General features: G+C 51.2%; 2 protein-coding genes across 3 annotated transcripts; both read left to right on the top strand.

Annotated features, from left to right (window-relative positions):
- Positions 1-16,381: 16,381 nt before the first annotated feature.
- QSOX2 (quiescin sulfhydryl oxidase 2) lies at positions 16,382-43,423 on the top strand (the record flags this gene model as incomplete). The annotated part of the gene is made up of 12 exons (XM_080927059.1): positions 16,382-16,691; positions 25,148-25,248; positions 27,209-27,257; positions 28,260-28,365; positions 28,539-28,629; positions 31,112-31,257; positions 32,481-32,615; positions 32,693-32,822; positions 35,117-35,239; positions 36,065-36,215; positions 39,178-39,366; positions 41,578-43,423. 12 exons carry the CDS (start codon positions 16,382-16,384, stop codon positions 42,123-42,125), a joined length of 2,079 nt encoding a protein of 692 aa, XP_080783185.1. The 3' UTR covers positions 42,126-43,423.
- A 1,519-nt stretch (positions 43,424-44,942) lies between these two features.
- LHX3 (LIM homeobox 3) lies at positions 44,943-51,971 on the top strand (the record flags this gene model as incomplete). 2 transcript variants are annotated; one of them, XM_080927033.1, is made up of 6 exons in its annotated part: positions 44,943-45,030; positions 48,916-49,087; positions 49,894-50,096; positions 50,576-50,727; positions 50,815-50,983; positions 51,553-51,971. In XM_080927033.1, the coding sequence occupies 6 exons, from the start codon at positions 44,943-44,945 to the stop codon at positions 51,969-51,971; spliced, it is 1,203 nt and encodes a 400-aa protein (XP_080783159.1). The 2 variants fall into 2 exon arrangements, with proteins under 2 accessions (XP_080783159.1, XP_080783158.1); XM_080927032.1 differs by lacking the exon at positions 44,943-45,030 and adding an exon at positions 46,678-46,771.
- Between the last annotated feature and the right edge of the window lie 16,886 nt (positions 51,972-68,857).

Here is a 68,857-nt window from a genome sequence, read left to right as displayed (position 1 = left end):
TCCCTGCACCGTGGTAGGAAGCAGCTCCTGCAACATCAGCAGTCTATCCTCAATGTGCAGAGGTCTATGGCCCACTTGGAGCAGGAGCTCCAGGTTCGAGCCCGGCTGCTGAAGGTGGGCACTCCCAGTCTCTTCACCTGGATCCTCTGTGTAACGTTTGTTCTTGGTGGCAAGGGTCTGGGTGATTGTGCAGAGGGAGCCGATGACCTGCTGGGGCTCCTGCAGAGGTACTGGGCCGGGGGGAGGGGGGGAAGAGTCAAGCTAAGATCGTTATGGATCAAGGGTGGAAGTGGGAGGTGGGGAGCTAAAGGAAGGAAGGGAAAGAGTCTAGCTGGAGGAGGCCCAGGTATCACTCAGAAGGGCAAGCAGTAGGGGAGTAGCAGTGAGGACCTCTGTGTCCCTAGCAGGTCTGGAGTCCCCTGGAGAGGCTGGATACTCAGACAAGACACCGAGAGGCAGAGGGAGGCGTATCTCAGTTCAAGGCCAGCCTTGTCTGTAGAGCAAGTTCCAGGACAAGCCGAGGCTACATAGAGAAACTCTGTCTTGAGAAAACAAAAACCAAACCAAACAACTCCACTGTGTCAGTGGACAGAGTCCCTCTCTGATCCTTCTGAACTACTTTCACAAAGCTGAGATCATGAAAGTGTGTGTGTGTGTGTGTGTGTGTGTGTGTGTATGTGTGTGTGTGTGTGTGTGTGTGTGTGTGTGTGTGTGAGGGCGGGGTCAACCTCAGCCACTCTGTAAGCAGCGGACAGTGGTCCCACCTTAAGGGTAGGGACGAAGATTGGGTGAACTCCTCTCTGTGGCACACGCCATAGGCCGGCCTTCGGGAGAAGGGACTCTGGGCTGCCTGAGCGACCATGCCTCTGGGCAGCTTTGAGCAGAAATGCCAGCTCTTTTGTGTGCACCTTTCAGTAGGGGTACAGGCCTGACGAGGACAGGGCAGCTCGTCCTAGCTGGTGCCCACTCCCATGGGAATGTGCCATCCACAGTGCTGTGTGCACCTGCCTCCTGCTGTTCTGGGGACTAGTGGCCACACCAGGCTTGCCCTGTGCTTTTTTTACTAGAGTTGCAGCCCCAGAGTCAAGACCGCTTGGGAGGAGGTCTCGGAGGCAAGTCAGAAAATGGAGGAGCACAGGTCTGGAAGCCCCCAAAGCCACCACCCCCCGGAGATCTCTGAGAGCTCGGAAAGTGCACAGTGAGTGGGTCGGGGTGCAGTGAGGGGAGCTGACCCTGGCACCTGGCTCCACGGCCTTTCGTGCGTTTGCCTTCCGCCTTTGGATTCCACCACACTCGGCTTCTCCCAGGAGGGGCAGGGCACGACCAGAGCTGTCCTGAGCTCCAGCAGCCACTGGCTTTGAGGTTGGCAGGGGTGTGGGCACAAGGAGCTTCCTAGAGTGCTCCTGTGAGTGTGAAGCGCAGAGCACTGAACATCCTGGCGTAGGGTAGCAGGCAGCATTTCTGTGACCATGCCAGTCTCTGGGACTGCTATAGGGTTTTTCTGTGGTCAGCAGCTGAACTCTTGGCCACCAAGGACATTTGCAGCAAAAGATTGTGAGGTTCCTGCCTGTGCTTGGAGGGGTATGAAGAGCGGCCCCTGACCACAGGAAGGAGCAGCAGGACTTTTCCCAAGGGAATTTTCTGAGCTTCCCCATACTGGAAACTATCCTACCATGCCAAGCAGCATTGCTGGGGTGGGGTGATCTAGAGATGGTTCTCACCCTGGCTGTCCCTTCTTCCTCAGGCACCCACTGCCAGCTCTGGAGAGGCTATCACCACCCAAGCCCTATCCATCTTGGGCTCCCTCCCTCCACCTTAAGGGTGGGGGTGGGGACTGAATGAGCCACCTCTATGAAGCACCTGCCTCAGGCTGACCTGCAAGAGATGGGATCTTCTAGAGCTTTCTCTGGTGCCTCTCACCAGCCTTGGCAAAGACAGACCCTCTGTTCCCTCCTCTCTGTGCCTGTCAGCAGGGTGCAGGCTGGGCCAAGATAGCACACCTGTTCCTGGCCATAAACTGGTCCATAGAACTTGCTGCTTGGTAAACTTCTAGGGAGTCTGAGGCCATCTCCAACCAAAGGTCTTTCTTTTGGACTTCTAGAGTTTTTCCAGGGTACTAAGAGGCAGGCTAGCTGCTACTCACATGACAGTGGGCCTGGACCACAGGTGACAGATCAGAAACTCCTAGGCCCCCACCTACTCTCCCCATAGCAACTACTCTGTCTGAGGCACAGGCCCTGCTTAAGAAGCGGCTGAGTGAGGAGGGGACCACGACCCTGCCTTCTGCTGGCCACAGCTGCCCCCGATATAGCTCAAGGTGGTTATGGGGACAAGGCTGAGTGTGCGGTCATATCTATTCTACGGTGTTTTGCCTGCAGCCTTTCTCCTGAACAGAAGGAAGTGACGCCACCCCAGACAACTTTAGTTGCAGATGAGAACCTGCAGCTTCTCAGGCGGAAGCAAACAGATGTCACACCTGGGACCAGAAATCCATCCCTGGAGAGTGGACATGGGAGCCAAGGTAGTTCAGGACAGTGCAAGTGACAAGCCAAGAACAGACAGTCCCTCAGTCAGTTGGCCCTGGCCTTCTGTGGGGGCAGCATTAAACTTGGGGTGAGACAGTGCTGCATACTAGGCCACCAGGCCGACGTGTGACCTGGGCTACCCTGGCATCCTGTGTACTCAGTTGTATCAGTGTTCACTGAGCTGGTCCACAGGAGGCCTGCCCATCGAGATACTTGAGACACAGAACGTGGAGGTCACAGGGAGCTGCCCAGACAAGCTCCCCTGCTGCACAGGGCTCCTGGCAGGTGAGGCTGCTCAGAGCTAATCCAGTGCTGGCCTGAGGCTGTCCATAGACAGGTCAGAACACAAACCTGTCAGAGCAGCAAGGTCTGGCCATGTCCCGTCACAAGGATCAGGACTGAACACGCCCTTCCCCGGGATGAGGGGAGTCCATTTTCCTGGTTAAAGGCAGAAGTCATAGGCAGCAACTTTAGTGGGAAGCAGTATATACTGTGACTCCTGGCCATGCCCGCCTCTCCATGGCCTGGCAAGTTTTCCAACTGTCCCACCAGGAAGTATTCCCTCCCGCACTTCCTGTCGCCATCGCCCCATGGGCAGCTTGTGTGACTGCCCAGCCTGTGTGCCCCATTCTGCCCCCACTATAATCCTTCCCTTCCTGACCTCAGTCTTTCCCTATGATCAATGTCACATTCATCTCTGGCACCTGCCACAGTAGAGTTCTGCAAACAAATATGCATGCTCGCATGTTGGAAGTGAGAAATCTACATTCCTTCCAAAGGCTGCAGGCAAGGCCCTTCTAGCTCCTTTGGCTCTAAATATCCCTAGACCTAAGGCTGTCTCCAGTCTCCGCCTCCCTGTGCCTGTCTCTTTTCTCCTGTGCTCACTTCTGCTCTTCTATCTCTTTTAAAGTCTGGACTGGCCCAACTCTAAGAACTTGTCTAGAGATTCTTATTATATCTGCAAAGGCCCTCTTACAATAAGACCTCATTCACAAGTTTTGCAGGTTATGACTTGAACAGCGCAATAGCTCATCCCCGGGCAGTCTGGGGGACAGGGTGGAGCTGGTCCCCCTAGGACATTTGTGTCAGGGATGCTGAAGAGCTTTGGGCATGGGGTGGAGGACCAGCCAGCATTGTGACCAGAGGATAAAGCAGGTGTGGAGGGAGGGTGTCAGGATCAGCAGTGGGGGCCCTTGGATCTCTAGTTCTTACGGAGAGGACAAGCTGCTTCAAAGCAGCAGACTGTGTGCTGCCTCTAAGTCTGGGGTTCTGCATAGGCTGGTCAGTATGAGAGACCCTAGCAACTATGTCTTTCAGGGCCTGGAAAACAGCCTTGTGTCTTTCTCTCTGGTCTGCTGCACTTAGGATCTCTGGACCCTGGACATCAGACAGACCCAACGGCTCCTGTATGTAACCCTTAGGAAGCTCCTCTTCCCAGTGCTGACTGTTTGGGGACCATCCCCTGCCATTATACAAGTTTGCAGCTTGATCTTGGTTGGGACTCTTGGGCGCCCACGTTCTAGCCCCTGTAATACTGGTGGCCCCTGGTCACCCTAGCTCTAGAGTTCTTTTCCTAGGTAGCTCCTGTCCACTTTGGTATATCTCTCCTATTCTGTTGATGCAGGCCACCAAGAAAGATGGCAACTCAGCCTCTCAGCCAAAGCCACAGGAGGCCAAGGAACTGTCTTCTTCAGGTAAGGCCTCTGGAGATGGTCTATGGACCACTCCATGTGGATCTTATCAGGAACTTCCCCCACATCCAGTGGACCTTGTCCAAGGCTGGTGTTCACTGTTCAAGCAAGGACAGGAAGGTCCCCAGGGAAGTCGAAGAGGATGAATGCTCATAGTCCCCCCACCATGACCACAGACCCCTTAATGGCTATAAGACTGACCGACTCCATTGTCCATTGGAGATTATTTGGCTGCTCCTCTGGGGACATTAAAAGCAATTCTTGGTCTGACCATTTCAACTGCAGCTTGATTTTTATCTAGACATTTCCAAGAGCTTAGAAATCAGCACCGACAGAAGCATCCTCATTAGCTGACCACAGTTTTATACCTATCGAATTATTTACTTTCTGAACCATGTCCTTGTCCCTGAGACCTCCCTGAGGGCAGAACTTCTGATCTGCAGGGAGTAGGAGAGTCCACTTCTCCCTCTGAGGTTTGTTCATGGCCTGGCTGGCTCTCAGAAGAGAGGCTACCTCTGAGTTCCCCACCACTGCATCCCAGCCCTGGGTTCAAAAGCTCCATCACTCTACCCCCCTATTGAGCATCTACCTTCAGAAGCAGGAGGGATGTTAAATTTTGCCAAGGACAAGTGTCAGACCAAGGTACTCTTTACATTAGGGGTCCAAGAGAGTGAGATTCAAGTCAGTCAGTATAGGAAAACTTCATGCACTATGAGGATTTTCCAAGAGATAGGACAGATGGGATTCCCTAGGGGTCTAAAGGTGGCTGTGATCTGGTCCATGCAGAGCCATTTCCACAACCTCCCCTTCCACTAGAGTCACACCTCTTGACCATTGTTCGGAGTCCTATGGACATTTATCTGTTCCTCCTGATGCCCCTCGCTGTTCATATTGCTCTCTCTGCTCTATGTCTATGTGTATGCTAACTGCCATGTGCTGGAGCCATCCACTGTCTACACCACAGTCAGACTCTTGTTGTCTCTTGAAGTAACCACCCTGCAGATGAAGAGATTGGGGCCTGAGAACTAAAGTACCTGGACCGTGCTGATGGAGCTTGTTAGCAATGGTCTGGGATGCCTCAGGCTGACCCAGTGCTAGCTGCTCCCTAGTCAGAAGATAGTACCTACAAGGTTCTTGGGAACACTCTAGTGTAACTATTGGAGAACTTCAGGACCCTTCGTGCGATGACCCCACTACCTCAGCCTTTATCCCAAGCTCTGGATGAGAGCTTCAGGTGTCATAGCCAATGGCCTTGGGCCTTAGGGTCCCAACAGTCTACCAGGGTCCAGACAAGACTCAGATCTAGGAATATGGATGTGTAACTTGGGGAGACTCTGCTGTGTCTGCTTTGTGCCCGCTTGGCTAGCCTTTTAGCTTGATCTGGAAGATCCTGCCGTTCCCATAACCTTGCCATCACTGTACTCAACTCTGAGACAGGAAAAGGAACAGCTCTGGCGAGGATCTCCAGCAACCTGTGGGAGAGTCCCCAAAGGAGGAAAAGAGGGCTTCCGAGACAGTTTCACAGTGTTAACTAGGTTGGCCTGGACCTCAGAAATCAGCCTGCCTCTGCCTCCCAAGTGCTAGCTTGTGTCACACCTGACGATAGGGTTATACATTTTAAATGATTTTTTTTCCTTATGTTCTTTTCCCCAGGATTTCATATCACTATCTACCCAAGAGGATAATTTGGAAAGCTCATGATCACATATTTGGGTCCTCACACTAACCAAGGGCCAGAGTCAAGTCTTGCATCTATCTTGGATTTTCAAACTCCCTAACCCCCTGGAGCCACTCCCTTCCCCACCTGTGTCTACACTTGCCAGCATTCATAGTCTGTTTGTCCCACAGGAGACCTACAGATCAAGTCCAGTGCAGCCTGGGCAGTGGAGAGGCCCTTGGCTACGGCAGACAGCCATGATTGGAGCTTGCATGGACAGTATGGGCAGTCCCTAAGTGGAGATGGTCCTTGTCCCCAGGAAGCCAGAGTGAGTCAGGGTGGCCACATGTGCTGTGTGCAGGTCAAAGGGAACACTGGCCTGCTGTGTGGCCTCTTACACCGTATACATCACATAGAGCTCTTGTGGGTTGAGGGCTCAGAGAGCATTCCAGACAGTTCATCCAGTTCTACAAGATTCCATGGGCCTCACCTCGCACTCAATACTTGGGCAGAAAGAAAGTCTTCCCAGGGTGAAAAGGGGTGTTGGGTGGTTGGGATCTTTGGGGTCCTCTTCACTTGATACGGTATTCCTTAGCAACAGTCTCTGAGAGCAGTCTTTGATCTCCAGCAGAGGAAGTGGGGAGGCCCTGGCGGAACTCTTTCTGTGTATTTCCACCAGCAGATGGCTGAGAACAGAACAAGCCCAGGGCGGGACGTCTTCAGAAGCTCTGAGGAAGGACCCCAGGAAGAGGCATACTGTCAGTCAGAACAGCAAAGGTGTGAAGCATGGATAGGGTAAGGCAGTGGAGACAGTCTCAGTCAGCATCTGGACTGGCTTCATGCCTAGCCCCTAGCCCCGCCCTTCCTGGGCTGGGTCCAGGTGACACTACCTACTGGGTGTGACTCCCTCTTGGTATCAAAACTGTTGATACTCAGTGAAGGCCCAAGGTGCAGCTGGGGGTTGCAGGTGTCTAGAAGTGTCACCTAATCAAGGTGACCTGTGGTCAGATGTCATCTGTCATGCCCCCAATCCCCATCAAAGGCAGTCTTAGGTAATCCTGTGTGGCAATGGTCACTTCCAATGGTGGGTTATTCCTAAGAGTGTGGCAGGGGGTCACTGGCCAAGAGTCCTGGGGCATGGACAGCTGGAAGGGCAAGATTCTTTCCCCAGACTTCACCATATACTTGCAGGGGAGAAGCCTGGCAAGAGGACAACCCAGACAGCTGCTCGGCCCACCCGGAAGGTGAGGCTCCCATTCCTTTAGGACCCCAACCCCCACCCCAGGGCTGCTTCTTCCCCCGGGGCTGCAGGCTGAGTCCAAAACTTCAAAGCAAGCCAAGCAGTGCTGCTCACCAGTTCTAACAGCTCCTGAGGTGGTGTAGGCTGAGTCCAGACACTGGGGGGACAACTACATGTGACCCACTTGTAGGGATGGAGCTGGAACAGTTAACTGGGGATTGTCAAAGACTAAGCACGCTTGCACCACTGCCCCTTTTAATGTCTTCGGTTGGAACATCTTTTTGATTGCTCTCCACAGACGTGTAGCACTGTCTCTGGGATAGTCTACCATGTAGGGTGTGGGAGCTGTGAGCCACTCCCTAATTCAGTCCATCTCAGCAGCTCCTGTGGCCTGTGAGGCTGAGGCACAGCCTGCCTGGCACCTCGACAGCCCTCCATGCCAGCCTGCTGCCATCTTGGACCCGTGTTCTGAGACTGCTTCTAGTAACCACTCTGGGTCTTCCGAATGCCCTGCCTTGTCCCTCACCCCCTCAGTGGGCTCAGCAAGCAGCCTTTCCTGTTCATCTCTCCAGGAGTTTCAGAAAGCCACGGCCACCCTGGTCCAGCTTTCTAACAGTTCCACATCCCTGTCCAACTTAGAGGCTGAAGATGCCCTGCTGCATGCAGACCCCAGTTGGTCTAAGGAGCCTCCTGCTCATGATTTCCGGGAGGAACCAGGCCTGCTTTCATTCTGGGGCCTCCACCAGGGCCTTCCTCAGCTGGAGGGGGCTCCTGGGGATGTAGGACAAGTGACCCTGCAGAGACTGGAAGGAGGTGGGGCCAGACTTCCCAGTGGCTTCTCTGAGGAGGTAGCTGGGGCAGCAGGCTTAGAACCGGACTGCGGCTCCCTGCAGGCTGGCTGGCTGCTGCCATTCCCACGTGCTCCTTCTCCGAGGTTGGGGTCAGAGCTGTCAGAGTCCTCCAGCCAGATCTGGGAAGAGAACATGGAGAACCTTGGAGAGCCCAGCCCTTGTGTTGAGCCAGACTCGGGGAGCTCCTTGCCTGCAAATGGCTCATTGAAGCTGGAAGGCAGTCACACAGCTCCAGGCTCTGGGGGAGAACAAGAAGCTTCCAGAACCTCGAATGCAGGGAAAACCAGGCAGATGTCCCCTGTGGCCACCTTCACGGTGTCCCCACCCCAGAGTCCATCTACCAGTGATTTGACTCTGTCACTGTCTGTTCCTTTGGACACGGCCTCCTCAGGAGGGACAGGTCTCAGTGAAGTAGGCATGCCCTTTGAGGCCTCCGCTGGCTGCCAGGAGGAACCCCAGGAGGCAGATACAAACCTATTCATGCAGAGGAAGGCCTCACCTGATCCTAAGCCGGCGTCTACTCTGCAGGCTCCTTCTGAGGGTGGGGGTCCCCATGTCACAGAGATAGCCGGTCCCTCGTGTGTAGGTGACTTCTTGACTGAAATACTGTCTCCTGTGGATGAGGAGCTATCTTATGGCAGTGGGGACCTTACGTCCTCCATCCACAGGGTCACACACCTCCTCCCACCCCCTCCCATTCCCCAAGCAAAGAGTGATATCAATGAGCCCAACCCCAGCTCAGAAGACTTCCCTACCCCACCTGAGGAGGCCATTTTTTCAGGGGACTCACTAGACACCCTGGGAGAGGATACATCTATTACTGCTGAGGACTTGTCCTTATCTGAGGAGGTTCTGGGGGAAGCCCTTTCCCTGGGGCCTCAGGAGTCAGGGCACTGCCTGGGAGCACCTGGCCAAGATGGAGGCCTGGATGATTCAAATTCAACATCTCCCTTGAATAATAGAGTACTCAGTGCCCCTGAGAGGTCCCCAAGACTGTCAGCTCAGCTCCTGAGTTCATCCCCAGTGGCTTGTGTGGCCAGAGAAGATCTTCAGGCCTTAGACAGTCAAGGTGGACCCTGGGAAGGGGTACAATGCTTTGAGGGTGCAGAGCACCAGCAAGGGATAGAATACATCTTAGACAGAAGGGCATCTTCACCCTCCTGGTCTGCACCTTCTGAAGGCTCACTCCCAGGCCCGGTGCCCCTGGTGCCCGGTGGCCAGGCTGAGTCCCTCAAACACACTAGTGAGGAGAAGAAAGCAGGTCAGACCTGCTGGACAGAGGACCAGCCCAAGCTCCAGGATTTGTTGGGCACACAGCAGCTCCCTAGGAGAGACTGGGCCTTTGACCCTGTCTCTGAGGGTGCCTGTGCTGATCTTCTAGGGACAGGAGACGCTGGGCCAGTGGATGTAGTGTCCACCGAGCTCAGCAGGAAGATCTTGTGTGAGTCTCTGGCTGTACTGTCAGGGCTGGTCCCTGGAGACAGCCCCTAGGTATGTGCTCTGAAAGATGATAGAAACTCATAGACATCTGACATACCACTCTGTGTGTGTGTGTGTGTGTGTGTGTGTGTGTGTGTGTGTGTGTGTTTGGGAAATGGTTCTTCTGCAGTGGTTCTAAGGATCAAACTTGACACATTTTTACCTGCTGAACAGTATATCTCTAGGTTTGTTATTGCTTGTTTTTTTTTAATATAAATTTGTTTGTTTGTTTGGTTTGGTATAGTTTTGTTGTTGTTTAAAAACAACATAGGTTCTGGGGATTGAACGTTGGTCCCCATATTTGCAAGGCAAGTGCTTTTCCAGCTGGTTTGTCTTCAGTCCCACCTGGAACTGTGTCTCCTGTTACCACTGGAGGGATTGTGGCTGAGGGATGTGTGTTCACGCTGTGGAGATGAGTCACAGATAACTAGGCAAGGCCTACAGTGTGTTCCTGGAGCTGAGGGTCTCTCCTTGTCCTGTGATTTTAATTTCATTTTACATTTGCTTTCATAGCATTTGCTGGGACACTGATTTTCTCAGGAACACAGTGACTGGAGACCCCAAAAGGCTTGTCCCTTGTAGGCCTGGCTGACTGCACCAAGCCTACACTGCCACCTCTATTCCCTGGGCCTTCCGGGGCGGAATGAGCAGAGTAGTTATTGAAAATGTGGGCAGGTGACACAGGTGTTTCTTACGAGGAAGGGTGGCCATTCTCTAGCAGAATGCCTTCCCTCAGGACAGACATCAGGGACTTGACCCAACCACTCAGGATTTTCTGCTTACTGGTGAGAATGAGACCACTTGTGATGTCTAGGACCTCATCCAGCTCAAGGGTGAACTCTCCAGGGGACTGGGGTACAGGATCTTTACAGGGAGTACAGTGACCCTGGGATGGGCTCTTACAGTCCCCTAGGAGAACAGAACAATTTGGGGGGGGTGCATAAGGGCGAGGACAAGCCACTAAAAATGGTGGCTTCTGTCAGGGGCACCACCTTTCCCTCCTTCAGCGGACTCTGGTATCCTGAGGGAGAGCTGGCTGCCTGCCCCTCACTGCTGGCAGCCCGGTAGCCGCTGTGCTCCATGGAGGCTCTGTGGGGCCCAGAGCGATCTTGAGGATCTCGTGCTAGACTCAGACTGGATCCCTCGTGTGGGCAGGAGTGTTCTGTGCTTCTTACTTGCATCTCCCCATCTTCAGTGTCCCAGGGAAGAGGCATTGTGCCAGTATGTTTATGTATGACTGGGGTTTGCCCTATAACCCAGGTTAGCTTTGAACTCTTTCTGCCTCAGCTTTATAAGTACCGGCATTGTAGACACGAGCTGCCCTGCTCTCCAGAGGGAACAGCTTTTACTCAAACCCAGAAGTCAGTCTTTTCAGAGGAAGCAGATTTCAAAATCTGAATTTTGAATCGGGCTTGAGCAGGATATCATGGGATGAGGCTCACATACATGGTTGGATCTCCCAGAGGTTGCTTTCTGTGTCTCTGTAGATCAGGCTGGCCTTGAACTCACAGAGATCTGCCTCCTGAGTGCTGGGATTAAAAGTGTGCACTGGGGTGCGGGGTGTTCCAGGATAGCCAGAGCTACACAGGAAAACCCTGTCTGGAAAACAAAGCAAAATTATGCTTATAAGTAGGTCTGTGCCAATGACATTGGTTTATGCTCCATGAAAAGGCTGGGTCATAGATGGTGTTTAGTTTGGTGATAATGAGAAATTGCTCACGTAAAAGCAGTTGAAAACTTCACACTGTAGCCAGGTAATATGTACACATTTGCCTTATATATCAGTTTTTAAAAATTAAAAGTACTTAAATAACCTAAAATTTGAAGACACTATCTGGGAAATGACTTTTTTTTATACTTCTGTGTGTATACCAAGATTCCCCCTCCCAGTACTGATTGAAGCCTCAGGCTTCCACTGCTCTGTTGATACTGAATCCTCATGAGGACTCTTCTCAGACCCTCGTGGAGGTCCTGCAGCTTTGGATCTGCAGGAATGGCCTCTTCATACCCTCCAGCAGTTCATAGATGGGGCTTATGGGGAAGGCCAACTCTAGTCCCTGGATCTGGGCCTGGGAGGGAGCACTGCCCTGCCTAGCTCACCCAGTTCCACAGCCAGCAAGACTAGGGCCTGTTCTGAGTGCTGCAAACAGTGAGGGGCAGGGCCAGTTCTCCTGCAACCACACCTTCAGGGTTGACTCACCTGTGCCTTTGACCCCATGGTCAGCTCTATTGTGTTGCCCAAGTGAGGTGAGGGGCCCATGGCCAGTGCCACAGCTGTTTAGGGACAGGGCTAGTTCTGCTTTCATGACCTGAGATAGTGAGAAGCAAGGTGGGGAGGGTGTCTCTCCTTTGCCCAGGCTATCCCATAACAGACTTGAGGATGAGCCAGCTCTCCCTGGCTTACACTCTCAGGGCTGGCTCACCATCTTCCAACATCAGGGTCATCTCTACTGTTCTGCCCAGGTTCCTAATGGGGCCAGCTCAGGACAGTGCCTCAGGCAGAAGTCCAGACCAGGGATACCCGCATGGCCTTTGGTGGTAACACAGGCCTGAGACATCAGCACAGACCCTGACTGCCATAGGACAGTGGACCCAGACATGGCTCCTGGCAACAGTTTGAGCCAGGACGGCACCATGACTCATATCTGTCTGTTCTCACCACTGTTGAGTCCCCAGTTCTGCTTCTCTCCACAGCCTATGAACTCCTTAGCTTCGCTTGCTCTACCATTTCTCTGCCACACCCTCCATCTTTCCCATCTCTCCATTACACATTGACCCATCATGCATCAAGTGCTTGGCTGTCTATCTTCCCAACAATGTGGCCAGGGCCTCCTTTTGCTATGAGGGTCTTGTGGATCAAACTCAGCTCATCAAGCTTGGCAGCAAGCCCCTTTACCCACTGAGCCATCTCAACACCCCCTTTAAGTTTTTATCATCACCTGGAGAGAAAAACTAAGACCTGGAGGGACAGGATCTCATGTAGATTCCCAGGCTGTCCTTAAACTCAAACAACCTCAAACTTTGAATCTTTCTTTCTTCGCTTCCTGAGAAGCACAGGCCTACACTATGGTGCTCAGCTTTCTTGCATTTTTAACACCTTTTTATCCAGTGTTGTGGGTGGAATGTGTCTTGAGCATGCTCATGACATGCTCTGATACTGAGTCCTCCCATCCTAGCCCATCTAATCACTTTTTAAAATTAAAAAAATAATTGTGTGTGCCTGTTTAGCCTGCATGAAAGTACGTGCACCATGAATGTGCCTTGGTGCCTGTAGCGGTCAGAAGAGAGTGTTGAACCCCTGGAGTTGGAGTCACAAACAGTTGTGAGCCATCATGTGGTGCTGGGAATCAAATTCTGGTCCTCTGCTAGAGCAGCCAATGATCTTAACTGCTGAGCCATCTCTCCAGACTCTTCTAGTCAAGTTTTATTGACAAAATTTACATTCCATAAAGTTTTCTTTTAAAAATGTACATACTAGCTGGGTGCAGTGGTATATGCCTTTAATTCCAGCACTGGGGAGGCAGAGGTGGACGGATCTATGTGAGTTCAAACCAGCCTGGTCTACAGAGCTAGTTCCAAGACAGAGCTACACAGAGAAAACCTGACTCTGAAAACCATATATATATTAGTGATTTTAGTATATTCAAAAAATTGTGCCACTAGTTACTTTTTGAATAAGAGGTCCCTTCTGGGTGTGGATTCCTCATAGTGTGTCCTGCTAGCCTTGGTGACATGTGAGTTTAGTGCTGATCATCCACCTATGTTCAGATGCTCAGAAGTACAGATCTTCTCTAGCTAGCACATGGCCCCTTTTAACAAAAGGTGGAGTGGGAAAAGCCCTTGGGGCCAGGTCATTAGATTTGTCCTGCCTCCGTTGTCTGCTTTGGTGCTGGTTCTCCAGTCCACTTACAGTCCCTTGGTCACTTCCCACCAGCCCCTTACAAACCCACAGTTCAGCTTGCCTCAGGGGCATCCAGCCTCTTAGCTCTAATGGACTGCTCTCTAAGCTCTGTAGGCCCAGCACATGGCTCCAGGGATGTGCCAGCTAAGATCCTGCACCAAATTTCCCAACCCACCCAGAGCACAGGAGATTTGGCCCAGTCAGGGAAAATGAAGTCTTCTGTGTACATAATTTCAAGACACGTTTCTGGCCTGCCACTTTCCTATGGTCTGCTCTCTGCTTCTGGAATGAATTAGTCTGTACTTTTTTGTTGTTACTTTTTTTTTTTTTTCTATTCCTGCTAACCCCATAAGATTTGTGAGGCTGAGTGAGAGAAATTATGCATTTTATACACACATGTTTGGCATGACAATAAATATCCCCCATCAAAACCTTGCAAAATTGCCTCCAATTCCACAGCACACCTCCCTTGCCTCTGTCCCTGGGCACAGTAGGGCTACACACACGGTACAGCCAGGATTTCTGCAGACCCGCCTTCCCCAGCCACAGAACAGGTGCAGCATGCTTTAGCCTTGGCACAGTGTCCTTGAAGCTGGTGATGGGAAACTAATGAGAATCAGGCCGGGCTGTCTGCAGGAGCCAAGTCGTAAAATTGCTCTTGTGGGCGGAGAGAAAGCATATCTGCAGAAAGTGCTAGACACGTTTTATCTGCCCAGGATGTGTTTGAGCAGAGTGCTTTGGCATCCAAACGTATTGACCCTCGTGAAGCTTCAGCCCAAGGTCCCTCCCTCCAAGGTCTCAGGCTGTACCTGCCCTGGTTCTGATCTCTCATAACTACTTGGACCCATAAATCTTGACATGTGAGCCTCAGGAGAAGCTATAATTTTTCATAGAAAATAGTTATTTCTCAGTTAGACCACACTTTTGATTTTCCTGTGATCTGTCTCTGTCAGTGTTTTGCAAACCCTTAGACCATGCTTTTAGCTTACTACATGCCAAACTGTCACACCAATTTCCCAAGTCCCTGGGGTCCTATGCCCTTCTGCTCCGCCATGACAGCCATTCTCATAAAACACACACAAAGGCCACTGGGGTTTTTACAAATGGTTGAGAGCCAGTGTATTCCCGTCCTGCTGGCCGTCTGAGCTCTGCCCCAGGACTGGCTGTGTGGACTGGGTTTACAGCTTGTCATCGGTGAGACACTGATGCAGCAGTAGACATAGCCCATGTGGTCTCCAGCAACCTGAGGAGTCTCCTCGACCTTCAAGGATCTCTACCCAGGAATCTAAGTGGCTTTGAAATAGCCATGTATAGGATTTCAGAGGCTGTCAGAGTTTCTTGCTAAACAGGTATCTAAGGGGTTCTCTCTTCTCCTTTCTCTTTTCCCCTTCCCAATAAGTGAGATTATAGGATGGTTCTGAAGCCATCTTGGCTGGAATTGAGATCTGGCAAAATAAAACCTTGAGCCACAAGGAGTTGAAGGAACTACTTTTCCTTCAGTGAGTTCCTTGTGAAATTCCTAGAAACCTGCAGGTTTAGATCGGTCGCATGGCTGGTTGCTACTTTAACATCCTTACTAGAAAATGTTGGTTCTGTGTCAGCAAATGCTAACTGCATTGGAATTCTTGACTATCATCTGGAGATGGCTGCAACCAGTCTCCAGACTCCCTCACATCCCCAGAAGTTTCCCTTTCCCATCCTGCCTCAGACTTTCTTGCGTTCTTTGTAGAGTTGGGAGCTCAAGCTGTCCTGTCCCCAGACTGGCCTTGTCCAGATCCTTCTCACACACCAATCCAGGCTCAAGCAGCTAGTCCTGCTCTTACACCTTCCACCCCACTCCCAACCCCCAGAGCCTCTGTCGCCCCCCTGGCCCCATCTGGCTTATTCACCCTCTGGTGACCATTGAAAACCAAACAGCTTCTCCATGTTTGTCTCCTAACCAATGTTTCCCTGTTGCAGGATATTTGATCACACTGTGAATCCCATGGCGGGGGGGGGGGTGGGGGGGGTGGGGTCGGAACTGTTTCTAGTTGTGGTATGGCTCAGCCTCAACATATACCTTTAATCCAAGGGCTTTCTGTTTATTGTAAACAGGTTTAAATAAAGTCAACCATAGTTTAAGAGGAAGAGACCAGTTGACATGGAAGGAAAAACCATAGAGTGTGAAGGGAGATCAGGCAGACGGATAGAGAGGCACAGGAAGTAGAAGAGATTATGTGTTCTCTCTAGTGTTTTCGAAGAGCAGAACATTAGCATAGAAAAGTAGACTAAGTGATTGGAGAAGCCAGGCATGGTGGTTGGTATACATAGTGAATTCCATGCCAGCCTTAGAACCCTGTCTAAAAAGAAAGAATCAGGTCTACCTCTCCCTTCTACAATATTAGCAGGAAGCCGGCTGAGTTTGCCAGGTGATTCTACTGTATCTTGTGGGCTACAAGAAGGTCAAGGGATCATCGTGGACATTTGAAGTTGACAGTTAAAGTCATAGGTTGTGTGTAAAATCTAGGATGCATGTTATAGGCACATAGCAAATGGTTTCTCAGCCTATTTATGCCTTATTAAATCTGCATTTCAGACTGAAAATCTTGGTCTAGTGTTTACTCAACATTCCACGTGGCATGGGCTATTTCTCCTTGCTAAATCTGGCTCCCTAGGCCCAGGCCTTTCTCTAGGTGAAAATTGCTTGTGGTTGGGTAGGTACGAACTAAGATTGGGATTGGGCCAACCGTGATCCGGGAGCAGGGGCGGGGCCAGGAGTACAGGGGCGGAGCAGGCCTAAAAATGAGGCGGGGCCTACATCTTGGGGCGGGAACAGTGCACGGGGGCGGAGCCAAAAAGCGAGCGGGGCGGGACCTGGAAGCTCCCGTGCTCGGGGCGGGGCCAGATTATGGGGGCGGGGCGAGAGGAGCGAAGGGTAGTGCCTGGGAAGACTAGAGGATTCGGGGGCGGGGCTGATGCACAGGGCGGGACCGGCGCGCGCAAGCACGTGATGGCGGTTGCCAGGGTGAAAGGTCAACGCGCCGGCGGCACTCCCAATATGGCTGCCGCCCGGGCTGTGGCGCGCGGTCCCAGAGCTGATGCGCGGCGGCCTCCCTCTCTTCGGGCCGCGCGGGTGCCGCGGCTGCTCTTGCTGCTGGCGGTGGCGGCGGCAGTGGGGCCCCGGGAGGGCGGCGGGGCGCGGCTGTACCACGTGGATCAGGACGCCGTGTGGTTGCTGGACAGCGGCAGCGTGCGTTCGTCCACAGGCAACAGCTCAGCCGCGTGGCTGGTGCAGTTCCATTCGTCGTGGTGCGGCCACTGCATCGGCTACGCACCCACTTGGCGAGCGCTGGCGGCGGACGTGCGAGGTGAGGGCCCCGTGCGCTGGTGGACGTTCCTCCGGCGCAACAGCTGCGTGGGTCGAAGCCACAGCAGGGGCAGATGACTTTCCTGAGGTCGCCAGCTCAGAAAACTGGCTTCATCCTGTCCCCAACCTCTTATACAGCCACCGGATCAGCTTGATTTCCCCCATACCCAGCAATTGCATTTCGGAGCCTACCCCTCTCCACTCTGGAAGGTCCCTATTCCTGTCAAACCCCAACCTGGTTTGCTAGGTAGCCGGCCATATGGTGGGCCGTGGGCCGAGAAACTTAGAAACCCACTCTGGGGACTACTCGGACTACTCTGCCGAAGCAGAAAGTTTGCAAAGCGCCTTCTTGCTGGACTTCTTGTTCACTAACCATAGCTTTTAAGAAATCTTTCCACATGTGTTTAGTGATTCCTTAGCGCTAAGTTATTTACCTTTGCAGACCTCAGACCCCTTCGAGCGGCTCCTGTAAATGGGATTTAAGTGGTTGTGCAGTAGTCTGCCCAGCACTGACTTAGGTTTGCCCCACTGGCTTACAACTGTTGAACTAACCTCTAATTACAGATCTCACAGGGTAAGACAACAAATTGTTACTCTTCTTCCCCATCTTTGGTTTTAGGTGTCTGGTGTTGAACACTGCTGTGTTCTTCTTAAACAGATTTGCAAGGAAGCCCTTTTTCCAAGTACACAATTGCAAATGACTATTTTAAAATGTTTACCTTCTCTTTCCTCATTGTTGGGGCACTTTGACTTTTATATTTTTGAAGCAGAGTTTCATGATGTTGTCTAGACTGGCCTTGAATCTACTGGACCTCTGCTTTGGCTTTTTGGGGTAGAATCTAATGAAATTGTTCTCTTGGGTCTTAAGTTCTCTTTTTCTTTCTTCCTAACATTTACTTTGTTTTGAATTGTGTAGCATGAGTATGTGCAGGTGAGTGCAGGTTCCCTCAGAGGCCAGAGGGCTTGAGTTCCCTGACCTGGAATTACAGGTGCTGGGGAGCTGTAGGGTGTAAGCGCTGGGAATGGAACTCTGCTCTCTTGAAAGAATAGTGCGTGGGGTTTTGTTTGTTTGCTTGCTTGTGTATGATCTTTCCAGCCAGGGTTTCTATGTGTAGTCTTGGCTGTTCTGGAACTCACTCTATATACCAGGTTGGCCTTGAACTCAGAAAGATCTGCTTGCCTCTGCCTTCTGAGGGCTAGGATTAAAGGTGAGCACCAACACCAGTAGTCTGTGCATTTAACCTCTTATAGCCATCTCAGGTTTCCTTAAGTCCTTTGCAAGCATAGCCAAAACGGAGACAGGACATTGAAAAGACCGTTTTTTATGGTGGTTTTTGTGGGTTATTTGTTTATTTATTTTTATTTTTTGCCACTCAGTAGAAGAGAGGACTTTCCATTTCTTGATACTTGTTGGTGAATCTGCAGGTGACCCTGGCAAGACTTGTTGGCAGCTTCTTCGCTTATATCAGTTCTGGCTTTCAATCTGTTAACTAGTTTAAGCCACATCAGTCCTTATAAGCTGGCTCTTCTGCAACCAAACCAACAGAGAGTGCTACAATTGTCCCTGGAACTTGAGAGGAAAGACAGTTCCAAAAGTGCCACAGTAAAAATCCACAGCAAATGCTGTGGCTGACTTAATGAACTGTCATTGTCTTTAAAGAGTGGCTGGCTGCCAAGAAGATGGGACAAGGTGTGGTGAGAGTGAAAGCCGACTGGCAAGAGCCGGCGAGGCCTGAAGAGGGAAGCAGAGTGCTGAGGGCAAAGCTGCCAGAGTCAGTCACGGATGTCAAAGGCTCCTGAAGCAAGTCACCCTAGTGTTACCAGTCCCAGCCTAGGCTGCTGGGTGGGTCCTAGCATCTAGTCAGCACAAGTTCCAGAGGTGTCTGATCACCTGTTGTAAGGGATCCTGCCTAACTGTAAGATTCCTGCAGAAATGATATCCCACTGGATGTCTGCCATGTTGGAACTGTAAGGATCGTTTCCTTAGCAAGCTTTTGACTCTCACTCTGGTCCTCTGGGATACTGACCGCAGTACTTTTGTGCCTTGTCTTGTAGACTTCTGTGCGGAATATTGGAAGCACTGGACCCTCTGCCTGGCCTCTTCTTGGCTATGCTTCCTGCTGGTTCCCTGCCTGGGTGATGTAACAGGAGGGAGGGTGCTTGGGGCAATCAGTCACCTGTGAGTTGGACGTGCAGGCCTTGTATTGGGTCCTCCCCAGGGGTTCCTTCCTCCCCCCATGAGGTAGCATCCAGTGGCTTCTCTTAGCCCCTGGTCTCTGGTTGGACTGACTTTGTTGCTAAGGGCGGGGAGTGGCTAGAAGGTGACTTATATTACCTTTCTGCCCCCGATCTTTTCTAGTGATGTGAACAGCTGGAATGTCTGTGGGGGGTGCATCCCTGGCCTGTGCCTTTGGTTCAGGACACCTGCCATTTCCTCAAAAACTTATGGTGAAGTTTCTTTGGCTCTTCACTGACTGTGGGGAAGTAGCGGTTTTCCTTATGAGAGCTAGGTTAACAAAAGGTCTACTGTTCAGTGGCTCCAAAGGCCATGCCAGTGTTTATGTGGCTTAGGCATTTCCCAGAACAAAACCTGCTCTGCTGAAATCATTTATCTCAAGCTGTCATGTTTAGCATAATCTGGGTTGGCAATTGTCACCTGTGCTTACTCTCCTGGGCACTGAAAGATTTCTGTAGAGACTCAGGAGAGCAGGAGTGCACCCTGAAGTCTGTGTTCCTTAGCTCTTGGCGACCTTGAGGCTCTTTCTCTTCTCTTCGGTCCTCTGTGGAGAGAGGACACACCTGTGGTTGCCCCTGAAGATCTTGGCAAAGGACTTGAAAGGGAACAGACCTGGCAGGTAGTCACCGAGAGTCTAGAATGTTCTAGAACCGTCTGGCAAGGAGGTGTTAGTCTCAGATATTGCAGATAATGGTACCAGGTGACAGATAGGCCAGGTGACTCCAGAGCCCGTTGTCACTTCCTGTGTCCCTCTAGAGGTGTTGGACAGGTGGGTAGGCACAGAGTGCTATCCACGGGCGGAGAACACGGGTGAGTATTCTGTTACTGCTGAAAGCCTTATGCCTCCCCTCAGTTCCTCATTCCCATGGTGTCTGCTGTCTTCTGCCTGCGCAGGCTCTTGAAGATGACTGCTTAGTATTTGCAGGGTGCTCATTATCCATTTACTGAAAACAGGCAGAGAGGGACACTGGGGACAGCAGTTGTTGAGGGATGTGGCAGAGCCCAGTCCTGAACACTGCAGATGGCAGAACCAACAGCAGAGGGCGACCACTCTTCTGTTATCTCACAAGTGTGGTCACTGCTATTAGCCAAGGCCAGCTGCCAGCTAGGTCTCCAGAGGGTATGCCTCTCCTGTGCATCTTCAAATAGATGTTCAGGGGGTGACGTGGGCTCTGAGTCAGTGCTCACACTTCTCCACCCCAGCTCTGCTAGACTGAGGGAGTGGTGAGCAAAGCAGACAGGTTTAGGACTAACCGCAGCTGAGGAGGCCTGGTGTTGCCCTCTGAAGAGTTATTCCTGGGACTGGCCACAGCAAAGGCAGAGAGAGATCCCAGGTAGGCAGGACCGCAGGTCTAGAGGATGTTGCAGGGATGGTCACTGGGAGACCAGATAAGCAGCGTCCATCCTGCTCCTGAATGAACGGCTTTACATGGCAGAGCTGATGGCTTCTGAGGAGAGTGGGGAAAGTCAGGAAAACTGGACACGAGGAACAAAGCAACTCTTCCCACACGGGCATGAAAAGGAAGGGCTGCTTAGAGAGTAGTAGGGCCACTGTTTCCAAAGCCAGGGCTCTGGCTGCTGCTGAGGAAGTGGAAGACAGTAATGTAAGGTCAGCTTAGGAGCCTTGAGGCGATCTCAGACCTGTGAGGTTCTCAGTGGACAGAACAGAGTTGAGCATCCTTTGCATGTTTTCAGCGAGTAGAGGGAGAAATGATTTGCTGTGTAGCCCAGTCTTGTCTTCAAAGCTGGAATCCTTTTGCATCTGCTTTTTGATGCTGGGGTTACAGGTGTGCACTACCTCAAGCCAGAATGAGAATGATCCTTACCGGAGGCTTTTGCAATCCATGGCATTTCAGCCCAGGGTATGGTTGTGTGCTCAGCCTGACCAGCTTCCCTCTTGCAGCCACAGTGGGCCTCAGGTCATTTATCTGACACTGGCTACCATTGCACAGGAACTGCTGATGGTTTCTCACTAGCCCTGGCTGAGGTTATGTGTGAACTTCACACGGTATCCAGTCAGTAGAGATGCTGATGGGGTGGGTTGGCACCAAGAGAGCTTTGTCCTAGCTACCACCTCCTGTCCCTGGAAGACCTGTGCTCTGTTCTTCCAGTGTTCCTTGATGACATGGGTTTTCTAAATGAGATCTGCTGTGTGTGTGTGTGTGTGTGTGTGTGTGTGTGTGTGTGTGTGTGTGTGTGTGTTTGGTCTTTTTGTTTGTTTCCTGGAACTGACTCTGTAGACCAGGCTGGGCTTGAACCCAGACATTTGTCTGCCTGCGCCTCCTGAGTGCTGGGATTACAGGTGTAAGCCACCACAACTGGCTTAAGAATCTGCTTTATTTATATATTTCTTTATTTGTGTGTTTGTTTGCTGACTTATGTATATGAGTGCTCTGTTTTAATACACACCAGAAGAGGTAATCAGATTCTATTACAGATGGTTGTGAGCCACCATGTGGTTGCTAGGATTTGAACTCAGAACCTCTGGAAGAATAGTCAGTGTTCTTAACCTCTGAGCCATCTCTTCAGCCCGGCTCTCTCCTTTTCAAGCCAGCAGTTGCCCACTGTGGAATCAGAGGGCAGAGTTCATCTATGAAATGATTACTGAAGGAAGAGAGCCAGTGGTGTCTCTACTGTACCTTTATGAGAGAGACAGGACATTTCAGAAGAGATGCTGGGATAGCCAGGTGTAGATACTACAGAGACAGGACCCAAAGACGGCCAGGCCAGGCCAGAGAGACCAGAAGTGGTAACTTGGTCCCTTGTCTGTAGTGAACATACACAGTGTCTGACAGAAGAATTTGTGCTCACGAGGCCTACTCCTCGGACTCTTCTTGAGGTCAGAGGGCATTGTTGGCTAAAAAGCAAGGGAGGGGAGCTGTAATTAGGAAGTGTTCTGTACATGCTCATGTGCTAAAACCTGTCTCTGGCTCTAGAGCCATCTCAGCCTTGCTGACCCAGCCTAGGCACTGTCATACCTAGAACAGCCTATATTGCTCTCACTGGTTGATGACTGTTGTTCTGTTCAGTCCCCACCTTTGCCTACATGTGCCTGAAGATGTGGATGTTTTAGGTGGTATCCCCTCAGAGATCTGGAGGGAGACAGGAAACAACCCAGCCAAAGGAGCAGAGTGTGGGTCCAGGCAGGAGGCCCAGGCCCAGGACGAGAATTCTGAAGGAGTGCTTGCTATGTTACCGTGGGGACTGGTGCGGATTGTGATTTGAAGCCTGAGTCTGTGAGGCCTTTTGTGAGCTGCTGCTGGCTGCCTGGGTTGTACTAACTTGTTCTCAGGAGCACAGCTGAGCTAAGAGTTTCCTTCCACCTTGGTAGGGTGACTCACTGTCTGCACCTTGCTGACATTGCTGAGCCCGGTGGTAAGTGAGCACTCAGGAACATTAGCTTCCCTACAGTCCCACCTCTTGTCTCTGCCCTGGTATGGATGTTGGCTGAGTTGGTTCTGGGATTTCCTCTTCCTCCCTCATCAAATGGGTACTTAGAGCTCAGTGTCCTCTTGTGCACTCACAGGACACTGGGGGGGACAGTGTGGCTCAAAGGTGCTTTGAGTAGATTGCGTTGCTAGAAGGTTGCTTGAGTATGTAGGAACAGTGCTCTACCATGGGTGGGATGAGATGTGGGATCAGCATTGAGGCCTTGCTCTCATGGAGACCCAGGGTGCCATTGTCAGTGAGCACTGCTCCCCATCCTCATGGACTAGGCTCTTAGTGCCTTCAGCCATGCAGAGGCCAAACTGTGTCGGGGGTTATTAAGAGTATGATCTTAAAACTCAGGAGGCTAAGGCCCGAGCATTGCAAGTTCAAGACCAGCTGCACTACATAACCAGAGCCTATTTCAGACAAAACACACAAAACAAATAAACTACACAGCTGGCTATGCTTTGTCTTGCTGAGCACCATCTCCTGCAGGATTCCTGGGGAACTCTGTTTTCCTGTGTCTTGTGTTGGAGTGGCCTTCTGCTGCAGATTCCAGAATGCAGAACCTGAGAGATACAAAGCTGGTGCAAAGCATCAGCAAGCAGCTACACAGTACCAGGATCAACCCTGGGATGTTCTCTACCACTGAGCCCCCAGCCCCTACACTCAATTCTGAGTATCCATGCTTAAGAAAAATGTGAAAAACAAAGCAGGACCAGACCCCACCATGCAAACCTTAGGTGCACACATCACAGTTCTGAGTGGCTTGGGTATTTTAGGTAGCAGAAGACTGGTTCCTGCACTTTACTCTGGGATTGTCACTGTTATACGCTTTTTTGTATAAGGACTTCTCTAGAGCATGGAAGGAGACTGGGTGGAAATGCGCAGTGAGTAGAGTGGATTGGCTGGGTCTGATCGAGTCAGGGTGGCTCAGAGTACCTTCTGTGCCATCTGCCTCTAACTGGATGGGTGTATTAACTGTTCTTCCTCAATTCTGTGCCATTTGAGACTTCAGGAAGCTATGGTTCAGAAATACTGAAAGGCTTTTTCTATGTTTTTAAAGCGGCCTTGGGACAGAGCTGATTTTGTGTAGCTGGCGGTATTGGTTGCTATTTGTGAATGACCTAGTCAGTTTCTTAATCTTAATAAAAGGGGAAGATGTGTATTATAAGTGAGGGTGGCAGACGTGGAAGGCAGCCACTGAACTCTGGCACCTGGTATTTTTAAGTGTCCTCTGACATTGTCCCTTCCATTCTGGCTAATCCACACATGTAGCCTCTGAGGTTTTTGGGTATTTCTTGTCCTTCTAAGAATGGTCTCACATGCCTTTCAGCAAGGTTGCTGGTGAAAACAGTAACACTTATCAAACACACCAGTAACCCACTGTATGAGCTCCTGCTAGAAATCAAGTGACTCTTCTGCCTCTCCTGCCCACACTGTATAGCTGTGAACTATTCTGTGCTGCTGACCAGGCAAGCCCACCACTTCTTGGGTGTGAGTAATGGTATGATTTTAACACCTTGGAGGAAGGAGAGCACACATCTCGTAGAAGAGCCCCGTGCATTACCCGGTGAGCAGGCAGGAAGCCAGGCATCACCTCTGTGTTGCCAGGAGCACTTTCCCTTGCAAAGTGTCCCTTTCCTGGCTGAGAGGTGAGAAGAGGCTGCAGCCCTGACCCAGTATTTATTGTAACAATAATGAGGGAGGTGCCAAGTCCCCCTCATGCTCCTGCAGAAGCACACTTCACCTTCCCCACACACAGGGGGGTGTGTGTGTGTGTGTGTGTGTGTGTGTGTGTGTTTGTATGCACGTGTACCAGGGGGCTGGAGAGATGGTTCAGTGGTTAAGAGCATTGACAGCTCTTCCAGAGGTCCTGAGTTCAATTCCCAGCAACCACACGGTGGCTCACAACCATCTGTAGTGGGATCTGATGCCCTCTTCTGGTGTGTCTGAGGACAGCTACAGTGTGCTCACATATATAAAACAAATACATTAAAAAAAAAAAAAAAAAAAAAAAAAAAGAGTGATCCAGCAAAAGAACCTGATAAAAATCTCTACCTGTGCCACTTTTATAGAAGCTCAAGGGAAAGTGTGGGGTGTGACAGGGTGGGACGGTGGCCCAGCCTTAGGAACATGCACCAGTTATTGGCTGTGTTGAGAGAGAGACTGGTGACCATGGTTCTGCATCTGAAGTTTGTGATCTGAAGTTCTAGAACTGGGAAGGGATTTGGATAAATCACCTTACACATAGCTGATAATTAGTCACACAGACAGTGCACATGTAGGAAGTTGATTTACCTTTTCTGGTGTGCATGCGCATGTGCATTTGTTGGAATTCCCAATAAAAACATTGAAAGGAGATGAGAAGAAGGGTAAGAAAGGTCTAAGGCTGCTCCTCTTCTGCAACAATGGCTCGTGCATCCCTCGGTGGGGTGGGGTTAAAGTCGGCACAGTGCTGGGCCCACAGGCCCACCGATCACTGTGTGCTCTCCTTGGTGTCTCCTGTAGTGTCCATTGCCAGCTGCAGACAACAGTTCAGGTCCTGCACGCCACCCATCAGGTGTCTTAACAGACTGTCATGGCAAGCTGCTGAGTGAACAGTGGTAGAAGACAGCTCTGGCCTTGGCTGACAAGTTATTCTGTGTTCCAGCTCAGCACAGAGCTGGTGAACAGCAGAAAGGGAGGTGCAGAATGGTTTCGCTGGGGCGGCTGGGGCTTGGCAGATGCTGCCTAGGATGGAGTGGCTCGGCGTTGGCAATTCTGCTCAAGGTCCCATTTTTGACTTGTAGACTGGGCTGCTGCCATCCGTGTCGCTGCTCTGGACTGTGCAGAAGAAAAGAACCAGGACGTGTGCCGCACATACGATGTCCACTTCTACCCCACCTTCAGGGTGAGCCCCCAGCAACCTGCTCCCCTGCTGCAGGACTGCCTTTTTCATAAGGGGCTTATTAGGCAGAATCCATGTACCAGTAGCTTCTAGGTTAGCGTTTCTGGCTTGAAGTCTGAAGACTTTGTGGGGATTTATATTCCTGGCAAGTTGCCCATTCCTCATCTTGTCACAGAAAGCTCTGATCAGAGCCAGGTATAGTATGAAGGCCCTGCTCACACAGAAGCCTGCTGGGTACACATCTTTGTGGGGTGTCATGCTGCTGGGTCTACTGTTACTGGCAGGCCGAAGGAAGGCACTAGCAGCTTGAAGTAGCTCTTCCAAATACCTTGTTCCCTGGCTGCAGTTGGCTCTGCTGACAAACTTACACATTTCTTCCACTAGGGGGCAGAGGTACTACCTGAGACCCTGCTGAAGTCCACTGTTTAGTGTGTGCATGAATGTGTGCCCGCATGGTTGCATTTAAACATCTCACACTCATGGCATCTCTAGAATTATATAGCACCTTTGACCTTTTTTCCTCCTCATCTTTTCTTCCTTCCTTTTTCTCACTCTTGCTCTCTTCCTCCTCCTCCTCCTTCTTTTTCAGACAAGGTTTCTCTATGTAGGCCTGGCTGTCCTGGAACCCACTCTGTAGACTAGGCTGACCTTGAACTTAGAGACATACCTGCCTCTGTCTCCCGAGTACTAGGATTAAAGGTGTGAGCCACTACGGCCTAATTTGGGTTACTTTCTGAATAGTCTGTGACTGCAGTTCTGTTAACACTGCACTCACTCTCAGAGGCACACCCCCAGCACAGCGATGCCCCTTGTTTTCTCACCCATCCATTGACTGGGCTTTGGTACTGTGATGCTCAGTGTGGTGCCAGCCCCAGTAATCTCACAGGTCCTTATTGCTTGTTTTCTCACTTTCTGGCCTTGGGCTGATAGTGTCACATGTATTTCTGTTTTCCTTGGCTGTTAACTTCATGCTCTCCATTAAATGGTTGTATGTAAATGTCTGGGCCTTCTTTCTTATACTTCATATGACTTGCCAAGATTTGCCCATGATGCTGGGCACGGCTGGTGGCTTATTGGGTTTGTATGTGATACCCCTTGCTGCTCAGTGTTGACCTATCTCTTGGCTTTTATTGCATAGACTAACATTGCTGTAAGGGTCCCCTCAACTTGTGACAGGTTTCCCTGGATCAGTCTGAGAAGAAGGCCAGAGGACCCAGTAGGGCCCATTCCACAACATAACACATATGTCCATGGTACAGGGCAAAGGGCCTGTGCTTGCTATTTTCCTAGTGACAAGCACATCTGTGTTTTTATTCTTTTGGGACTGTTAAGATGTTTGTCCATGGGCTGGAGAGATGGCTCAGTGGTTAAGAGCACTGACTGCTCTTCCATGGGTCTTGAGTTCAATTCCCGGCAACCACATGGTGGTTCACAACCATCTGAAATGAGATAAGATGCCCTCTTCTGGTGTGTCTGAAGACAGCTACAGTGTACTCATCTACATAAAATAAATCTTTTTTAAAAATGTCTGCCCGTTTTCCTTTTGACTGCTTCTGCTTCCCTCTTGGAAGTACAGGAAGTCCTCTAAGTACCTCACTCGGTACTGGCCTCCCTTTGGCCTGTGTTGACAGCACTCGCTGTCCTTCACTGCTTGATGGGCTTCTGATGGGGCAGCTCGGGTCGGAGCTCTGGATAGCTTCTCTTGTCCCTGGAACCTGTGCTGTCAAAACTTCAAGGGACACCACCTTTGTAAGGATTCTGCCCTAGTGAGTTATCTTGCTTCTGACCCTGTTGGATCAGATGTGACGTAATGGAACCCAGTTGGTGCTTCACACACAGAGGCATGGGACACGTTCGTCCAGTCAGTGTGGCTTTGGGAAGGGTCAGATCAGACTCATTTAAGGATTAAACATATGCACAGCTCCCTGCGCTCGCTCTGATCTGTTTTGTGTTTCTTCTTTAGTATTTTAAAGCATTTACGAAGGAGTTTACAACTGGAGAAAACTTTAAAGGTAAGGACGTGCAGATTCTGTTGTAGCCTGACTCACTCGACCTGGTAAAGTCAATGTGGCCTCAGCAGGTGGAGCCCAGGCCCCTCCGTTCAGTCAGTATGTCTGCACTGGGCTGCCTGACTTCTATGGAAAAGTGAAATGTTAGTAATGGTGAGGATGAGGTATTTTTCAATTTTTAAAGAATTGTATGTGTGTGTGCATGTGTGCCCGCCTGGCCCTGTCTATCTGTCCTTAGAGGCCAGGAGTGTGAGTGAGTTCCCCCTGGAACTGGAGTTCTAGGAGGCTGTGGACGATCTGACGGAGGGTTAGGGACTAACTCAAACCTCTGGAAGAGTAATGCAGGCTCTTACCCACTGAGCCATCCCTCCAGCATAGGATAGTCTTTCTTTTGTGCTTTGCCCTTCTTGGGAGATGTGGAGGCACATTTTCTGCTGTGACTTTTATGAAGTTTGTCCTTTGTCTATATTTCATGCCTACCCTTCATTCTGCTCACTTGACTTTGCACCCCTCAGCCCCGCCTTTCCTGCAAGCTCTTTTCACTCCTTCCTGTGGTAACAAACTTTGAAAAAGTATCTGTTGGAGTGTATGCACTTGGCAAGTGTGTGGCTCGTGGGTTTTTATGTGTGAGCCTGGCCAGGTAGAAAATGCTTCATAGACTTTTCCCCCGGAGATACCTGCTGTCTCTGGCGTCAGGATTAGTTTGCCTGTGTTAGCAGTCTATGTGGGTTAGCTGGTTTGCCTGGCCACCTCTCACCACCACATGTGTGAGATTTGTCACTTTCCTTGTGTCTTGTAGCCTACCTATTAACTGCTTTCAGCGGTGTGGTCTCCCACTGTACAAATCCACTGTTGACCAGGATACAGCCTGTTAGGGAGCAGCAGCGCACCTAGGGTTGTGTGGGCAGTGCTGCTGCCTTCACTGTCCTTGGGCTCTGGGCTTGAGGCGGCTGCTTAGGCACAGACACCTGGAGCCACAGCTGTGACTCGGGTTTTCTTGTGTAGGACCTGACAGGGAGCTGCGGACAGTCAGGCAGACAATGATTGACTTCCTGCAGAACCACACCGAAGGCGCCCGGCCTCCTGCATGCCCACCCTTGGACCCTATTCAGTGAGTAGCTCCACTGGGAGGTGGCCTGTGGGGAGCCCTGGTTCATCCCTCTCCCCTAGTTCCTGGTGCGGATTGGGCATGGTTTTTAAAATCCTGTGTTAGTGACTGGGGTACTGGCATGCTGTAGAGCTTACGTCATGGATAACACTGAAGGGTTGTTGTTGTTCTGACAGGTCCAGTGACATCCGTTCCTTCATGAACAGCCACAGTGGCCAGTACCATGCTGTTGTGTTTGAAAGCGACGGTTCTTATGTTGGACGAGAGGTACCATGTCTCATGAACTTTGGAGCTACTGCTGGGGTAGCTGGGGTGGACTGTGGTTAGTGCATTGGTAGCAGCAACCTTGAGCCTCGTTAGTTACAGAGACACTAAGTAGCCAGTCTGTATAGAAGAAAGACAAATGCTGACGTGACACTTGCCTTTCAGGGTCCAGCCATAGTTGTGCCTTCCATTGAAGCCGTTACTTTTCACTGTTAGAGATCTCCTGTGTGCTGTGTTATCACATCCAGGAAACTATAGGACCTTGCTTCTTTTGTGAGATGTTTGTGTCATATGGGTGGTTTAGAAACCTTCAGCTTTGGCTAAGTACCAAATCAGGGAACCAGAAACCCAGTTGCTAATGCCAGGATCCCTTGACGACATGGAAGTTCAGCCTGACATTTGGATTCCTCCTTCCTGCTTGAATGCAATCCTCTAGGTTATGTGGGCAGTTCAGGGAGGAGACAGCGATGCTCTTAGGCCCTGGAGGCTGTGAGGCAGGCTACAGAGAACAGTGTGGCAACCGTGTGTGCCTAGCTGCCCCCTGAGCTCTCACTGCCCTCCCTCCAAGTTGGGCAGGATTCCCAGTCAAAGGTTTAAGGAACAGCAGAGCCTAGAGCTCATTCTTTCCCTACCTTTCCCTTTATTTCCCTATTCCAACTCCTTTCCTATGGCCCAGAACCACTGCATGCCAGCTCTTCCAGGCCCTTTGCCCTTCATCTCACACATGGACACTTACAAGCTGAAAACAGGGTTTCCTTCCTGATTACCCTCTCACATCAGTGCCTTTGTGATCAATGAGGTCTGGTCCTCTGGGTATGACCTGTGACCAAGCATGCTCTGAGAGTTAGTATCAAGAAGAACTATGGTGTGCAGTTGTGGCAGTACACAGTGTGGTGGTATACACAGGTGTGGTGGTACACACAGATATGGTGGTACACAGGTATGGTACACACAGGTGTGATGGTACACACAGGTGTGGTGGTACATAGGTATGGTGGTACACAGGTGTGATAGTACACACAGATATGGTAGTACATAGGTGTGGTGGTACACACAGGTGTGGTGATACACAGGTGTGGTGGTACACAGGTGTAGTGGTGCACAGGTATGGTGGTACACAGGTGTGGTGATACACAGGTGTGGTAGTACACATGTTTAAATCCCAACACTCAAGTGGCAGAGTTCTGTGAGCTTAAGATCAGCCTGGACTGCATATGAGTTCCTGGCCATTGAAGGCTATCGAGTGTCTCAAAAACAAAAACAAAACAAAACAGAAAGGATAGCTACTGTCACCACCACCACCTTTGCCAATACTGCCATCACTGCCACCACCACTGTGATCTTAGGGTATATCCACCTACATGTGATCTGCTCCTTAGTCTAGGAAGCACCTGGCTTTGTTGGCATCTGAGAACATCAGAGAACAAGATTCCACTTGCCATGTGCTGAGCATAGGAGGGGTTTTAGACGCTGAGATGACACTGAGATGTCTCTGTGACTAAGACCTGCTGTAGCTCCTTCAAGCTAAGCAAACCTACCAAGTACAAGTCACTTGCAGGAGCTACCCCAAACCTCGTGGCTCAGAACTACAATAACGTTGAATAACCTGTTAGCCCCAAAATGTGGACACACAGTAGGCAGTGTGTTGGGAAAACATGGCTGTAGCTGATGAGTGGTGAAGGTGCTTACGCTGCTCTTATAGATTTTGTTGCAAAGATTTAGTAATAGATGTTACCTTGGGAGCTGAAGAGAATCAGCCATTAAGAACACTGACTGTTCTTCCAGAGGTCCTGAGTTCAATTCCCAGCAACCACATGGTGGCTCACAACCATCTGTAATGGGATCTGATGCCCTCTTCTGGCATGTCTGAAGACAGCTACGGTGTACTCATATAAATAAATAGATAAATCTTAAAAAAAAAAAAAAACATTTAAAAATGTTACTTTGGAGCTGGTTTACTTGGTTTGGCCCATAAAATGCTTGTCTTGAAAGCATGGGGACCTGACTTCCATAGCCCGGTGCTGAGTGGCCAGAAGGAAGCCTGTCTCTGGGGGTTGCTGACCAGCCACCGTGTCTGCTTGGAAAGCCCCAGGCCAGTGAGACCCTGTCTCAAAAATGAAGTAGGTGGTACCTGAGCCATTACCTTACAGGACACATTAGGTTATCCTCTGATCTCCACATGCGTCCACACACAGATACACCTGCACACACAAGAATACACACACACACACACACACACACACACACACAGGGTCAACACGTGTTTCTTTTGATTATTCTGGAAAATTGCTAAATGAGAGTGATTGTGTGACTTGGTGAGCTGCTTAAAATGCATAAAACCTACGGTTCCCCGGCTGTTTTGATTGCAGGGGAGGGTGCAAACTGTGGTGCTGGGCCTCAGTCCGGGGCACCTGTGGGTGGGTCTGCACACTTGAGGATGCTCTCTGAGGAAAACAGAGCAGTGACATGCCTCCTTGTTCTGCAGGTGATCTTAGATTTGATTCCATATGACAACATCATGGTGAGCCGAGCACTGGATACGGACAAAGCGTTTCTGGGGACACTTGGCATTTCTTCATTTCCTTCCTGTTACTTGATTTACCCAAATGGGTCTCATGGACTGGCTAATGTGTAAGTGCTGGTTTGTATGATGAGTAGGTGAGCGTTCAGTAAGTTCTGCAGACTTGCACTTCACTGGCCTGTTGGATAAAGGCTCAGAGTCCACACGACAGACTCTGGCTGGCTGAGATATAAGGAAGCCATATTTCCCTGGCCATCTTCCCCAACCTGCTATGAGCATGTTCTAGGCCCCAGGACCCAGGGTGGTCATTGCCCCTGGTTGTTTCTGTGAGAGTTTCTGAGCAAACCCCAAGAGCAACAGGTGTCCGTTGACCTAAGGTAGGTCTGGGCTTTTGTGTGTGTCTGTTGTGTGACCAGCAGACTATACAGAGGTTAGGGTGGGCACTAGGTAACAAGTCAATAAAGTGCCTTGAATAAAGCAGAACAGATGTGAGAGTTAAAGTTGTAAGGCTGCAGGAGAGCTTTCACAGGGTCTCAGCTACACCCCACAGTTCTTTAGTTGTATGCAGGTTAGCCGGCAAAGCACGTGGCTCATACCCATAATGTCAGCATTTGGGAGGTGAGGCAGGACAATCAGAAGTTTAAGCTTATCCTTGCTATATGGGGACTACATAAGATCCTCTCTCAAAAAGGAAAACAAAACATTGAAATCCAGGGCACTCGAGATCATAGAGCTTTTGGGGTGGGTCCTGAGCATCTGGTAGGCTGCCCTAACAGTTACCCCAGTGACTGCCATTGGGTTCTGATGATGGTTGTATGTATACTTAACACACATGTCACATGTGCAACCTCTCTAACACAAAGCCACATTAATCCTGCACAGTCAGTCACACTACTGTATTCTCTGCAAGGGACATTGATGGCCTCTGAGCATCAGAAAGCTTGGGAGGGGCTGAGTCTAGGCTTGGCCTCTAGATACGGTTCAGCTAGCGGAGTAAGCATGTCATGAAGGCCCTGTGGTACAGTGGAATCATAGCCAGGATGAAACTGATCCTGTTAGATGCTCCAATAGCTTTACAAACATCTTAGGGTTCCAGCAAGTACTTGGAATACTTACTGCAGCTGTATGTCAGTGAGTCTCTGGACTTGATGTTCTGTCTCCTCATCTCAGGTGGGAGGGTGGCTCCTGAGGCCCATCTGACATGAGCATTCTTCACCATCTTGGTCAGTGTGTGTACAAGGGGAATGGCTGGACAGCTCTCCTCCAAGCTGTGGCCCGGAGAGGCTGCATGATCTTGGCGGGCATAAAAACATCTCTCTCCTTCCTTTCACAGTGCAAAGCCTCTTCGGTCGTTTTTCTCCTCTTATTTAAAATCCTTACCAGATGTAAGGAAAAAGTCACTTTCTTTGCCTGAAAGGCCCAACAAAGAAGAAGCTTCAGAGGTTGTGGTTTGGAAAGAATTTGACAGGCAAGTGTGAGTGGGACTGGGTGCAGCAGAGAGGCTCCCCCTGGAAGTATTTCCTAACTCTCCACTGCTCCTCTCAGGGCCAAACTGTACACTGCGGACTTGGAGTCGGGACTTCACTACCTGCTGAGAGTAGAGCTGGCTGCCCACAGATCCCTGGCCGGAGCCCAGCTGAAGACATTCAGGGACTTCGTGACTGTCGTTGCCAAGGTGTGGGTGGTTCTGCTCAGATTATGGGTACTGGGTCCCCTTTACTGGGCTAGGATCATCTGTCTGCTGATGTGGGTGATTGGCCAACCTAGACGCCGTGGTAGCGACTAGCACATGCCTGTCAGAGAGGAGCAGAAGAGGCTAAGAACAGGAGCAGCAGTGAGCTCTGACTCCCCCACGTAGCTTGGGCAGTTGAACAGCCTGTGGGAACCAGCAGACGAGGCATGAGGAATAGGAAAGGTGAAACCTGCTCCTAGGCAGCTTCAGACTGGGGTCCTAGGAGAGTTAGGTGTCCAGGGATGGGGAAGGACATGACACAGTAGAACCTAGGCCCTGCTGTGTCAGAATCAGGTTGAAAAGACTGGCCAGCATAGCCACAGTCTCCCAGAAGCCATGTGAGGGAATTAGTTCCATGCATAAGTACTGAGAAAGGCTAAGGGGTGATTGATTGAAGGTAACCCAGCAGAAGTAGTGCGGGAAGGCAGATAAGTGTGGCAGGTGTGTACTCCATGGACATTGTGGCCCCGCTAGGTGGGCTCTCGAGGGGTTGGAAGAGAAGCCTTAAGCTGTCAACTTCACATGGCCGGTCCCTAAAGAACAGGACTTTTGCTTGGTGGGGTGGAAAGGAGCAGGCAGAAAAGTCCAGGAATAGAACGGGACAGAATGCTTGGCATCCTCAGAAGACCTAGATGGGCCAAAACCACTTCCATCATGGTAATTTGAGATTCATGTTCCAGTACTGGCATGAGGGGGAGAATTGTCAGGTTCAGTTTCCTAACAAGTAATCATCTCCAGTGCCCAGAATGTGGAGATCACCCTGCCCTTTGCCAGTGAACCTGAACCCTCCTGTTCTGTCCAGCAGTGTTCTTGCTGCGCTCTGGCCACAAGTGCAGGGCTAGACCCTTCTTACCTTGTACTGTGCATGGATGAAGTGAGGTATTTTATAGGACGTCTTTCTCTGAAGATCCCTTCTTAGGACCACTTTTTCTAGCTAGTTCAGTCATAATCATTTACACTTATAGTGTAACTTGAGAAAAACAAAAAAAATAGAACTTATGTGTCAAGGAATAATGGGTCAAATATTTCAGTAGAAAGTGCTAGGTCTGTTTTTAGTCCACTGTGCTGTTCAGGGTTGACATGACTCTGGATGGCTTTGTTTTGTAAGAGTGTGTCTAGCTAGGTATGATGGCGTATGCCTCTAATCTCAGGACTCAGTTGTCAGAGACAGGCAGATCTGTATGAATTTAAGAACAGTCTAGTTTACATGTTGAGTTCCAGGTCAGCCAGGGCTACATAGAGACCCTATCTCAAAACCAGAAAGTATTCAGCTAAGCTAACCATATGTCTCACTAGACACTGCTGCCTGGATTGACTCCCAGCCAGCACACTCACGCCAGACACACAGTTGGCTGTAAGCCCTGGCCTTGTCTTGGTGAGCATGTCTCTCCGCTATTGCCCTCCTGCCTTCTTTCAGTTAAGCCTGAGGCTTGAGAATGTGCCATATGATGCTAACAGGTCCTTGAGTCACGACGAAAGTTACAGTTGTAAAATTAACAAATGTAATGCTTTTGTACTCAGTACAAAAAAAAAAAAATCTAAAAGCCAGGTGGTAGCTCACACCTTTAATCCCAGCACTCAGGGAGCAGAGTCAGGCAGATCTCTGTGGATTCAAGGCCAACCTTCAGGATAACTAGGGCTACACAGAGACCACCTGTCTTGAAAATCCAAGACAGAGACAAACATACTATTCAGAGACAAACTATATACTGTCCAGAGAGAAAGAGAGAACAGAGTATACTATTCAGCGCGAAAGACCCACTAGGGTTCTCTTAGCTACTTGCTCTCCGGTGTTATGGGTCAGCCACTAGGCTGCATGTGATAGGTTCTTGATCCTATATACCTTGCAGGGCAGTTGATGAGAGGTATAGAGTATAGGAGACTGTTAGAGCTGAAGAATTGCAGAAGAGTGGGTAAGTATGTGGCATGTCTTCTGGAGGCCACTGTGCTCTTGATAACTTGGTAGTACACCATCCCTAGCATTCTCCCTGTCTAGCGTCATGAAACAGCCATCTGGTATCCCCTAGTTCTTGAAGAAGCCCCCGTTCGAGGCTGGTCCTGAGGTTGGATCTATTTCCTTATAGGACTGCCTGAGGCAGGGCATGTGTTGGTGTGGGGCTTGTGACCAAGCTGTATGGACTTTGTCACAAGGTCACGGCTCTCTGTACTGCTTTCAGACCTTAGTAGGTAGTGGCAATTTTTCTCAATATCTCAGAGGATGGGGTCTTCTCTCTTAGCTGTTCCCTGGCCGGCCACCAGTCAAGAAGCTGTTGGAGACACTGCAGGAGTGGCTTGCCAACCTCCCCCTGGACAGGATTCCATACAATGCCATCCTAGACCTAGTCAACAATAAAATGCAGGTGAGTCCCAGCACTGGCCATGTCTAGTATACATCTACACTCTGTTTCCTTCATTTCACGTGTTTCTTCCTGCTGCCCAGGCCCGACCGGGACCCAGAGTCTGCAGAAAGGAAGAGAAAATCTACCCACACATGGTGTCTTCCTGCTTTGCTGTTAGTACTTGGTACCACAGCACAAGCCCCATCTCCCTGCTTAGAGAAACCAGTCTCGGGCTGGAGAGATGGATCAGTCATTAAAGGCCAGGCTCACAACCAAAAATATAAGAGAAACCAGTCTCCCCATGTAGAAAATCCTTATGTCCCTTTGTGGATAAGGTCCATGTCCCCAAGTAGAGAAGCCTCACAATTTTCCTGCTCATGTTTCTGTGATGACTTCATGCCTGCATTCTTACCTCAATGATGTTGGTAGGTTACACTGAAGGTTTCAGTTTAAGGACAGCTCAGCAAAAACACACTGTGAGAACTGCTTTTAAACAGCATAGCATCCAAGGCTTTTGGTTTTTACAGTGTTTGATTCCTTCCTTCCTTCCTTCCTTCCTTCCTTCCTTCCTTTTTTTCTTTCTTTCTTTCTTTCTTTCTTTCTTTCTTTCTTTCTTTCTTTCTTTCTTTCTTTCTTTCAATAATATTTCTCATATAATCCAGGCTAGCCTCAAACTTGAGATTCTCCAGTCTTACCCAATTAAATCTGGCCATAATCCAAGTGCTGAGATTATAGGCATGCAGTGAGAAACTTTGATACCCTTGGATGATCATCTCCCCATTCAAAGCCAGAGGCATCCTGCAGCTAGTGTTAATTTTAACATTTGTCTTGTATTCTTTGTCTCAGATTTCTGGAATTTTTCTTACCAGCCACATAAACTGGGTGGGATGTCAAGGAAGCCGGTTGGAGTTGAGGGGCTACCCGTGCTCCCTTTGGAAACTGTTTCACACTTTGACGGTTCAGGCGTCCACCCATCCAGAAGCACTGGTTGGCACAGGTAACCATTGCCTAACCAAGCTGGCACTAATGGCCTTCTGTGTGCACTGTCTTCTCTGAGTGCATGACATGTGCAGCATTGTACCCACAAGGCAAAGCCTGGATGTGTATGTGGTGCTAGTCACCTAGATGTCAGGGCAGGGGACACTAAGTGTAGAGGTGAGCATCTCAAAATACAAACACCACAAGCACAGCCTGCCTGTGCATGGAAGGCAGGAGGGAAATTTCGGAATCCTTTGCCACAGCAGCCTTACTTAAAAAAAAAAAAAAAATCAGAGGGCAAACCAGCGCTCTGTGTTTTTGTAGTGTAAACTCACCTTGGTTTTGTAGTGTACTTTATAGTGTAAACTCACCTTAGTTTACTCAGTAAAATAAGGCAGGTAAACCCTGTTTAGTGAGGTATATTATTTATCATGTATTCTAGAACAATTTAGCTTCAAGTTAAGCAGCTAGAGTTCCCTTGGATCAGGAATCTTGAGTGTGGTTTAACTTGGGTCTTCAGCTTCAGTATAATGAGATCCAATTCAACTTGGGATAGACCCACATCCAAGCTTTCTCAGTGCCCACTGGCTGCTCCCCCGAGGTCCTCAGGTCCCTGCTATGTCCTGGCTAGAAGTTCATCATCCATTTCTCTGAGGTCCACTCACGTCTTAGCAGCTGGGTCTGGCTGTGCTGCATGGTTCTTCAGTTCCTTGTGTTGCTGGTGTGGGTGTGTGGTGGTAGCTAGCCCCCCAGAGGAAAGCTTGGATTGACTCGTGCCTGCAGACTAGCTTCAGCTTCCTACTAGGTAGGATGAAGATCAGGAAGGACCCTGAGGGCTTTGGCAGGCTGTCATTCAGCTATCTCCTGTTCGTCTAGACTTAAAGCTAGGCAAATATACCCACTTCATTATAGAAGCACCCAAGTCACTTTGCAAAAGGGTATGTCTAGGATACAGAGAGGTTGGTCATTCTTAACCTCACATTCCCACTGGAATCAGAAGGAAGAGGAGCACACATCAAGGAGAAACCCCAGAAACAATCCAGTCACTGGGATCAGACCCATAGCACTATGTGATTTAATGCATCAGGACTACTCATAAAACAGGCTGACTCCAGAGGTCACTTGTCTGTGTGGAAAACGGAAGAGTGCTCACCCACCATGTTTCTGCTATGCTAGCTCCTCAGAACACTGCTGTGTGCTCAACAAAGAGTTCTTGAGGAAAGTTTGGGGCAGTCAGAGACAGGTCCTAGGACACCGTCAATGTCTGCATGACGGACATCAGGCAGGCAGCGGTAGCAATCGTCCTCGTGAGCACAGCCTGATGCAGCTCTAAAAAGTCGTCTCCTGCCAATGGAATTGGGTCAAGCAGGGAGCAGGATTAAATCTTTGAGGTTTTCTTTTCTCGAAGCTGATTTAAACCCGTCTACTATAGTGCTGACTGCATGGTCTAACCCTCCCCCAGGTAGTGGTTTATGGTTCTTGTCCACTTTAAAGATTAGGGCTGGATCGAGCAGTGGTTTGGTGGGATTACTGTGATGTGAGGCAGATGTTTGAAGATCTAATGGGGAGAGGAGGCCAGGCAGGCTGGTCACACAACTAGCAACAGTGAGTGTCTCACACCAGGCATTGCCCAGCTACTGGTGGGTGTCGTCAAAGTCAGCAGGAACAATGGTATGCTGGTTTTTACTCCTGGATACAGAGGCACTAGTGTAACTCCTCATGTCCAAGAGTCTCTTGTGGACAGACCCCTGGGTATAATGAGAAGCAGAGACCAGTGAATGTTGCCACGGATAAAAAGACTCCCCCCTCCCTAGTGGGAAGTGCACCTTCTGCTTTGTGAGCTGGTCCCATGCCTACCTCTGTTGGGATTCGGCCCATTCCTGTGTTGGTTGTCTGTCTCTGGCTACTTCTGCCTATGGGAGGGGTTTTATCTTCTGAACCCACTGCATACCTGTCAGGTGAGCCGCTCTATCCTGTAAGCCTGGATTGCTAGGATGTTTTGCTAGGATGCTGGACTTTTGTATTTTTAAAATCAGCCAGGTGGTGGTGCATGTCTTTAATCCGAGCACTGAGGAAACAGGCAGGTGGATCTCTGGGTTTGAGGCCAGCATGATCTAAAGAGTGAGTTCTAGAACAGCCTGGGCTATACAGGGAAACCCTGTCTTGAAAAACAAGACAAACAAAAAGACAAACAGCCTCACCAGTGGTTTTATAATCCTGTAATTCTAGTACTCATGAGGCTGGAGCAGGAGGACAGCCCTGAGTTCAAGCTAACCTGAGCTCTATTGCACGTTCTAGGCCAGCCAGGATGACACGGTATGAGGCTGCGTCCAAAAATCAAAACCAACAAAAGAATAAAAGTTACCATTTGGAGATGCTTGGTCCTTTTGAAAGAGTGCAGCCCTTACCAGCCTGCGTCCCTGCTGGCCTCCGAGAGAGAGCCCTGGCAGCCGGCCAATTGGTAACTGTTGCTGCCCATCTGCTCAGGGAAGATTTGCACACAGCTATATTTGCTCTTGGCCCTAGTGGATTCTGGAGCAGGATGGCCTTAGGCTCAGAGTGAGAGCTTTACCTCCACAAGTGTCACTTTTAGGGTTAAAAAGCAGATTGGCAGATCCAAGGGAAAACACACTTTTCGGAGATAGGTTGTTTTGTGAGTAATGAGGTCAAGGCCAGAGACAAGCATGAACATGTTAACACATCCTTTAAAGCTTAGGGGATCGAGGCATCTGGGTTATGGGTTTGTTCCTCTTGGAACCACCACTCAGCCTTCAGAATGCCATGCTACTGACATGTTTCCAGTGTGACTGCCACTGTCCGCATGCACTGTGAGCAGCCTTCACCACCCCAGTTTTACTTGGCATCTGGGAAACCTATCCTGTGGTTCTCTTGGGGCCACCCCATCCTCTTAGGTGCTATCCGAGTCTTTCCCTGTTTGAGTCCGTAGGCCGGCAGCACTGATGCCGTCTTTCCTTCTGCAGGCTTTGAAGATGATCCTCAGGCCGTGCTGCAGACCATGAGGAGATACATCCGCACATTCTTTGGGTGCAAAGAATGTGGTGAACATTTTGAAGAAATGGCTAAGGAGTCCATGGATTCTGTGAAAACTCCAGACCAAGCTGTTCTCTGGCTTTGGAGGAGGCACAACATGGTGAACAGCCGCCTGGCAGGTGAGAGGCCTGCATGTCCCTGGCTGTTCCCACACTGGGCACATAACTTTGAGTCCGGCTTTGGAGCGTCTGGCCCACTTGAAGGCCCCCAAGGCTGCCCTGAACAGTGTGTGTGAGGACAGTATATGTCCTCTTGCTCCTGCTTGCTCAGGCTGTCTCAGACCCTGTGTCCCGTTTGCTGTGGAGTCCCGGCCCCCGTGGACACTGCTGGGCTCTTCACTATCTCCCATCACTATCACCACCCCCACGCTTTACCACACGGAATTCTCAGCTCTGGGGGAAAACCCTACTGAAATGTTGCTAAACACTTTCTTTATCTTTAAAATCTGTTCTCAGGGACTAGAGATTTAATTCAGTTTGTAAAATTCTTGCTATGCAAGTGTGAGAATCTGAGCTGATCTATGAAAAAAAATAATCCGGAACAGCAACACATGCCTAAAATTTTGGTGCTGGGGAGATGGAAAGGATCCCTTGTTCTTGCTGGCCAATCTGTCCCAATCCAGTCTGCACACTCCAGGTTCAATGAAAGACCCTGTTTCACAGCATGAGAACAGTCAGAGTAACTGAGGAAGGTGCTCTGCCCTGGCCCCTTCCAGAGTGTGCACACACATCTCAGATCCATAAACAAACCTCACACATGATTCTGTCTTAAGAAAACCAAATAGAGGGCCTATGTAGTCTGTCAGGGTTAAGTAATTCCCACTATTTCAAAATCAATGGCAGATTAAAATTAGGCTTAAGAATAATTCTACTGAGAAATGAATTTAATAGAGATTGAACGGAAAATGTCACTAAACTCTTGGTTTTTGTTTAATCCGCTATATTATAAAGCATATTACAACTAAAGCACTAAAGAAAATTGGTTTTTCTTGGCACCAAGAGCAGACGGTGCCTTTCGTGTGGAGGATTTGCTTTGTCTCAAGGCGTCGCCGTAGTGGCCCTTATACAGGGCTTTCTCTCTAATGCCTTCCCTGTCTCCCTCCCACCAGGCGCCTGGCTCTGAGGCAGCCAGAACAAGACGCCAGCTGGGCCTTACCCAGTCCAGGGGCCCTGTTGTCATTTGTCCCCACCACAAGTGCCCACACCAGTAGGCCCCAGTGGGAGGGGCTGTATGGCCTGGTTTGATGTTGCTCCTGGGGGTCCTCACCTGCTCACCAGGCTCATCTCCAGCCTAGGGATTGGGTCTTTATCTTTGTGAGACCTGTGCTTTGTCTTACAAAGACTCTGATTTGTGTCTCAGCAGTGTGTCCTCATCTCCTACCAGCCGACTCTTCTCAGGGAGCGCTTGCTGACCCTGGCCTTGTCTCCTCACCCTGTGTGTAGGATCTATAGCATTAAAAAAAAGTCCTGCCTTTATGTAACTCTGTACACACTCTGGAGCAGAGCCATGTGCACTTCCATATGTGGGGAGGGATCAGGGGAACAGTGGGGATGTGGGAAGCCCAAAGCCAAACACCTTGTGAGAATGATGTTCCTGAATGGAATCACAGCTGGGAATCATGCAGAACAGCAGTGCTGCGTGGCCTCCTGTGTGTGCTTGCCTATCAGATGTGGGGTGACCTGAGAGGTCGCAAGACTCAAGAGAGGCCTGTTTGCATTAGGAGCCAGGTTCATATGTATGCAGGAAGTCCTGGTTTGTCTAAACATGACTCCCCTACTGGAGTCAAGTCCAAGGTCTTTAGGAATGTTAGGGCCTGGGCGTCAGGGGAAGGGGTCTAGAGTGTGGGGAAATGTTTGAGTGAGTAGTGTCTGGGGAAGGGTGTTTCCAGTAGCCAGAGTGCTCAAGGACTTTGTGAGGTGGTGGGTCTCAAGGGCACTTTAAGGAAGACACCAGCCTGCCATGGTGGTGTAAGCCACAGGCAGATCTCTAAGTTCAAGGCCAGCCTGGTCTGTAGAATAAGTTCCAGGACAATCAGAGCTACACAGAGAAGCCCTGTCTCAAACAAGCCAGGACACAGAAGTGAGAACGTGACAGACCCATGCAGGAGGGAAGTCTGGATGAGTGACAGAAGAGTGTCCTGAGAGGCGAGTAGAGCCCGGAATGCAGTGTGCCTCCTTTGTACGCGTGGCTTCCCAGAAAGAAGAGTGCATTTGGATGCCCAGGAGTGGGGGATGGAGGACAGCTGGGGCAGGTGATGCTAGGTAGGGTGAGATATACTAGCATCCTATGGCTGAAAGGTTTCTGTGGTTCTCTCCTTGCCTCCCTTCTAGGCCATTTGAGTGAGGATCCTAAGTTTCCAAAGGTTCCATGGCCCACTCCACACCTCTGCCCGGCCTGCCATGAGGAAATTAAAGGCCTGGACAGCTGGAATGAGGACCAGGTGCTTGTGTTTCTGAAGCAGCACTACAGCAGGGACAACCTGGTGCACACATACTCTGCGGCCCAGGGCAGTCCTGGTGAGTGGGAAGCCCAGGGCAGAGAGCAAGAAGAAGGCAAAGGTCTTAACCCCTCAGGGAAGTCATGGAGACACCAGGACACTGAGAGTCTCCACCCACCCCATATTCTGGGCCCCAGAACTGACCTTTCCAAGAGCCTGCACCACAGGCTGGACCTAAGACTCCAGAGCCCTCAGGGGCCCCAGGCACTTAAGGAGGCCAAGGCAGCCGTGCCCTTCCTTGGGGTTGGATTCTCCAGTCTGGACATGAGCCTCTGTGTGGTGCTGTACGTGGCCTCCTCCTTGTTCCTGATGATCATGTACTTCTTCTTCAGAGTAAGGTCCAAACGATGGAAAGTTCGGCTCTACCACTCAGCTGTGTAGAGCACCTGGGGCAGTCATGGCGACACAGAGGAAGCCTTTGAAACTACCCAAACACCTGCAGCTTCAATGTTGGGATCAGGGATTTTGCAAATGTGCCCAGCATGGTGTCTGGAGGAGCATGTGTTTTGTTTTGTTTTTTCTAATGGAACATTTTGCCTTGCTGATACCTTGTCCTCACCTTTCCAGCCTCCATGTTAGACTAAGTTTGTATTTGCCCCTGTAGGCTAGAAGGAGGCATGTCCAACACAAAGCCACACATCCTTCCATGAGGCCTCACATCTACATTTGTTCCCTCCTCATCTTTCTCCTCTCTCTGGGGCAGTATCCAGACATGAGCAGCCAAAGCACAGCGGCCTCTACAGAGATCACACACCTGGCCACAGATGTGGGCTGTGCAGCTGTTCCTGCATAAGCCTGATAGGCTTTCACGGGAGTTCGGGGTGCTCTGAAGTTGAACAGGGAAGTCTGGTCACCTTGTGGGGTGCAGGGCCTAGAGGCCACTAAGTTATGTAGTAGCTTCCCTGCGTCCTAAATAACCGGATCAAGCTGTAATACAATCTTGGTCCCTGTGGGGCAGTGCAATCTCCCAGAAGCCTCTAGAGCCCTTGTCATGTCTTTGATATACACTGCAGAGGACACTGGTAGGGGCATGGGATGCTGCTCCTGCATACTAGGCCTCTTGGCCGTGAGCGTAACTTAAAAACAATAACATCAATTTAACAAATTAAATACATTATTCGTAAAATCTCAATGGTAAACTTGTGCCTAAAGAATTTTTAAAAAATGGACTACATTTCTGGAATCATTCCTACTGAGGCCCTTTATAGCTCAGGAGCTTCTTTTTATTTGGATAAAGCAAGCTAGTCGTGTTCCAGTGTGTGTGTGTGCTCACATGTACCTGCACTCACATGGGGTATGGCTAGGTTAAATATACATTCCACTTTGCATATTCCATATTTTATATTTGCATTTTTCCCAATGACAGTTGGTCACATGGGTACCATTTAAGACCCTGTATTATCGATGTCCCTGCTGCCACTTAAGAAAATGACAGCTGTCTCTTTGGGCTGCTGTCAACCCTCCTCTCATCGCGTAGGGATCAGTTCTAAGAGCCAGGCCTCCCTGGCTGGGGCAGAGGCCAGGCTCAGCCACTGGAACCTCCTGCTTCACTTTCCTGTGGCAGGAAACGTCTTTGAAACCTGGAGTCCTCTGCTTAAAAACAAATAGTTCATCCTTGGGTGCTTCTAAGGATGAACACCACTGGTCTGTCAGCTTGAGAATTGGGCCTATTTAAGGACAGCTCCAGTGAAATACTTTGAGCCCACAGTTGAACCACTGCGGAGCATAGTTGAAGGTGATTCCTCAACCGTGGCCCTGGGGCTGCCACAGCACCTCACAGTGCCTGGTGTGGCTGGTGTTTGCAGGAGCTCACTCTGGGAAGGTCCTACCTTCAGCTGCCCTTGTAGAGTCCCAGGTCATCCCTTCTGGGGGACAAGCTTGCCACAGATATCCCTGTTTGAACTGCTCATTAAGCAGGGAAAAGGCTGCATTCCTCCAGGGCCTTGTTCAGTGCAGGGACCCACCTTTGGATCAAGTGTAAGGTCTGCTCTAAAGTCTGAGGTTTTATGAGAGGTATTACGATTAATGTCTAAAATAGTTCAGTAATTTAAATGTTTATTTATTTTTTAATGCAAAGATTTTGAGTAAAAAGCCAATTGGCATGAAAATGTCAATGAAATTTCTTAAAGAAAGGGTGCATTTTGTATTTAAGTAAACTCTAATGTGCACATTTAAGAATAAAGAAATTTGACATTTAATAAAGTTGTTAGTTTTTTTGACATGTGAGCAGCTGTATGTCAAGCTAGATTCAGGGAATTCTCTAAACCCTTCTCTCCCTTCTAATTTGCAGAACCAACTCTGAAGTTTTAGGAATGTTTTGTATAAATAAACTAGAGGCTTTTGGGAGAAAGTGAAGAAAGAGAACAGCCTAGAGGCCAGGCAGAAAGTGAAGAAAGAGAACGGACTATGTTGAGAGCCACAGGACTCTGTGCCTTTGTTAACAAAGCACAGAGAGTCCTGCAAGGGCATCCTGTTCAGAGAGCGGAGCAAGAGCCTCCTTGCTGTTTCTAAATGCACTGATAAGCCCCTGGCTCTGAGTCTGGGAGGACCAGCCAGTCATCCTAGAAGCTGCTGAGCCTCTCACCAAATTTCCCTCCCATTTGTTCCCAGCCTATGGCAGATTGCCCTGTAGGGATCTGAGAACTTCTGCTCAGGACCCCTCAGATCTTCAGTTGCTGGTGGATTTGCACACAGGACCCTTTTCCAGAAGTAGGGGCTGGAAAGGAGGGTCAAAAATATCTGCCTGTAAAGTGCAGGTGGTTGAATTCTTGGAGGCCTCTGACCTGTGCCTGCAAGCAGGTCTTTGGACCCAGAATCTATTCCGCCAGGGGAGGCAGTCCCTGGCTAACAGCCCAGAGATTCCCAAACCCGCGTACTACGAACATGGCACCTCTAGCCAAGACCCAGAGCCCAGGGCAGAGCAAGTTGGAAAGGGAGGTCCTGAGAAAAGACTACCGCACATTATAGACTAGTCAACCCCAGCCCTGGAGTGACGCCCGCCTGACTCCGCCTGCCCAGGCCTGGAAGGGGCCAAGGGCGGGGACAGAGGAGGGGCGGGGCAGGCTGGTGAAGGTCCTCAGCACGCTAGTGCCTCCTTCAGCACCGCGGACAGCGCCACCCCACTAAGTGGGCCGAGGCCTGAGAAAGGTCCCGCACTCCAGGGAACACCCCGCAGGAACCACTGGATTAGTGACTGTCATGCTGCTAGAAGTGGAACTCGATTGCCACCGAGAGCGGCCTGGTGCCCCTGGAGCTACTGCCCTCTGTACCTTCAACAGGACTCCAGGTAACAGTCATTGCAACCCACAGGCCTCCATACCAGGCAGGAAGAAAAGAGACAGAGGGGTGACTAGGAGGGAGTAGCAAAGGAATGGCTGCCGAGAAAAAGGTACAAGGTGATAGCAGACAGGGAGGACAGGAAAGCTAGAAAGGCCTGGGGCTGGCCTGAAATGGTAAGAAGGGGCAGAATGAGGAGCATAAAGGATCCTAGAGATCGAATGTCCCACAGCTTCCAGAACTGCTTTGGCTTGCAGCAAGGATCCTCAGGCCAAGTCTGCCGCTTGAACTCTGATCCCCAGGGGCCATTTCATTGCCTTGGACGTTGGAAAATAATGGAAGCATTGTTGGCGGCAAGCCAGATGCCCAGCAATGTGGAGCCGCCCCTTCCCTAGTCTAGCCACACATGGCCCCCGCCCCACTGCCTCTGCAGCAGCAGCTGACACTCAATGGCCCACATCTCAGCTCACCCAGCACCCATTTCACTCCAAGCTGGTGTCCCCTGACCTCGGAATAGCAAGTACAGAGCAACATGAAGGATGGCTGCAGATACAGGGCTCTTTGTGAGGCAGCAGGTGTGCTAGGACCAAGTGGATCCTGCGGTCTGTCACCCTTTCTATTCTGGGCTCTGGTCAGTCACAGTCCTAGGGACAGCCGCAGGCAGAGCAGGGCAAGTAGAGGAACCAAGAGGGTGGCAGCAAACTGTGGATTCGGCAGACACTTCTAGGCTGTCCCTGATAGTGACCAGGGCGCTGGATTCTAGTTCCTACCGGTGACTGCTCAGATCTGGTGCTGTCTCCCGGCCGGCTACTGGGAGCCCTTGTGCAAGGGTAGGGTGGGTTCTGGTGGGCTCACCTGTCCAGATGGGGATGAGACGTGGAAATCCAGGTGCAGGGATTGTCCTAAGGAGCTGGGGTTCAGAAGTGAGGTAGACCTCAGGGCTTCCGCAGCTCAACCCTCTTTTGACCTAGAGTCTTGGTGTGTTCCAGCAGAGGTCCTAAGAATCGTTTCTTCACCCTGCACTCCCAGAAGGCAGCTCCAGTGGTGGGGTCCAGAATTGTCAGAGTTGGGGGGGGGGGCCTTCAAATCGAGCTTTGGCAGTTCTACTGTGGCTTCTTTGCCACCACGTTCCCTCGGTGACTATCAGGTTGCCCTTCCGCTGACCAGGTGTGGTCTCAGTGCTTTCCAGCTCCGGTTCAGAGGCTAAACGTGAGCAAAAAGAATGCAGTCCCCTCCCTGTCACTTCCCTCAAGACCTCAGCCTTCTGGGAGCCTTAGCGAACTTGCTTGGGGCAGGGGTGAGCGTCTGTGGGAAGCCTTGAGTGTTTACAGCGCTGCCTCTGTCCTCGGAAAGTGCAAGCCGGACGGCTTCTAGGCACCTCGGTTCTGGCCAAAAGGCGCACAGAGCCTCCAGTGGCCTCCAGTGACCTCGGGAGCGTATCTGCGACCCCCGGCCCGGCCCCGCCCCGCGGCCCCGCCCCCCGCCGCTCCGCCCTCCGCGGGGCCGGAGACTTGGCGCCCAGAGGCCTCCCGTGGGCACAGCGCTCAGCAGCGACACGAGTAGCTCCGACGCCAGCTCAGAGTCTCTGCAGCGGTGGCCTCGCCGAACCCAGGGGAAGTTCAGGGTCCGAGGGCGGCAGCACCAGTTACCCGGCCTCATGGAAGCTCGCGGGGAGCTGGACCCGTCCCGGGAATCCGCGGGCGGAGACCTCCTGCTGGCGTTGTTGGCGCGGAGGGCTGACCTGCGCCGAGGTGGGTGCCCGACGGAGAGGCTGCACTGAACAGCCCCAGATGTCCTCGGTTTTTTCTGGCCCCTGCGCGGAGGCCAGCAGAAGCCAGGGTATCTGGATAAGGGTGTGTCTGAGGGGCTCTGGCATGGCTAAGCAAAGGCGCCTCAAGCTCCAAAGTGTGTGCCCCACCCCTGGTGCTGTGTTGTCCTGGCATTGGGAGCCCTTGGTGATACAGGGACGGTTTAAGGGACCCTTGGCAGCTCTGAGCTGGCTGAGGCCCCTGAACTGGAAGGAGCATATGAAGATATTTCAAGACCTAGGAATCGGGGAGCAGGAGTATCTCCTTAGGAAATGCCTCCACTCAGTCCCTTCCCGGTTTTCAGAGGGATCATGGCCCGGGTCATGCTGAACCACACATCTCCCCCGAGTTGAGTGAGTCTTAGTGGCTGCACCGGCAGTTTACCGCTAGGCTGGTGGTCAAGACTCGATTATAGGGAAAAGTGGGACTTGCCCGGACCCCCAGCTTCTTGGTGGTACCAGTCTTTTTGCGGGGCTTTGGTTTTGGGAAATAAAAACTCTCTCCGCGTTTTCAGGCTGAGAGTATAACACGATAGGAAAAGAGGCAGTTAGGCCGGCAGAAAGTCGGTCGAAGCAGGCGGGAAAAGGATTCTATGCAGACTGGGGGTGTTGAATACGACCTGCTTGCTTATTTATTTATTTTCGATGTTTTATGGGATGGGTTACCCGCAGGGGCTGGGAGGAAAAGATGGGAGGGGAGGATGTGAAGGGGAGGGAGGGAGGCTTGGTAAGCTAGGCTCCAGAGCTCTATGAGACTTGCTAGAGCGCTGGTGGCTCCTGAGGCTCCACTGGGCCCTTTCTGTGTAGAAAACTGTACTGAGACTGGAGTTCACCATGCAACGTAAGCAAGGGTCGAGGGTGGTTTCACCGGGAGGCTCGATGCTGGCGACCGCTTTTGTCGCAAGCGGGACCCCCTGCTGTGGGCTTCCCGACCGAGGCGCTGTCCGTGCCTGGGTGCTGAACATGCAGTCTATGGGCCTGTCTAGCCACCCCCACTCTCTTCTGGGTATCCTTGCGGCCTTACGACTCTCTGGTGGTGCTCTGGTCCAGCCACGGTCGAACTCCATGTCCACACCTGGAGATGTGGTTTTGCTCAGTGCGGGACACAGGCTCTGGCCGGTGCTGGAGGGAGGTGGGACAGTCCTTTTCTAATTCCTCCCACCAGTGGAGGCCAGCCTGGAGCTAGGTGTCTGTAACTAGACATGTAAAGATATTGGTGTGGATGTGACGTGAATAGGTCCTGAGTCCTGCACATGGTTCTCCTTCTTCTAGAAACCTTTCCTAAATTACCAGGGACTCTTTATCCCATGAACATAAAGAGGAGCCCCTAGATGTTTCCCTGGCGCTTGAAAAGCACCTTTAGATTTTTTTTCCACCCGGTTTCCCTGCAGAGGACTCTGGGGGATGAGAACTTAGGTGTTAGAAGAATTGGTGGTGTAGCGAATTGAAGTCACCTACTGTGCGCTGCAGCTCACACCTGAACAGGAGAGCAGTGGGTCTTTCGTATGTGTGTATCACATGTACATGCACACATACCTATGAAAGCATATGTGCGTGTTAAAAAAGAAACGGCCAGTGCACTCATAAATACAGGCTGCCACTTCAAGTGAGCCAGCATCCATTTATTCTTACTTTAGATGCTGCAGGCAGGGGCTACTTGCTGGACAGCCTGACTTTGCTGGAACTCTGCAGAGTGAAAGCTAAGATGCGTTGTTGATCAAAATCCCAAAGGCAATGAAGTTCTATTTGTGGCCTGGCTTTCCAGATCACCCTAAGGGTGGGGTTTTTGTTTGAGATGAACATGACCTGTCTGGTGCTGGAAACACTTTGTAGAGAGAGCAGTTATTCGGCTTACAGAACAGCTAGGTCACCTTCCTGCTGCGGACACATTTCTAGACCTACTTCCCTTTCCCTTGATGCAGTGGGACTGAGAGGTGCTCCAGGACACACTGCCGGAGCCCGTGGCTCAGTCAGGGAGGGTGGTAGAGAAGCAGATCCTTGCACAGCCCTAAGGCTGACTGCAGCTGATGAAAGGACCGTTGAGCACCGTTTGTGGTTCCATGACCTGCCTTATTCTTGTATCCACAGAGATCCCGATGTGCGCCGGCTGTGACCAGCACATCTTAGACCGTTTCATCCTTAAGGCTCTGGACCGACATTGGCATAGCAAGTGTCTCAAGTGCAGTGACTGCCACGTACCTCTGGCTGAGCGCTGCTTCAGCCGCGGGGAGAGCGTCTACTGCAAAGACGACTTCTTTAAGTAAGCCGGCTGCTGCCGAATTGCTTTCACAGTGCAGGGAAGAGTAGCAGGGCTGGCAGAAAACAGGCTGGGAGTGAACGCCTTCCTAGGTCCCTACCCAAATAGGGGACCCTAATATCTGGCCAAGCTCAGGATGGGGTTTCCTGTGGCTTAAATTTTAAAATTTTATGTGTACATGTGAACGGCTATATATTCATACTACGCACCACATGCATGCCTGGTGCCCTCAGACATTGAAAGGGCATCGGATCCCTTGCAACTGGAATTGCATCACAATTGGAATCACAATTGGATGATTGTGAGCTGCCTTGTGGGTGCTAGGAATGGAGCTCAGACACTCTGAAAGAGCAATCTGTGTTCTTAACCACCCAGCCCAGCTCAATCTCCAGCCCCAGCATTGCTTTTTAAAGTAGTTCGTTTTATAAACCAATAAACGCAGTTGTTAGGTTAAAAAAAAAAGATTAACTCAATTTTGTAGAATTGTATGAGACTTACTCTCCCTCTTAAAATATGGGGTTTTTTTGTTTTTTTGTTTTTTTTTTTTTTGTTGTTTTTTTTTGTTTTTGTTTTTGTTTTTGTTCCTTAAATATCTGGGAAATGGGAAGCTCAGGCTTCTCGGAGTTAAGGGAAGGACTCAGGTAAGATCTTTGCCCTCTAGACCCATCTTTCCCAACAGCAAGGAGCAGGTTCTGCCTCCCAAGGCACTGTGGGCAGGGCAAAGCCTCAGGCGCTGGGAGCTGGCTGCTTTGAGACCCGCCACAGGCGAAGGAGTCCCTCCGCTGAGCCGCACCCTGTGCATCCTGCAGGCGCTTCGGGACCAAGTGCGCCGCATGCCAGCTGGGCATCCCGCCCACGCAGGTGGTGCGCCGCGCCCAGGACTTCGTGTACCACCTGCATTGCTTCGCCTGCGTGGTTTGCAAGCGGCAGCTGGCCACGGGGGACGAGTTCTATCTCATGGAAGACAGCCGGCTGGTGTGCAAGGCGGACTACGAAACAGCCAAGCAGCGAGGTCAGTGGGCGGAGATGGCCCTCACGGGCGAGGAGGGAAACGCTCAGTCCTGGAGGCTGGGGACGGGGAATTGGTTTGGTGCTGGGAGGTGGGGCGACCTGAAGCCCCAGGCACTGAGCAGACTGCTCCGGGGAGCCTGCAGTAGCAGTCAGATCGGCGGAAACAGGAGGTTGCCCGCTTTGAGAGAATTAGCAGCCCAACATCCTTGACCATGAAGACCTGATTCATACAAACTCTTAGAATATGGGGGTCGAGGACCGTGTCTGGCAGCGATGCGCACCGCTGCGGGTTCCTAAAACAGAGCCCGCCTGCCTGCCCTCCGCATTCCGGGAAGCGAGCAGGGCCACCGGCGGCCTTTGCTTGGGAGCCAGGGCCCCGTGGGCATCCGGAGAACGACGCGGGGCTCTTGGGGTGAAGCGCGGGGCGCAGGTTGGCGCAGCCGGAGCGGGATGGCGGGCCTCACCGTTTGTCCCGCGCAGAAGCCGAGGCCACAGCCAAGCGGCCGCGCACCACCATCACCGCCAAGCAGCTGGAGACACTGAAGAGCGCCTACAACACTTCGCCCAAGCCGGCGCGCCATGTGCGCGAGCAGCTCTCCTCCGAGACCGGCTTGGACATGCGCGTGGTGCAGGTCAGCGCTCGGCCGCGTCCCCCGGTCCCAGAAGGGCCACGCGCTCCGCGGGAAGCCGGGCAGCCACTCACCATTCCTACCCTCCAGGTGTGGTTCCAGAACCGCCGGGCCAAGGAAAAGAGACTGAAGAAAGACGCAGGCCGGCAGCGTTGGGGACAGTATTTCCGCAATATGAAGCGCTCCCGCGGCAGCTCCAAGTCCGACAAGGACAGCATCCAGGAGGGACAGGACAGCGACGCCGAAGTCTCCTTCACTGGTAAGTTGGCCGAGTTAACTCGGGCTGGCCTCTGGGCTGACTCCTCCGGCTGCTTCTCTGGGGAGGATCCACGTTGGCCCTCAGGCTCCATGCTCCTAAGGTGACCAGTTACAGCAAGTCTGGAATTATCCAATACAAAGTTTCCTGAAGGCAGAGAAAATACTTCCATCTTCCTCTGAGGGATCTGTCTCTTATTTTCTTCTCCAAGACCACTGCTCGCATCCCTTAATGCCCACTTCTGTTTGGGACTGTATTGTGACCTCGGTTACAAATATAGCCTCTGGGCCCTGACATTTTCTCATCTATGAAATGAGTTCTTCCCAGAATTGCCGCATCCTGGGCTCTGGCTGGGATAACAAGCCCCTCGGAGCAGAGATCAAAGCCTTCCTTGGAGGGTGCAGAGGGTAGAGGAGTGAAGGGAGGGGGCAGAATGCTGGCCCAAGTTCTGAGGGTGAAGACTGTGTATAAGACTGTCTCCTCCATGCAGTGGGGGGGGGGGGCACTCCAGGAACCTGTAGTCTCCTGACAGAGGGGTGAGCTTCTCAGCAGAGCTCTCTTTTCTATTACAGATGAGCCGTCCATGGCTGACATGGGGCCTGCTAACGGCCTGTACAGCAGCCTGGGAGAGCCTGCCCCTGCGTTGGGCCGGCCTGTAGGCGGTCTGGGCAGCTTTACACTGGAGCATGGAGGCTTGGCAGGTCCGGAGCAGTATCAAGAGCTACGTCCAGGAAGCCCCTATGGCATCCCCCCATCTCCTGCAGCCCCCCAGAGCCTTCCTGGCCCCCAGCCTCTCCTCTCCAGCCTGGTATACCCAGACACCAACTTGGGTCTTGTCCCTTCAGGGCCGCCGGGTGGGCCCCCACCCATGAGGGTGCTGGCTGGAAATGGACCCAGCTCTGACCTGTCCACGGAGAGCAGTGGTGGCTATCCAGACTTTCCTGCTAGCCCTGCCTCCTGGTTGGATGAAGTAGACCATGCTCAGTTCTGACCGAGGACCCCGGTTCCCTGATTCTAACTCAGGGGTCTGGGTGCTGCCTCTGGGTGGGCAGTTAGCCCCACCTCATGCTGTCCATTCCAAGGACCTCCAAGGGAAGGACAGCGTTCCTGCGTGGGAGAATAGGGACTGCCCCTCTTCCAGGTTCTCTGGTTGCTCCCTGGGGCTGACACAAGGACACATAGCCCTTCCTTGGACACAAGGGTAGCCTGCCTGGTGGCTATTGACCATTTCTTGTAAGCATTTCTCTTCCTTTCTTGGCCAGTTAACTCTTGCTGCTACTTCCAACAGGGCAGGAGGCCAGGCCCTACCTAATGTCCAATAGTAACAACTCGCTTCATCGCTTCTGATGAGGCTTGGTAGGAGACCGTGCTTGTGCCCTCCATGGTCACTGACAGAACCCGGGAGCAGACCTCTTCTCCTCACCGCTGCCAGCGATTCCGACCCGGAGTCTCCAGATCATTTCATTCTGGAGTGCAGGGTGTTGGGGAGTGGAGCTTTCTGGAACCCCTTCTCCAAGGTGTAGTCTTTAGATGGGAGAACAGTTCCCCTCTCCTGAGGCACAGCCTCCCTCGAGTGCAGAGCAGAATTATGCACCACGGACAGACACCGTTGCCAAACAGACCATGGTCCTGTGCAGGAGGTGGGGTGGTTCTGCCAACTCAGACCAGGAGATCTACCCCCCACCCCCAGAGGAGGGAGGAGGCTGGGCTGGGGGGCCCTCCCAATCAAATCTGTCTCAGACACAAAGCTTGGCCATGTATAAGCTAAAATCATTCCTAAAAACCAGAATCTTGGCTACCTGATTTTTGGTTCTATAAACATTCTGTGACTTTTATTTATTCCCCGGTGACCCGCTCTTTCCAAGACTTCAATAAATTTGTCGGTTTCCGTGCTAGAAGGCCTGTGTTTTTAGTGACCCTGGAGGGTACAGCTGACATTGCTGCTGAGGTTGACGGTATCCGCTCAGACTGTAGTGGTAAAGGAGCTGAAACAGGCCCCTGGCATCTACTTGGCATCTGTTCTATCTGGTTTTTTTCCAGACTACCAAGACCTGGAAAGAGGCATGGGACGGACTGTCCATTCACAGGGGGCGGGAGACAAGGCTCTAGACCATCTCCCCAGGGGCAGGGCTGGGATGTCCAAGGAGCCACCAACCACAGCAGGGAGTGCCATGAGAAGGTTCCAGAATGACACTATAGCCAGTGTTAGCTGCCCTGCTAACTTGTGTAACCTAGAGACGGTGGTGACTGACTTGGCTTCTGTGAGCCCTAAACAGAAATGACAGAGCCCTTGAAAGAGATCCCTAAAAGTCAAGGCAGGGCCACTAGCCTGTCTGTGTTCAGTAGGGACCAGGGGAAGTGGTGGAGACACACTTCAGCCTTCTGCAGGTCTGCAGGGCTGACCTCCTGAGGGTAGAGCGGGAGGCTGGATAAGGTACTGGAGGGGGAGGGGAGAGGGAAGGGAAGGGAGAGATGCTGGTATGAGGGATGAGTCAGTAGCTTTCACTAAGATAGAAAACTGTTGGTGTGTCCAGGGGAGCTGCTTGCAGCTGGGGAATCGACTCTCCTGTTCCGGATCACCATGAAACCTTGGGTCTCTTGAACTGGGCATCAGCTGAATGAGCCGATGTCATTCTGGGTGTTTTCCGGCACCCTGGCACCCTGTGATCTCCAACACCTACCTTTCTCACCAAGAGGACGGCCAGGCCCACCCACGGAAGGGAGGGAGGGGGAGTGTCCTGATAGAATTGGCCCAGGGCAGAGAGGAAAGTTAAAGGCCTTCTGGCATTCCCAGTAGGTTCACAGACTAGAGTGAGCCAGGGCTGTGAACTCCCATTACTGGGTTCCTGAACTCTTCATTTCACAAGCCTGTCTCCAGAGCCTTCTGCATGCCAATCCCACAGAGAGACTGAGGTCCAAAGTAGAAAGGGTTTATCCTGGGCGGGGCAACTGCTGTGGTAAGAAGGAGCCCTGCCCAGCTCTACTCTCCGGCCTTAGGACGTGGGAGAATGTGGGTCACCATACCACCCAGTACAACAGGTAAGAAAGAGTCCCCCTCATCCCCTGTCCTCCGGGCAAGGTTTCTCTGTGTAACCCTGGCTGTCCTGGAACTCACTCTGCAGACCAGGCTGGCCTGAACTCCCAGAGTGCTGGGATTAAAGGTGGGCATCACCACTGACTGACTTGAAGGGCTTTTAAGGACATGTAGGTGTACCAGGAGGGAGACAAGGGAGTGCACACACTCCTGGGATCTACTCGGCATGGCTAAGGGACAGCGCTGGTCTGAGAGAAGTGTTGTGCAAAGGGCTGAGAACTGAGGTGGGAGAGATGAATTTGAATTTTCTTTTAGGAAGCCGGCCACTGAAGAGACGGCAGCTCAAGGCCCGCCCACCAGGCCAGCCTACAGCCCTTCACCCCAGGCCACTTGGGACCTTTTAGGCGTTGACAGGTTAATGAAGTGCTAAACGTCCCCTCAGGCCCTCCTCCGGTCAGCTGAGCCCCGCTGGTTCTCTCCAGCTGGCCTTGTCGATAACTTAAGCAACCAGGAAATGGGGTGGTGCCGAGGGCAAGCGACTCAGGTACCGCCCACCTATGCAGATCCTGAGTGTGCTCTTTTGACTAATCTTTCTTCCTTCAGTTTCCCTATCTGAACAACCTTAATAGGACTGCTCCCTAATTATCCTCCCCAGTTCCCAAAGGCCTCAGCTCGTGCTTACACAGTAGCTCGGATCAGAACCGCCTGTCCCCTCCGCACTCAGCGGAAGCTGAAGCTGCAGGAATCCGAATGCAGACTCTGGCCTCCGAACCAAGCCCCCGGCAGGTGACCAGTGAGGTTCCAGAGGTCCTGAGAGAATCAGGCTACCGCTGTCTTCAGGAAGGGTGGGAAGAGGTGAAGGCCTGCCCCAGGACTGAGGTGGCAGAGATCTGCAGGCGTTTTGGCACGAGTGAGGTACCCATCTGAAGATCCTGTGTCTCATCTCTACAGGGCCGGTCCTCGAGGAGCCTCAGACTCCGTGGCGGTTAAAGAACACCGGCGGGGCGCAGGGGTGGGTGGGGCAGGGGGCGGGGGTGCTACAGACAGGGATTAGCCCTAGGTAACTGAGAGAAGAATGTGCAGGGTCCTGGATCCTGGCCTGGGCTTTGAATGTATGTCTTGATTGATCGCAGAGACGCCCGGGCCCAGGGATGGCGTGGGTCAGCCCCGTGCCCATCTGCTCATCAGCCAGCCAGCAGGAGAGTCCCATGGGCTTTGGGTGGGAAGCGCAGAGGAACGGTGGGGGTGGGGAGGCTGAGATCACTCACCCACTTGGGCTTGTTAACCTATGAGCCGGAGTCTAGCAACTATATGGTATCTTTAAGGGGAATACCCTAGTGATTTTTAAGAGACAGCAATTTTACCTACAGGTGGGTGGCACTGCTTGTAATCCTAGCACTGGGAGCCTTAGGCACAAGGATCAGGAGTTCAAACCCAGATCCATTTAAAAATAGCATGCGCCACATAGTGCCCTGCCTAAAAGGGGTGGGGGCAGTTAATTTCAACCAACAAACTCATTTTTAAAAAAGCTTTTCTGTCTTATATGCAAAATTCGTACTAAGGACCCCTTCAATCTAGGACACCTGGGGACGTACTCCTCCCTCTCCCCCCTCCCTACCATCTGCTCCCGGATCAGTCCCGAGACTGCTCAACAGGGTTGTAGCTGGAAGAGTCCAGATTCAGGGCAGGGCCCGTGGAGTAGCCGCTGCGATAAATCAGAAGGGTTTCAAAAGGTTCCAGTGTGGAGTGCTGAATCCCAGGGGCTGTAATGATCAATTCTTTAAGCCCATAATTGTTCAAATTACTCTGAGCAACATAAAACATTAATTTTAGGAAATTTAATAGAAAAAAAGCTCTTTAAATCCACAGCGAGATAAATGAGACCGGTGCAGCCACCTTCTTCCATACCTTGGTGACATTGAATGATCTGAAAGCCATTTACATTTTCATTCTCCGCGGAAAATGTTGACAAGCTTTTGGCTACTGGTGAGGTCTGCTGCCGCATGGGAGGGCCCCCTCCCCCCTAATTAATAGGGGAGCAGTGACTTCATAAGCAGAGTTTTCATTCATCTGCCTGGGCAACCTCAGGTGATGGCTCCCACCCTCCTGAAGCAGATGCGACCTCGGCTGCTCATTTTTTACCATAAAACTATTCCTCGCTGACTGGCGATACCCCTCTTGACATTGCCGACGCAGGAAGCAGCAGCCATATCTGGACATATGAACAGAGTCCAAGGCCATGCCTAGAAAGGTCTGGTTCTGTAGCCTGCAGGGCAGTGGAAGACTTGCCCTGACATACCACAGATGGCACCCAGCCAGAGTCCTTAAGAGAGTGGGGGGTGGTGTGAGGGGCAGGCATTTCTGTAAGGCTGAGTGAGCCTGGCATCTTCAGAGATGGGGCAAGGGGGTGGGCATGGGCTACTGGACACAGGATGGCTGCCTGGGGTTCCCTACGAGTCCCCCAGGTGATGATCTAGTGGAGTTGGATATGAGGCTGGAATCTTGTGCTGGGACCTCTGCAGGCAGCGTTTTCCTAGCTGCATAGTCTCACACTGGGATAGGTTTTCCCCTGGAGGCTGGGTCTGGGGAGTGGGGTTGGAGATGTGTGATCAGGGCAAGTTCTGGAACATCTGAAGGAGTAGTTCTTGGAGAGCTCAGCTCTAGTCTCAGCTGTGAGACCTAGCAGTCACTGGGCTGGCCCCTCTTTGAGCCTCAGTCAGCAGGAAAAGGCTAAGCAGGTCGCTGGTCCAGGCCCTTGGGAGTTGTACCTGGGAGGCGGCACTCTTTCAATACAAGCGCCGCACCCCAGGTACAATTCCCAACACCACCAAAGCAAACTAACAGGAAAAAAACGCCACCAGTGTGGGAAATGGACCCAGTTCTTGACTATTAGGAAATAAAAATGGTGGTGCAGGAGTCAGGGAAAACCAACAGTTTTCATCCAATCCAGGTTTAGGTTCACACCCTGCAGGATTGAAAACAAGACCCCCAACAAACGCCTTCACACAGACGCAACGCTGTTCCCTGTGGGCAAACGGAAGCAGCTCAAATACCCATCAGTCGGTGTATAACTCAAACTCTAGTCCTCATTACTGAGGGAATGTTTTCAGCTGTATGGAAGGGATGGTGCACCTTGGGGCCCACACAGGTGGAGGAAAAGGAACAGGACTCCAGATGGCATGAACACAAGAAATGTCCAAACGACTTAATGCAAGTAAGAATGTGGGATAAGCAAGGAAGGCTGAGGAACCCCAAGCTCTGTTCTGGAAGACGGAATTTCATGGAACCCACTGTTGGGGAGGAGGCCAGCATTCACTTTATAGCCTCTAGTTCTGTTCTGTGACTTTTATCTCCTTTTTAAAAAAAAAAAAAAAAAAAAAAAAAGGCTGTTTTAGTTGGGATTTTTGTTGTGAACAGACACAATGACCAAGACAAGTCTTCTAAAGGACAACATATATATTTGGTGCTGGCTCACAGGTTCAGAGGTTCAGTCCATTATCATCAAGGTGGGAGCATGGCAGCATCCGGGCAGGCATGGTGCAGGAGGAGCTGAGAGTTCTACATCTTCATCTGAAGGCTACTATCAGAATACTGGCTTCCAGGCAGTTAGGATGAAGGTCTTATAGCCCACACTCACAGTGACACACCTACTCCAATGAGGCCACACCTACCCCAATAGGGCCACACCTTCTAATCGAGCCAGGGAGGAGGCTTCCCTGGGCCGAGCATATTCAAACCATCAACAGGCTCCCTCCTCTTGCCACCAGAGCCTGGCTTCCAACAGATGTCAAACCGAGCAAACTTTGACCTGTTGAGTCAGCCCCAGCTTCTCCCTCAGAGGGGCCTGTGCCTTATGGAAGTAGACAGTGGGCTTGTTATTTCCATCATAGGGACCCTCCCCATTGCCTGACGGGCACCATCCAGGACTAGTCTCTAAGCCATTAGTATTAGGACTACATACTCTACCCACACATGAAGACCGGGGTCCCTAAACGTTTGCCTTGACCTTGGAGCACCCTTCCCGATGAGGAGGCTTAAGGGACCTATTACCCTTCAAGGGCCCAGTGGTCTTTTATAAAGTAGCTCTCTCCTACCCCCTGGTAATGCCCCCTGGCTGGTCCATCCTGGTCGCTAGCCTTGTCTGACCTCAAAAAGGTGAGAGATAGTTTGACGATGCCTGCCTGCTCTCTCCCTGTTGTCTGTCTGTCTTTGCTCAGGGAACACTGCTCCTGGGAGGGTAGCATTCACCCTTTGGTGCTCTGAATGGGAGGGGACTTCCTGAACCCTTACCATGGAATACTGGCAGAAGGCACTGAAAACCATGGGGCCAATCTTGTTGGAAAGGAGCCAGCTACTATGGCATTATCTGGGCATCCAGGACTGAGGATGTGGTCAGAGGGCTTCTGGCCATTTTGTCTCCAGGACAGCACCTGTAGCCAGGCATGTCCCAAACTGCCTTGGAGATATTAAGACTTGGGACCCCTATACTTTCCAGAAGATTCCTGTTTGAGCTAGTCCTTCAGGAAAGACTGCACCCAAGATCTATGCCACCCCCTCCATGAGTTTGTTAGGAAAATACTAGGCTCTATACCTAGCTTCTCTGGAGTGGGCTAGCCCCCCTCCCCTCATCGTTTTGTTCAGACCTCTAGCTAATCCCATGAATGACAAGGTTTAAAATTTAATTAGCAGGTTTCTCTTATGCAAACTCTGCTCATTAAACTAAGTGTCCCATTAGTTAAAATAGAGGGTGGTGGGGGTGGGGTGGAAGTAAGGCCAGCAGGCTTGTCTGAGGTATATAACTGGCAGGGAACTTTATGGGAAGGCGGACCCATTTCTCACCTGCCCCAGGCCTTGACTACTTCTGGTTTGGGTCAGAACAGAATTTATTTCCTTCAGGGGACATTAGTAGAACTTCCAGAATGGCCAGGCTGTCAAGGGGTATGTTGTCTGGGACCTTCTACCCTGTCCCAGGGGATGCTGTGGCCAGCAGGGTCATGAAATCTAAACCATCAGGCATTTAAAATGGAATTGGGTATGTAGTGCCACCCCCTCACCCTTACCACCTGCTAAGAGCTCAAGTCACAAAGCCTGGTGACCACTGTGTTCAGGACCATCACTTAGCTTTCTCCACGATGGGTCCAAATCCCAGGGGCAGAAGGAAGAGGGTGGGCTCAGTGTTTGTGGATCCCTAGAGCTGATATTCCCTCAGGAGAATTTGGAAAATACAAGGCTTCATTCCATTCACGTGTTCAATACTCATACTCTCTGCGCGCGCGCACACACACACACACACACACACACACACACACATACAAACGTGTGCACCTCCTTCTGTGTGTGTTTGTGTGCATTCTGCCTGGGGAAGGGTTTACTTTTAAAATTCTACATTGAAAACTTCTTCCTAGTTGGGAATGGTGGTGCATGCCTTTTATTCTAGTGCTTAAGAGGCTGATCTCTGTGAGTCTGAGGAGGCCAGCCTGGTCTACATAGGAAGTTCCAGGATAGCCAAGATTGATTTATAGAGAGACCTTGTGTCAAAAACAAACAAACAAACACACCCACACCCACACAAAGAAAGCTGTTTCCTCAGGAAATGGTCAGTGTGGTCACTTCCTGTTCCCCGAAGACCCTCCAGAGCTGTTGGACTGAGCTGGTTTTGGGAATGCCTGAATAGCTAGAGATGGGCGGCAGAGGTGAGGGTCCTCTGGGATCTCAGACTCTCCGGCTCCAGGAAGCCTCTGAAAACAGTAGTATGGGGGTGAAGAGAAAGTGGGCAAGCAGGAAGTACAGCACCCACTTCCTTGCATGTCTCTGAAGTTCTCGAATTTGTCAAAATAAAGATCTGGAGAGAGCAACACTCTCCAGATAGCTCATGCCAAGGAGTCAAGGTGGCAGGCCTGAGTCTTCCAGAGACTTCATGAGTCCGCCTGGAATCTGGGCACACACAGAGCTCTACCCTTTTGGTTCCCAACAACTGAGAAGGACAATGCATTTAACCGACCCAGATGTGACTTTGAATATGCAACAGAGTCCTCCAAAGGGTCAGAGGACAGATTTAAGGCTAAGCTGGTGCAGTTTTGAGTCTGGTATCCATGATGACTTTGAACACCACATCCACAGACTGAGAGTCTGGAGGGTAAAAGAATCTTTTTCTTTTTAAGATTTATTTGTTGATTTATTTTCAAAATTATTTTTTATTCATTTTTATGTATATGAGCGCTCTATCAGCACGTACACCGGCATGCCAGAACAGGGCATCAGATCCCATTATTAATGGTTGTGAGTCACCATGTGGTTGCTGAGAACTAAACTCTGGACCTCTGGAAGAGCCAACCGAGCTATCTCCACAGCCCCTTAAGATTTATTTTTACTACATTTAAACACACTCTCTCCCTCTCCCTGTCCATCTACTTCTCCCTCTCCCTCTGTGTGTGTGTGTGTGTGTGTGTGTGTGTGTGTGTGTGTATTTGTGCGCGCGCGCGCGTCTTTGTGGATACATCTTTGGATCTTGCTGTCTCCCTGGCTGTGCTCTGGGCAGAGTGCAGAAGGTCCGAGCAGACCATTGTCTGCATGCCTGGGGTGGGGGGTGGAGGGAGACAGTGGTGGCTAATGACCACACAGATCAAGGTTCCTAGGGAGCATCCTCAGTGACACTCAGGGCAGGGAGGCAGCCCAAGGCAGAGACTAAGGCAGCCTGGTATTGGGAAGGAGTTTGGTCACAGATTCTTGGCTCAGCCAGGGCTCTCCTTGGTACACACACACACACACACACACACACACAGCCTGTAGAGGCCAGAGACACTGGATCAGCTGGAAATGGCATTCCAGAGGTTGTGAGTCACCTGCTGTGGGTGCTGGGAACTGAACTTAGGTCCTCTGGGGGAGGAGCAGTAAGTGTTCTTAATCACTGAGCCACATCTTCATTCCTTGCATTTTTTTATGGTTTTTGTCTGGGTGAAGCAGCTTGTCCATTGACAACAGGTAAGCCCAGGATCCAGCAAACATGTCTGGGACATGATGGGTGCAAATTCAGCAACAGTGCAAGATGCACTGCAAGCACCCAACAGTTTGAAACTGGCCTACGGTAACACAAAACCCTGTCTCAAACAAGAAAGGCTTAAGGGAAGTTGATTTCATTACAAAAGTTCCTAAACATTGTCTTTCTGAAGTCCCCTAAGTCACAGGAGCCCAAGTATTAATTTTTTCATGTTAAGAGAAAAGCATTTTTAAATATGTCTGTTGGTTGAAATTAATCTCCCACCACAACTGTTTTAGGCAGGGCCTCATGATGTAGCTCAGGCTGTTCTCAAACTGAGCTGGGTTTGAACTTCTGATCCCCATCCCTAGCCTCCAGGTGCTAGGGTTACAAGCACTTCCTCCAAGCCGGTGGGTAAAATTGCTGCCTTTTTAATCGTTCGGGCTCTTCCACTTAAAGACACAAAGCCGCTAGACTCAGAAGTTGACAAAGCCAAGTGGGTGGTCTCAGGCTGCAGAGAACGGAAGCAGAGGTGGGCTGGCTCACCACCCAGGCTTCACAGAGCATAGGAGAGGCTGAGCTGATTCTCCCCCTAAGCCAAAGACGGAACAGGCTCTCCGAACCTGAGTCTGGGCCGAGATACACCTGAGCTGATGCGGTTGCCCAGTTGATGGTCTTTTCTAACCGCAGCCCTTACATTTCTAGAGTAATAGAATCTTCCAGATGGCTCCTTTCTGGAGCTGACTGGACTCCTAGGACAGTGGCATGTGGACATGCAGGTCCCTGTTTGGTACTGAGAACAAGTCCTTAAGGAGCCAGCAAACCTACAAGCCCCTCTCTTCCTGAGACCTGGTGCCTTCCCCAGTTCCTTGCAGTTGTGCAGCCTCATAGCCTGGGCAAGGTCTGTTGCTGCAACCCGTGACCCAGCAGACCCCCCAACCATACATCGCCTCTTTATAACCTGATAGGGTGGGATTTAAACCCCTTGGCCACCCCAAGGCCCAATGACCCAGCTCTGGCCTCCCAAATCCGAGACAATATTACAAAGGATTTGTGTCCCCGAGGAATAATGCTGAGTTAAATTACATCCGCTCTGGCTTAAATTTTCATATTCCTATCTCTCATCTCCATAAAGAATCTCCATTCGAAGCTTCGTGGGTTGCCTCGGCCAGCTGCGCAAAGCTCCTAATGAAATTATTCCTTCAGTGGGCGAGGTAGGCTTCCGGGCGGCCCGCCCACTGGGGGAAAAGGTAAAAAGCCAGAGTTCAAATTATTTATCTCCTTAATAACTTAACAGTGCACATGCATTATGTGTCAGAGGCCGGCAGCTGTCAGGGTCTCAAGCAGCCCTGGCAGTGATCTGTGAGGAGGCAGGAATGGAAGTCATCACAAGGGCACAGGCGGGACAAAGGTGCCGCAGCCTAGCAGGCACCTCGGGCATACGCTGGGAGAAGTGGGTCCCTGAGCTCTAACTCCACATCACAGGACACAGACAGCAGCTTCCTTGCTAAGCACAGGCTCTCCCCAGAGGCTGTCAGGAGCTATGAGGGGTTAGCATCTGCAGACTTCCTGCCCAGGCCTGCACAAGTGTCCAGAAAATGTGGAATGAATGAAGTGACCCAGCCCAGGAGCATGGCAGGAGTGTGGGGAGGGAAAAGGCCTGGAGCCTGTCCCAAAGGACCTGTGGTTCTAACAGAAGGAGGTAGGCTCCAAATCAGTATCAGAGGAGGCCTCTGGGGACAACCACCTGGGGGGCATAGGATAATGAGAGACACTCAAGGCAAGGGGAGGCAGAGGCCTTGGAAGGAAGCAGTCATGGGGCTGGTTTAAGGGTCTTGAAGCAAATAGAGGAAGCAGACCTCCTTTCGGATTACAGACACTGCCCCTGGCTCAGCTCTCCCAAGGGCTTTTGCCTCCCTAGGCCTCGGTGGCCATATCTTTGGGATCCCACACACCTCATCTGGGCAAAGTGAACAAAAAGAAACCCCAGGTTGAGCCAGCTCCTCAGTGCTCTTCAGCCTGTCTCTCGGCCATGGCTCACTCAGTGTCACCCCTTAGGAGGCACCAATGGCCCCTTGTCTTGTACTTATGGCCACTTAATCTGTTTGAGCAGATAACCCCCAATATATCTCCAAATATTGATCAGCGTTGGGCTGATAGAAGTTCAAGCTCACAAGGTCTCGCTCTTTGACCTGCAAATAGGGTATGAATCTCAATCGAATAGACTGATATTCACACTTGGCTTCTACGCATGGGCCGGAGGCTGCGGGAAAATCAATGAAGAGCGCAGAAGACTCACGATTTATAGAACACCTGCCATTTTAATATTAGAATAAATGTTATATTGCACAGGGGGAGGGGGTCGCAAGGAAAATATTTCTTAGAGAGCTCTTTCTGTTGGAGAATGATGTGCATGGGACTTTATGAAGTTAAATTTATAGACCTCATTTAGGCTTATAATTTAAAACTCCTGATGAGAAAGACATTAAGTAGAGTGCTTGGGTGGGGGGTAGGGACTGGACAAGTGGGTGGGCCCAGAGCTGGAGTGAGTGCTGGCTGGGGCATGGGGCCAGGAGGCCTATGCAGCTTGAGGTAAGGTCACAGCGGGCTCAAGGAGTTAGGCTGGGCTGTGGGCAGCAGATGACGTGGCAAAGCAGCCCAGGTATCTCCTTACGATCTCAGGACTCCAACCCTAGGACGCTCACACAGCAGAGCTCCTTACACACACACACACACACACACACACACACACACACACACACTCACTCAAGACGTTGTTGCCAATCCTGTGTGTGCACATGGCTACAGAATTGAGTTACATGCATGCACACAATACTCTAAATATGGGCGTTTGCACATGCTGGGTGTGCACCTAATCACATGCTCACACACACACAGGGATACATAAAGAGACATCATATACACAGTCACGTGCACACAGGCATGTGCACCTTTTCTGCTGGAACTCCTCCAGCTCTGACCATTCACCATGCTGCTCCTCAGAGGCCAAGTGTTGCCCTTGTCAGAGGGATGCCTTGGTGCAGTCTGTCAGTCAAAGTTTTAGGAAAGAGTCCTGGGCTCTGGAACCAGGCACTATTCTGAAGGCCACTGAAAGAGCACACTGTCAGGGACGTGGCACAGAAGGGAGCAGACGGAAACCAGAGCATCCTTTCACAGTAACCTGACAGCCCACAGAGGAGACCCACTGTGCGCCGGTGCGAATGAACTGCTCCTGGGAGGTTGGCTCGAGTGTCCCTTCAAAAGTCGTCTCTCGGTTGGAGGTCAGTCGAGGGCCTCTTTGGACCCTCAACTTTGTGGCCCTTACCTTTGAGGGTCCATTTTCCTGCATGTAGCTAAAGAGCTTTGACTGTCCATCCTTCTTTTCCTGATGGTCTGAGTATCTAGGACTACAGGCCTAGCATCTGACTCTGAAATCTCCTGAGGGGCTAACTCAGATTCTAACCTGCTCCTCTGACAACACCTGCTAGAGAGCCTGTATCGAGGTCCAGAACAGCAGTTCTCCAAAGGAGCAGACAATAGCTGCTGGGGTTCTGACAGGACCTAAAGGATGAGTCACAGAGAGTGGGAGAAGTGGCCAGAAGTGTCCCTCCAGGTCTGGGACTCCTCAGGGAAAGTGGGAGAACTGAGTCCCTAAGCTCTGACTCCATAGTACAGGAAAACAGGACAGGATAGCAGCTGTCTGCTTACAATCTCTAGACTTCATTCAGGGCCCACTCTGATTGTTCCCCCTCCTCCTCCTCCTTCTTCTCTCCCCCTCTCTCCTCTCTCTCTCAAACACACACACACATCTCTCTCACCCCCCACACCTCTCTCTCTCATACACACATACACACACAGAGATACATCTCTCTCTCTCTCTCTCTCTCTCTCTCTCTCTCTCTCTCTCTCACACACACACACACACACACACACACCATTTCGCACTTCCACCCAGCCAGGTCTACCTACACATACAAGGCTTGGACCAGGAGGCACATCCCGAACAACAGGACAGTCTGTTTTCTCCATCTTCCTTACTCACAAGCCTTTTCAAACTTCCAGGCCCAGTCCTGCCCCGGAGATTAGGAATGGCTCCACTGTGTGTCCTGCCGGCACCCAGGATAGCAGGGCAAGGGCAGAAAAGGAGTATGGGAAGACTGTACTGAACAACAAATGGGTCCCAGGACTGTAAGGGAGCACCCCCAAACCCACACCTTCCAACAACATAGAAACCCAGTTGCTGTTTTCATCCCCATTCCTCCAAGTGCCACATCTGCTGCAAGTCCTGGTCTGAGAATGTCACTTCTTTCCTGGCACAGTTCACAGGTATCAGCTGCTGTCTTAGCTTTGCTGCTGCCCCAGGCTCCAAAGCCCCTGAGGTGTGGGAACAGTGCCAGGAACAGTCCCCACCCCCATCAGTACTGGTTCTCTAAGCTGCTCCAGCACTTTAATCACACATGCTTGGGCAGTGCCCTTTGAGCCACTGGCTGTGTCTCTCTTGTAATGAGATGAGGGCTCTGTCCTGTGCTTCCTTTCGTAAACCCTGCCCACTGCTCACAGCACGGGTGGAGCAGGCATATTTTACATTTTCAACTTTATTAAGGAGTGGGTCGACCCGGGGAGACTGCACCCTTTCGGTGGTCCATTCTGCCCCCGGAGGCGATAAATCTCCAAGCCTGTGATTTGTGGCTTTGCGCTCCCAATAAATTACATCTTTCCCGATGAAAAGGTTGGAGCTCCAGGCTCAACACAGGTCACTGTATTTGTCCAAAGTGAACGGCTGGGAAGCAGGCACAGGGCCTAGTGTGTGCTGTCCACCCGGCCAGTGCACTCCCGGAAGTGAACAGCTCATTCTGAGGAAGTGGGTGGGGTTGGGGGGTGGGTGCAGAATTCTTCAGTTCCTGTCCAGAGCTGAGCCCTCTACACCAATGGACCCCGAGGCAGGTCTGTGGCTCCCTTTGCACCTTTACATCTTGGTCTAAAGGGGACACTATCTCTTGGTCTAAAAATTCCAAACTCCATCCCAGAGAGCAGTAAGGTCAGGTCTCTCCACTCTCCATAGGTCCAGCAACAACTCTAGCAGTCCCAGCTTCCCTCTGTGAAAGGAAGAGGTGGCCACCTGGGTGCTGGCACTAAGCCTCAAGGAACACTCTTTATGGCTTGGACCCAGGAGGATGGAGAGAGAACAGGGAAGAGGTGGGTTCCAGCCTCCAGGTCTCACTACCAGCTTGCCCCTGGGTGGGTGTCAGTGCCCAGGACAGGCTGGTATTGAAAAAAACTGTACTCTGTCAGCTTCGTCCCAGACCAAGAGAAGCCCATACCCATTGGAGCTGAGCTCCCCGCCTTTCCTGGGAGGTGCCATGAGGGTTGGGGGTGATAGAGAAGTCACAAAATCATTTAAGACTTTAAATACAGCTCCCGGCTGTGTTTAAACTTCAAATCAGTGTCATCGACCAAAAGGTCTGCATTTTGGAACAAAAAGATTTATGGCCCTAGTTAACACCTGACCTCCAAGGAAAGTGCCCGAATTACTCCGCACAGAGTAGCACTGCAGAGTTTGAAGAAGCTGGGACCCTGTCCAGGAGCCAAAGTCAACACTGCTGGGTCCTGGTGCTCCAGTTTCAGGTGGTGGGATTGACTGGGGTCTGGGAGCTCACATTCTTGATGGGCAGGGGCTTAGGCACTGGCACCGGACACAAAAGCCTTAACCCCAGCTTCCTGGACTCAGGTTGCAAAACCATTACGTTGATTAATCAAATCGCTTGCAAAGCTCTGGGCCTCTTTGGCTGATTGCATTAGGCAGCCCCTCCTACAGCCCCCCCCCCAAGTCATGACTATTTATTTTCTTTTGGGAGGAAGAGTGAGGGGCCGGGCCAGGTCACCCTGCCTTGGGGAGGGTTTGGTGTGAAAAGAAAAAAAGAGGCCGATGGACACTTAATTACCATACGTGATATTGGCATTGACCCTCAAGCAGACAAAACAAAGAAGCAACTTGTATACCAGACTAGGCTCTGGGAGGGAGCACAGAGGCCAGGCCTGGGTCAGAGGGTTTGTGTTCAAACTCAGAGTTGCATTTCTGGCCCACCTGCTGCTGCCTGAGCTAGCCCACCTGGACACACGAGAGGGGGAGACCTGAGAAGGCCTCTCCCCAACTTTCCCAAGCACAGGTTTTACCTGCTGTCTCCCCGAGTGAGGTAGAACCAGGCCACACCCACGCAGCCAGCTGGGCTCACAGCTGGGAGCAGCTGCCCTCTCCAGCACACCCCAAGGTCCTTGGTGCACACTCTCAGCTTCCTGAAAGTCAGTCTCTTCCTTACGCCTGTCCAAGCCCCTCCAGCAAACCGCTCTTTCCTGAGACCCTCCCTCTCCATTCCTGCTCTGACCTCAGTGACTCACCCCACCAGAATCCCACAAGTCTGATAAAAGTCTGTATGTGTTCCAGGCCTTGTAAGTCAGGACGAGAAAGGGGGTTAAGAGACAGCGTGGAGTTAGCACAGGTCAGATGGCAGAGCTGGGCTCAGCGAAGGGACCAAGAAGCAGTCACTTGGTTTCAGGGTCTCACACACTCTGAGACTAACAGCACAGCTATCCCCTGAAGGCCAGAAGTCTGGGTGTGGTGAGACCCTGGTTCTCTCAGAGACTCTGCCTTTCCCTATGCCTCCACTATCCCTTGGCTTGTGGCCAAACCACCCTAACTGCCACCTCTGTCACCCCATGAATCCTCTTCCTCTGCCTGTCCCTTTCAGTACAGCTGTCACTGGATGAAACTCCCCCTGATTAACAGGCATATAGCAAGGGCTCACCAAAATCTCACTACAGAGACCCTTCCCTAGATGGGTCTGCGGTGGGGTTTGGACACTTCTCGGGGCATAATTTAGCTGTGGGAGACTCAGTTCTCCTGTGGACCACATCTACCTGGATGGACATGTCTCATTTAAAACAACGGCAGGGCCTATAGAACCATCCAATAAGCCCTATCCAGAGAGTCCCTACCCACTTCTTGGCCTAAGAATTTAGAACTTGGGACTCTTCCCATTTCTAGGCAGGCAAGCTGAGGACAAGAAAGCCATGGACGGTGAACCGCTGCATTCATCTGTTCCCCCCAAGCAGATGTCCTGGTCCCACAGATACCTTTGTGGCATTGAGCCCCTCTTAGGTGGGTGTTCTTTCTTATCCAGGTTGAAACCCCAAGCTCTGCCATTGGGATTTCAAAACGACGACATATTGATATTTGGGTTAGGGCTCAGTTGGTAGAGTGTGTTTAGTCAGCATGAAGCCCTTGGTCTGTTCCCAGCACTGTAAAATCTGGGTGCGGTGGCACCGGCCAATGACCCCCCCTCCACGCACACACACACTCAGGAGTTAAAAAAAGAAAGAAAAAAGAAGTTCAAGATCATCTTTGGCTACATAATGACTTCAAGGCCAGCCTGGGCTACATGAGACTCTGTTTCAGAAAGTGGGATACATGAAATGTACTACTCTCAGTCATGAAATGGCTACTCTCACGTGCGTCAACTGCTTCTCGGCCTAGCCAGAGGAGCCAAGAACCAACTCAGCCCACTGTGGGCCTTGGGAGGGCTCTTGCACGCCAGGCCTTCTGATCCTCCACTTCACTCTGAACAACGTGCAAGGTCAGAGGCCACCTGCTCTATCAAGAAAGACTGAGAGAACCCCAATATCCTTTTCCACACTCACAAGAGGCTCCATAGCTCTGGCCCCACTGCTGACAAACTGGGGTCTTCTGCAGCTTGTCAGATTCCTACCAACATTTGTGCTTTGGGGACCATGGCCTACACAGTGAGTCAGTCAGCTGAGCCCCGGAAGCAAGGAAGCTTGCTCAAGACCACATGTAGCTAACGTCACAGAC

This window comes from Micromys minutus (assembly GCF_963924665.1).
Source record: "Micromys minutus genome assembly, chromosome: 13".
NCBI classification, from domain to species: domain Eukaryota; kingdom Metazoa; phylum Chordata; class Mammalia; order Rodentia; family Muridae; genus Micromys; species Micromys minutus.
Note: the sequence above shows the minus strand (reverse complement) of the source record. Positions and strands in the feature narration are given on the sequence as shown.